General features: G+C 40.8%; 1 pseudogene; it reads left to right on the plus strand.

Moving 5' to 3' along the window:
- The first annotated feature begins 4,761 nt into the window (after positions 1-4,761).
- On the plus strand, positions 4,762-40,445 carry LOC132821395 (Ig heavy chain C region, membrane-bound form-like; annotated as a pseudogene).
- Positions 40,446-72,089: the final 31,644 nt, after the last annotated feature.

Here is a 72,089-nt window from a genome sequence, read left to right on the forward strand (position 1 = left end):
CCTCTGTGTAATCAAATTGCCCTTCACGTTCCCATTTATACTTGTCCCCTCTAACCTTAAGCTATTGCCATCTAATCCTTGATTCCCCAACCCTGGCAAAAAAGACTGAGTGTGTGCCTCTCATAATTTTGTACAGTTCTATAAGATCCCCTCTCAGTCTCCTAGACTGCCGAGAAAAGAAGTTCCATCTTGTTCAGCCTCTCCTTATAACTCAGATCATTGAGTCCTAACAACATCCTGATAAATGTCTTCTGCACTCTTTCCAGTTTAATAGTTTAATAACATCCTTCCTCGAGCAAGGTGACCAAAACTGAACACATGCTCCAACTGCAGCCTCACCAACCTCCTGTCAAACTGTCCTTTATGGTGAAGACAGAACTAAAGTATGTATTCAGTTGTTTAGCTGTTTCTCTGTCCTTTGTTATACATTTCCCCATTTCCATCTCTAGGGACCTAAATTTGCCTTCACCAATGTCTTTCTCTTCACATACTGTAGAACCTTGTAGCGTCAGTCTTCATGTTCCCAGCAAGCTTACTTTCTTTTGTACTGTGTTTTCCCCATCTTAATCAATCCCTTGGTCCTTCTTTGCTGAATTCGAAACTGCTCTCAAACATCAGACCTATTATTTTTCTTAGCCAATCTCTATGCTTCTTCCTTCAATTGGATACTATCTACTTTCCTTTATATGCCATGGATTGGCCCTTTACCCATTTTGCTTTTGTACCAGACAGGAATAAATAGTTGTTGCAGTTCCCCTATGATTTCCTTGAATATTTGCCAATGCCTATCTACTGTCATACCTTTAAGCAACTTCCATTAATCTATCAACGCTAACTTATGCCTTATATATCTTCATAGTTTCCTTTATTGAAATTCAGCACCCTAGTCTCTAAATCAGCTAGCTCACTCTCCATCTTCATAAAAAAGTTGTATCATGTCATGGTCACTCATCCCCAAGGAGTCTCACGCAGCTAGATTGGCAATGCTTCTCTTCTCATTACACAGTATCCAGTCTAGGATAGCCTGCTCTCTAGTTGGTTTATCCACATGTTGGTTAAGAAAACCATGTCATATGTACGCAGGAATTCCCCCTCGTAGACATTTTGGCTAATTTGATTTGTCCAATCTAGATGCAGATTAAAATCACCCATGATCACCGATATCTTCATATTACATACGTGGCTAATTTCCTGTTACTGCTATTCCAACATGACCACTGCAATCTGGAAGTCTGTGTATGACACCCACTAGTGTTTTTGTCCCTTGGTATTTCACAGCTTTACCCACACAGACTCCGTATTGTCGAAGCTAATGTCCTAAAAAGAGATCAATAAAAATTTGTGACCAGGAATTGAGATATTTTTGCTCAAATATTGATCTTGGTTTGATGCTAACTAGCTTTGTCGACTTTCAATGGGTTGCTTCGTAAAATCTGGGAGCGCCAGCAAGAGGTGATGAGCTAGAACAGTGGTGGAATTGTTTTCTCAATAGATGAACATCAGATACATTTTGTTGAGATTTTCACAGTAGATGCAATGACAGCGCTGCTCCAGCAGGTGGAAGTGAGGGCTGATAGTGGATTCTTCAACCAACACCTTCACTCAAAAAATGTTAAGGCACAAAAAAGGTTGACTGAGGCTAATTAGTTTAACATCATTTATTGAAAAAATAGTGGAGTCTTTAAAAAAGGATGTTACAGCAGAACACTGAGAATAGCTTTACAAAATGGAAATCTTGCCAGATAAATGTATTGGAATTCCTTGAGAAAATGGAGGAAACAGTGATTGTAATATGTTTTGATTTTCTTAAGGTGTTTGATAGCAGCAATGCATAAGATTACTGAATAAGATAGGAACCATTGGCTTTTGAGATACTGTATAACATGAGGAGAGGATTTTGAAATCCCAATCCGAAAAGTTTGATTAAGTGTTTTATTTTACAGGATGTCAATCTGTGGAGTACCACATAAATCTGTTCTGGGGACGCAGAAATTTACAAAATATTTTGATGATTTTGATGAGGAAAGTAAATATATTGTAGGGAAATTTTTGGATGACACGCAAATTGGAGAGGAGGCAAGTGGTGAGTATGACACAAAAAGATGTTTTCGGAAGGATACAGATAGGACACGAGAGTGAACAAGGAGCTTTGCATAATAATGTAATGTGGATGAAATAAATGAGAACAGACACAAACTGTGAAATTATGAATTTTAACGGGCAAAATAGAGAGGCTGAGTATTATTGACATAGAGATTGAATTCAGAAATCTACAGGGAGACTGCATCTCCGAACCACCAAAAAATAGCTTTTAAATTTCAACTGTCAGTAAGGATGACAAATGTCATGTTGGGGTTTGTTTAAAAACAAATGGAATATTGAGAGTAGGGACAGTCAGATAGAGCAGTGAATGTGTGGTTGAGGAGCTGCTGCAGGGGTTAGGATTCCCATTTTTCAATCATTGGGATCTCTTCAGGGATAGAAATGACCTGTATAAGAGGGTCCTGAATTGGAAGGGGACCAATATTCTTGTGGGGAAATTTGCTAGCAGTACGTTGAAAGTTTTAAACTAATAAGGGAGGTGGTGGGAACCAACAAGATAGTGAGATAAGAGAAATGTTTGAGGTGAGATGAGGTCAGCAGTTCTAAGAGTCAAGGCAGACAACAGTTTGGCAAGAACGAGGTAAGACTGCGAAACTGCATTTACTTTGATGCAAAGGCCTGACATGTGAGACAGATGAACATGGGGCATAGATGGGAATGTGGGACAAGGATATCATTACCATTACAGAAACGTGGCTCAGGGATGAACAGGACTGGTAGCTTAATGTTCCAGGATATAGATACGATCGAATGTATGGGCAGGGCAGCAAGAGAGGAGGAGGAGTGGTGTTTTTAGTTAGTCAGAACATTATGGCTGGATGTAAAGAGGATATTCCTTGGAGATTGCCCAGTGAAGTTATATGGATGAAACTTAAATATAAGAAAGAGGTGATCACCTTGCTGGGATTGTAAAATGGGCCTCCTAATAATCAGTGGGAATTTCACAAGCGAATATGAAAGGACGTCTCAGCTATCTGTAAGAAAAAAAAGGATAATGGCAGGGAATTTAACTTTCCAAACAGAGTTTGGGATAGTGTTAAGATCTTGGAATGGGGAGAAATCAGTTAAGTGTGAACAAGAAAACTTTGTTATTTAATCAGTGGATGCACCTACTAGAGAGTGCGTAATACTTGATCTTCTGTTGGGAACCAAGGCATGGCAAGTGACTGAGGGGCACGCTTCAGGGAAAGTGATCATAATTCTATTTGTTTAATAATAATGGTAGGAAATGATAGAATTTATTTTTAAAAAATGAAAGTTCCATATTGGAGTGTGGCCAGTTTCAATGGTATTAGACTTTGAGAAGTTGGTTGGGGGAGGTTATTCACAGGTAAAGGGGCTGTTGACAAGTGGGAGGCCTTTAAGAATGAGATAATGAGAGTTCAGTGATGGTATGTTCCTATTTGTGTGAAAGGCAAGGCATGGGAAAAGCTCGATGACAAGGAAAATTGATACTCCTGTCCAGAAAACGGACGAGACAAACATCAGATATAGACAGCTGGGATCAAGTGAATACTGAGAAGGGTATAAGGACAGTAGGAGTGTACTTAAACAGGAAATCATGAGGGCACAAGGGGGACATGACATTGTATTGGCAAATAGAATTAAGAAGAATCCAAAACGATTCTAAAATTAAGTTAAGTTTAAAAGATTAACTAAGGAGAGAATTCAGCCCTTTAAAGATCAACATTGCTTTCTTTGTGTGGACACACAGGAGATGGCTGAGAAAATAAGGAAATAGTTTGCATCAATATTTACAGGAGATAGGAGCATGGAAGCTAAACAGCTTAGGAAATAAATAATGAGATCTTAAAAAGAGTTAATCTTAAAGAAGAGGAGATGTTGGGAATCTTAAAGCAGACGAATGGAAATAAATCCAGGAGACCTGATTAGGTATTTCCCAGAACTTTGTGGGAAGCTAGGGAAGAGATTCCTTGACCCCTTGCTGAGATATTTGTATCGTTAATAATCATAGATGAGATGCCAGAAGACTGGAGAGTGACTAATGTGGCGGCATTATTGAAGAAAGTTGTATGGAAAAGCCAGGCATCCATAAACTGGTGTGCCTTTCACGCCAGAGATGCTGCCAGTCCTTCTGAGCATTTCCAGCAATTTCTGTTTTTGTTTCTGATACACAGCATCCACGGTTCTTTCAGTTTTTATTTAGTAGTCAGAGAGCATTACATTTTGGATTGGAGGCCTGTTAGAACATAACAACATTCGAACATAAGAAATACGATCAGGAGTAGGCCATCTGACCCCATAAGTCATCTCTGCCTTTCAATAACATCATGTGTCATATTTCCATGGACTGAGGCTCACCGTAACCCATCATTCCTTTACTGTTTAAAAATCTATCTTCACCTTTAACAGGTTAGCTTCAGCTGCTTCACTAGTCAGGGAATTCCACAGATTCACAACCCTTTGGGTGAAGAATTTCATTCCCAACTCAGTCCTAAATCTGCTGCCCTTATTTTGAGGCAATGCCCTGTAGTGCTAATTTCACCCACCAGTGGAAACAATCTCCTTGCTTCTGTCTTATCTATCCTATTTAAAGTTTTACAATCCCACTCGCCCATCCTTCTAAATTCCAATGAGTATAATCCCAGTCTGCTCAATCTCTCCTCATAAATCAACCGCCTCATTTCCAGAATAAACATGGTCAACCTCCTCAGCAAACCCCATCCCAGGGCCATCTCATGTAAGGAGATGAAAAGTGTACAGAGTACGCCAGGCGTGCCCACACCGGCGCCCTATACAACTGCAGCAGAAAGTCCTAATTTTAAACTCGATCCACTGGCAATGAAGGAAATTATTCCATTTGTCTTCCTAATTAGCTAATGTACTTGCAAACCATACTTTTGTGTTTCATGCACAAGAACACCAAGGTCCCCCTGCACAGCAGCATTCTGTAAATTTTCACCATTTTAAAGTAGTCCACTTTGTTTCTATTCCTACCAAAATGGATGACCTCATGTTTACTAACATTGTACTCCATCTGCCAGACCATTGCCCACTCCCTTAACCTGTCTATATCTTTCTGCACATTTTGCTCTATCACTCATTTAAGTGTCTTCTGCGGAATACAACACTTTACACACGGGTCTCTAACTCAAAGTAACATATCTGAATTGTAAACAATTGCAGTCCTAACATTGATCCCTGAGACACATCACTAGCCACTGATTGCCAACCAGAAAAAAACACCCATTTATCCCCAATTTTTGCATTCTGTTAGTTAGTCAACCTTCTGTCCATGCTAATGCATTGCGCATACATTGCTCATCTTTATCTTACGCAGCAGCCTTTTGTGGAGTACCTTGCTCAATGCCTTTTGGAAATCCAGATACGCCACGTTCACCAGTTCCCATTGTCTACCACACTCATTAGAAACAGGCCCTTCGGCGCAACAAGTCCACACCGACCCGCCGAAGCGCAACCCACCCATACCCCTACATTTACTCCTTACCGAACACTACGGGCTATTTAGCATGGCCAATTCACCTGACCCGCACATCTTTGGACTGTGGGAGGAAACCGGAGCACCCGGAGGAAACCCACGCAGACACGAAGAGAACGTGCAAGCTCCACACAGTCAGTCGCCTGAGTCGGGAATTGAACACGGGTCTCAGGCGCTGTGAGGCAGCAGTGCTAACCACTGTGCCACCGTGCCGCCAAATAAATCCAATAAATCAGTTAAACATGACCTGCTTTTCATGAACCTATGTTTTATTAAATAAATGTGAGGTGTTGCATTTTTGTAAGGCAAACCAAGGCAGAACTTATCCAATTAATGACTGGGCCTTGGGTAGTAATGCTGAGCAAAGAAACCAAAGTGTGCAGATGCATCATTCCTTGAAAGTGGAGTTGTAGGTATATAGGGTAGGAAAGGTGGTGTTTGGCATGCTTTCCTTCATTTGTCATAACATTAAGTGGAGGAATCAAGATGTCACGTCTTAGCTGAACAGAAAACTTGTGAGGCCACGTTTAGACAAATCTGGCTGACCAGTTCTATGAAGGATTTTGTGAAAGTTTTTGTTGCAAACGTTTCGTCCCCTGGCTAGGTGACATCATCAGTGCTTTGGAGCCTCCTGCGAAGCGCTTCGTTGATGTTTCTTCCTGTATTTATAGTTGTCTGTCCTTGCCGCTTCCGGTTGTCAGTTTCAGCTGTCCGGTCTAGGTCGATGTGCTTGTTGATGGAGTTTGTGGATGAATGCCATGCCTCTAGGAATTCCCTGGCTGTTCTCTGTCTGGCTTGCCCTATGATAGTGGTGTTGTCCCAGTCGAATTCATGTTGCTTGTTGTCTGTGTGTGTGGTTACCAGGGATAGCTGGTCGTGTCGTTTCGTGGCTAGTTGATGTTCATGTATGCGGATTGTTAGCTGTCTTCCTGTTTGTCCTATATAGTGTTTTGTGCAGTCCTTGCATGGTATTTTGTACACTACATTAGTTTTCCTCATGTTGGGTACCGATGATGTCACCTAGCCAGGGGACGAAACGTTTGCAACAAAATCTTCCATCTGGGCGAACAGAACCACAACAACGAGCACCCGAGCTACAAATCTTCGCACAAACCTTGATTTTGTTAAATTTGAGAGGGTGTAGAAAAGATTTCCAAGAATGATGCTGGAACTGGAGTGTTTAAGGTATAAGGTGAAGCTGAATACAGTGAGAGGAAAGGAGGCTGAGGTGTAGCCTGAACCAGACCTATAACATCATGCAGGGCATTTCTATGGTGAATAGCCAAGGCCTTTTTCCTCGAGTGGGAGAGTCCAAAACTAGAAGATAGCAGATTAAGATGAGAGGAGAAATGTTTGAAAAGAACCTGAGGGGTAACCTTTTCACATGAGTGACTGGAAAAAGCTGCCAGTGATAGTGGTGGAAGTAGGTTCAAATACTGCATTTAAAAGGCACCTGGATGGGTGTATGAACAGGTAACATTTAGAGAAAGATAGGCCAAATGTTTGGCAAATGGTACTCAGTCAGATTGGGATATCTCGTCCGTGCAGTTGGACCGAAGGGTCTGTTTCTGTGCTGGATATTTGTATGACTATAATGTTTGTTAAAACTGAAGAAAAAACCCTATTCTTAGCACAGCCGGAATATTGTGAATTGTTCTTTGGACTCATATCAAATAAAAGGTAAACTGGAATGTGAGACAATCCACATGAGGTTTAGCCGACTGATCCTGAGGATGGAGAGACTGTCTTGAGAGTAGAGACTGAGTCGTTTGGGCCTATACTCATTAGAACATAGAAGATTCAGTGGTGACATTCTGAAACATCTATTATTTTCAGGAAACTTGATGGTGTAAATGCAGCAATGTTGTTTCCCCTTGTGGGAGCGATTCGGACCAGGGAGTAGAACCTCTGAATTAGAGGTCACAAATTTCAGGCAGAACAGAATTTTGTCTCCCAGAATGTAGTGAATCTGTGGAATTTGTTTCCACAGGAGACTGTCGAGGTTGGGTCATTCAGTATTTTGAAGGCTGAAATGGGCAGGTTTTGATTTGGTAATTAAATCAATGCTTACAGTTAAAACGCTGGAAAGTGGAGGTGAGGATTATCAGTTCAGCCATGATGTCATTGTTTGGAAGACCAAACTCCATTGGCTGAACAGAATGTTTCTGGTTCCCTATCATTGACCTTTGCTCTAAGTTAGGTTTTTCAGAATTATACAGGCTTAATTTAAATTAGCCTCCATTTCATGTTTGAAGCCCAGCTACTTCAATCCCTCCTCATCATGAAAAAAGACAGAGGTCATCTTTATTCCCGTTTGATGGCGTTGCATTCTGCCTCGAATGCAGTGACTGCATTTATAGTCATAGAGTCCTCCAGTTCTGTTGAATATTTGTCAAACACAACCATGACTGTCACAGAAAAGGTTAAAGACAGATCAAAGCAACATTTGAACTACCATATCAAAATCACTGTCGGCATGTGTTGCATGGAATACACACACATTGCATATTAAAGCTCTCTCAGCACTCATCCATTAAACACTGCAAGGGTTGTTCAGAGATGATTTGCTAATGTGTGTGTGTGTATGTCTGTGCCTGTAGATGGTAATCTACTTGTATAACAAAGTTTCGATGCATAGTGTTGTTCCCTTTTTATTCTGGTATCAAGCATTTCAAAATCAGAAAGACAGTGGGTAGGAGTTCAAGCCCGTTTACACGGCTACATCAAATGTTTTCTGTGATTGTACGGCTCATGTAATGTGCTGGTAAATCTCCCTCTATATTGTGCTGCCCAATGCAATCATGTCAAATACATTTTGGTATAGACACAGAGTAGAGCTGCATCCAGGATTCCTGAAAAAAACCCTCCCAGAGTAGGTAAAACACAAAGTTAATACAGAATAAATCACCCTCTACAATATTAAATTTTCCATGAGATGTGCAGTAAAAGTTAATTATAGACTAAACAAGCATTACACTGAACCATTAAACATTCCTCAGCCATGAATAATACTGCTGAGATACAATGAAAACACTATCACAGTAAAGTCTTGCAGTTTCATTCCGATCAAGCATTTCCAGATCACTCAATGCTCGGACAGATTTTTGAGAAAATCTTGACTCAAAGCTCTCTAAAGAAATGGATGAAATTGGCTGAGAGGATATGTTAGTGAGGTGTTGGCTTCATGTTATTCAGGATAACATTGTCCAATTGTAGACAGGCAAAACAAGGCATCGGCTATAAAGAAAAATGGGGAGAAGGCAGGAGGGGAAAAGAGAAAAACAGAGACAGAAATATTAGCTGTGCCAATGTATCTCTGAATTATAGATCTTTGACTAAACATGACAACTGATAACTTCGTCATTCAACAATCACAACTTATGTATTAAAAAGTCCTAACATCAAATAGTATTGGAATCCATTGAGTTATTTGCATTTTTTCCGCAATTCGCGTGCTGTGCTTGTGGGGTAATATAAATTAGGATTTATGGTTTTGTAATCTATTCTGAGAATTCTACTTCTGTGTTTATTTACATAAATGCTTAATTGGCTTCAAGGGAGTGATGGTGACAGCAAAGCCAGATGAACAAAGTGATTTGTTGGCAAGTTTCAAATAGAAACAAGTTTATTTTAAGAATGTTAACCATTTGTAGAAGTGAATACAAATTTATGAAGATGAATTGCAACAGATTTTATTTAATTTTGGATGATAAACACAATTTAAAACTTCTTTTTAGGTTAAAATTCAGTTCTGAAAATTCTGCAATTAAACTTCCTTGTTGAACTGGAACTACTCTGAATGTCCCACTGATTTCTGTTGTAGCCCATTTAGATAGTGCAACATCACGTAACGTGCATTTTAGAATATTCACTTGAAATACTTAAAATGACATCAGGAACTGCCGCAACAATTACATTTAATTGATATAGTTGTGAGGATTCGTTATGCTTATTACTTAATGGTAAGGGTCAGCAATGAGTCCCTATCCCCAGTGGCCCATTGCATAGCTTGCTAAAGCCACTTCAGAACACAGCCAATTACTTCCCAGTGGATGTGGAATCTCATGTCGGCCAGACCATGTAAAGGTGATAGATGCCTTGTCATTCGTGAACCAGCAGTTTTTGTATTTTTTCCGTTGACTCGGGCTACATGAACATCATTTGGCTTTCTTTCCGATTCCAGGGCTTCTTTAAATTCAGATTTCATCCTGGGCAAATGGTGGTATTCCAAACCCCGTCCATTCAGCATCAAACTGGAGATCGGGAATACTGGTCCCGTGATATCACCACTGTGATCCAAAAGTTGGAAATGCGCAGAAAGCGGTCACAAACAGAATAAATCTGACACTTTACATCATAAACAAAAATTGGAGTGCAATACTGGCAAGAACTCTCTTTCTGTTCACAGCAACATCGCAGGAGACTTTGCATCCAGTCATCAATCTTAAATGTGTACCGGACTCTGTCTGAAGAGCCTGACTCACCGTAATTTGCATTTTTTGAATTCTTCATTCAATTATGAAAATGTATCCCAAGAAGGTGGTCATCAGCTACCTTTTTGAAGGCCTGCCACTTTGCTCAGCTAATTATGGTTGATCTTTCTTAAGAAACTTTATTACAACTAATTGGCTTCTCAGTCGAGACTGTAGTGCTGGAAAAGTACAGCAGTTCAGGCAGCAACCGAGGAGCAGGAGAATTGACGTTTCAGGCATAAGGCCTTCATTAAGATACCTGATGAGGGTGTTATGCCTGGAACGTTGATTTTCCTGCTCCTTGGATGCTGCCTAACCTGCTGTGTTTTTCCAGCACTACACTCTCAACTCTGATCTCCAACACCTCAGTCCTCACTTTCTCCTGATGGGTTTCTTAGTCAGGTTCAGCGCAGGAAAGGACCATCACCTTATTGTTGAACGGGTAGGGCAGGCCAGGTAGGAAGGTCAGACGTCCTCCTCTGAAGGACAATACTAAACCATGTAACATGCTTCAAACCTTTGGTAGGTATGTCATTATCGTTCATTATTCCAGCATTTTTATTTTATACTCTTTTATTAATTGAAGCTACCATGATAGAGACTGATTCTGAAACTTTACTCCAAACCTTTTGATTGCTTATTACACACTCATAATGCCTCCTCAACCACTTTCTCAAACAGTAATGTTAGCTTCAATGATTTGTTACTGACTCATGGAACATGCTTTTAGTTGTCGGTAGATGTCCTTCAGCAAATGGCAGTAAGCTGCCTTTCTGAAATAACATATTCCAAAATGGTCGGAGGAAGGGAATTCCAGATTTTGACCCAGTTACAGTAAAGAATCGGTGAATGTTTCCATGTCAGGATGCCAAAGGTTTCAGAGAGGAGCTGACAGTGGTGCTGTTCCTATGTATCTGCTGCTCCTGTCCTTCGAGATGCAAGTGGTAGTGGAAAGGTACTGTCTAGGGAAGTGGCTAAGTTACTGCGGTGTAGTATTTTAGATAGTGCATACGGCAGGTATTAAGAATCAGATTTGGAGGCAATGGACGCTGGTGGATGTGCTACTGATCAAGTGGGATTCTTTGTCCTGGACAATGCCAAACTTCTTGAGTGCAGTCGAAGCTGCTCCAATCCAGTCAAGGGGCGAGCTGTGCTAGTAGCCTCCTGACCTCTGTCTCTTAGACAGTCAATTGGCTTTGCGAGTCAGGACGGTGAGTTACTCGCTGCAGTATTCCTAGCCTCTGGACTGCTCGTGCAACCACTGTATTTATGCGGAGTGTCCAGCTCAATTTCTAATGAAGAATAAAACCCAGGGTGTCGTTGATGAGGGATTTAGTGATGGCAATACTATTGAATGTCAAGAGGTTTTGGTTAGATTGTCTCTTATTGTCAATGGTCATTGTCTCACAGTTTTGTGGTGTGAATGCTATGTGCCACTTGTCAGGTCAAGGCTGTATATTGTCCAGATTATGTTGCATTTGAATGTGAACTGAGGAGTGGACTGTGACTTCTTATCTCTCTGACAGATAATTTACTCTAGCTGAAATAATCTTGTGCCCCTTCTGTTTCATTCTGGGAAATTAGAATGGAATTGAATACAATGTTGATACCAACAGCAATCTGTCTGTTTGTTCTCGACACTGTCAGTGTGTGTTCACCCTCAGAGGTAGGAAGACTGTTTGTGCAGACAATACAGAAAGTAACGCCTGGTGTATCATTCTCAGCTGGCGCGCACCTTCCTTTTTCTATGTGCCAGCAGCAAGCCACACATCTCAATTCTGATCAGAAAATAAACCCAGGGGACGCAATCTGCCGGAAACATCTGCCAATGTGGACTAGATCAGGACACCGACTGTGAAGTGAACACATTGAAGTGACATTTGCAAATTTGCAGATCTCTGTTTCACGGTCTGATTCCAGGACGTCATTGGACGAGTCTCTCGACCATCTAACAAACTCATTCGATTCACTAACGTCTGGGGCACATTGACATGCACCTTTTCATGTCTTTGATCTTGTAACTTGTTACTCTTTCTTCAGATTTAATGTTCCCAGTTTTTGATTCTGTCTTCTGTATCCATCACCTTCCAGCCGAATACATTCTTTTTGATCTGTTTCCTAAATTTGGATCAACTAAACAAATAATACAGTTTTATACAGACAGGTTTGTTGGTGTGTCCGATTGACAGAATTAATATATGGAGAGATCACCTTGGCTGTATCTACGCTGTATCTAACTCTGAGCGACATTGAATTCAAATAAATCACAGCACTGTATGGTTTCAAACTTTGCAAATCCTCTCCTTGAAAGAGCTTGTTCTAACGGTTAATTAATTTCTTGAGTATTTCAGAAACTATGACTACAAATCTCTATTTTTAACAAAGTTTCAAATATTATTAGAAGTTTCAGTAATGGCATTTCCTACAGTAAGCTTTGTGGTGTTTAAATGTTCTGGGCAAAATTTGCTTAAAGCAGAAGACTGAAACATAGGTTTCTCTGAGTTCCCAGCCATTGCCCTTGCAGTTCCATAATAACTGCACGCTATTGATAAGCCGCAGAATGAACAGAATGTCCAGGCCCTGTCCAAACGCCATAATGTAGGCGACGAAGCCCTCAGTTTCGTCCTGTCACGCCAACCCAAGCAGTACATGCTCAACCTCAACTACATTTCCTTGCAATCCTCCCACTTCCTCCAAACCAAAGGGGTAGCCATGGGCACCTGTATGGACCCCAGCAATGCCTGCCTCTTCGTCAGATATGTGGAACAGTCAATCTTCCACAGCTACACTGGTATCATTGCCCACCTTTACCACCGCTACATTGATGACTGTAGCAATGTCATCTCATGCTACCTCTAGGAGGTTGAACAGTACATCAACTTTACTAAAACCTTCCACCCTGACTTAAACTTCACAGGGACCACCTCGGACACCTCCCTCCCTTTCCTAGACCTCTCCACCTCTATCTCCAGTGACCGACTAAACATTTACTACAAGCCCACTGACTCCTACAAATACCTGGACTACACTCCTCCCACCCGACCTCCTGTAAAAATGCCATCCCTTATTGTCAATTCCTCTGCCTTCACGGCACCTGCTCCCAGGAGGACCAGTTCCACCATAAAACATCCCAGATAACCTCCTTTTTCAAAGACTGCAGTTTCCCCTCCCACGTGGTCTAAGATGCCATTGAACTCCATTCCTCCAATCGCAATAGGGAGCCCTACTGGTTCTCAACTTCCAACGCACCAATCTTGCATACATCATATCATCCTCCGCTGCTTCCACCACCTGTAAACAGACCCTATCATTTGGGGTATATTTCCCTCCCTACTCATATCTGCATTCCGGAGACACCATTCCATCCACGACTCCCTCGTCAGTTCCACGCCCCCACCCCAGCCCACTCCCCACCTCTGTCACCTTCCCTTGCCACCACAGGACGTGCAAAACCTGAGCCCACAAATCCCCCCTCACCTCCAACAAGGCCCCAAATGATCCTTCCACAAATGTCATCCACTGTGTCTGTTCCACCTGATGTGTTCTCCTCTACATCAGGGAGGCAAGACACTAACTTGCTGATCATTTCACAGTACATCTCTGGGACACCCGTACCAACCAACCCCACGGTCCCGTGACTGAACACTTTAACTCCCTCTCCCACTCCACCAAGAAAAGGCCGGTCATATTTTGTTCATTTCCAATGAATAAATGCAAAATAACAGAGCCTGAATTTGGGATGATGCTAACAGGATTTATTTTGATCTAAGCATGAACAGATTATTTTGATATAACAGGTGGAGGGATTCACTTCCTGAAAAAGCAGCTCAAGTGATATAAGATGGCACCAAACCGAGTTTGCTCAATACTGAGGCAAAGCTACAGCATATAGTCTTGAGTGAAATAAATAAACCACCTTAACGCCGGAACAAGATAGAGTGTATTATATATGAACAAAGAAACAAGTATTTTAGGATATAATAGAAAAGTAATTTATAGTATATTGAAATGCAAACACAGATGTGAATTTGTGTCTTTACATTCTTCCTAGCTAAATTAATCATTTCAGAAATGCCTTTGTTAAATTTCATGAAACATTCGTCGGTCTATTCCACGGACCTTGCTAGGTCCTTGTTAAATTCTGAACCATTGCCTTCCAGGTTCACAGTGGTTGCGAGTTTCATGTTACAGCAAATTGTGAAGTTGTGCACTGTATGCGAATGTCTTAGTTAAAAATTTAAAGCAATCACAGCCCGAAACATTTACCAAATATCACTGTGGATCTTCCTTGAATCCAAAAAATATGTCCCTTTGATCAATGATTTCTAAAATTTGCTCCCATATCTGTTGTGAAGGATGTCTTCAAGTAACTTGAAGTTCAAATGGTTCGCATCAGTTGGAATACTGTAATATTTCATGTGTTACCCCCTACAAAAAGAAATCAAGCAATTTTGTTGTCATGAGATGCTCTAAGCAAGTCTGTGATGGACTATTTTATCAAACAAAGACATTTCCAATGCTGTGAGGGCTCATCTAACTTCTGTGCAATGGTCTGAATTTTAAATTGTGTCTGACTGCAGATGTAACTGGCTGCTCTGGGTAAAAGTTCAGTTTGCGCCTTTCACATTGTTAATGTATATTGCTGACCTTTGTTGAATAAAGGGATGTTGTCTCAGACATCGTCTGGCACCATTAATTAGACCATTAATTCCCACATCACTAGCTAGACTATCAGGTGGACTGTATTGATCTCATTGAAACGAAAGCTTGGAATATTTCCGGTATGAATCATATGAATTAGAGCATCTGAACTAGACAAAGTAGGAAAATGAATTTCGAGTAGTAGGATGTTTTCACGACAGAGAGAGATCACATCGCCCATTGCACCTGTATCACGTGAAGACAGAGCCTTCCAGCCAACACCCACTTTATAGCATGTTGTGCATAACCCTGCAGGTGGTAGCACTGTAAACATTCAGGAACATTGTGATGGGTCTAATCCATTATCAACATTGATATGATCTCCAATGCTGTAAATCCTGGCTTATGGGGAAAAAGTGGGGGCAGAACTGTATCAATATTCAAGCAGTTGGTACAGCCCTGAGGAGTTAATAGGCCCATTTCTGAACTTTGTTTCTCAGGACATTTTGACTATTCTTGAATTAATATCATTGTAAACTGACATGAAAAAAATGCAGAGATATTCCCCAGAAATGCTGACAGCAACATACCTTTACTCAACCAAGATCAGCAACATGAATTAAGAAAGTTTTAAAAAGAACTTTCTTTTAACTGATTATTGACAATACGGATTTCACAAAGTGGAAAGTACAGAGGGGAAGGGTGGAAGGGTGGGGGTAGGTGATGTTCACTATTCCCTGATGTCTGGTTGCGTTTGTGAGCAACAGATGAACCTGCGAACCAGATTCAGGGTGGTACTGCATTGATTTCAGCAGTTACTGTGTACACAGCATTCTCCCATAAATCAGCAATGACATAAACATTTATTTCTTATGGTGTTTGAGGGCAACTAAAATTGAACAATATGGTGGGACAACTTGCTTTCATTTGTTTGAACTAGTATCAAGGGACACTGTCTGTGGACCTGGGATGGCAGGAGGATCTTATACAACAGACTGTGAGGGAACAGAACCACCGTTGGAAATGCAGATAGACTGGAACTGTTTTCACTGGAGGGTTAGACTTCGTTGGGGGGTGACCGCATATAAGTTTTTAAAGCAATGAGTGGAAAGGTGACTGCCTCTAATTTACATGATTCATACTGGGAATGTACGAAGCTTTCATTCACAAATATCACATATCAATACACTACACCTGATAGTCTGGCTAGTGATGTGGGATTTAATGGTCTAATTAATGGTGCCAGACGATGCCTGGGACAACATCACTTTATTCAACTAAAGTCAGCAATATACATTAACAATTTGAAAGGCACAAACTGTACTTTTACCCAGATCAGCCAGTTTCATCTGCAGTCAGACACAACTTAAAATGCAGACCATTGCACAGAAGATAGGCGAGCCCTCGCAACACTGGAAATGGTTTTGTTTGATAAAAGAATCCATCATAGACTTCATCAGAGCAATTCGTGTCAACAAACTTGCTTGTTTTTTTTTGTGTGGTGTAACACACGAAATGTAACTTTAATCCGATTGATGATTAATCTTTATAAGTTATTTGAAAACGTCCTTCACAACAGATATGCGAGTAAATTTTAGAAATCATTGATCAAAGGGGGCAATCTTTTTTGGACTCAAGGAAGATCCACATTTTGTAAATGTTTGGAGCTGGGATTGTTTTCAATTATTGACCCAGACATTGGCAAATTTTCTAAATGGTGGGGGATTTCAACAATAGGGAACATGTTTTTACATTGAGAGGAGAAAAATTTTAAAAAGATATCAGGGACAACTTTTTACACAGAGAACGGGTTGTGTGTGCGATGATTTGGTGGTGGATACTTACAGCCTTTAGAAGACATTTGGATAAGTAAATGAATATCAAATATTTGGAAGGATATGGGCCAAGTACACACAGGTGGGATTAGTTTAGTTTGGGATTATGACTGGCATGGACTGGTTGGACCGAAGTGTCTGTTTCCATGCTGTATCACTCCATGACTCTGTGTCTACTTATCATTTTTTCTCAATATTAAGCAGTGCTGTAGTGATCCTTGAATGAACTGTTGATGTTTATATTGTGTCCGAGACTCTGCGAATATTTCGTTCAATGAAAGGAGGGACTAGTTCTCCAGGTTACACAACTAAAAAATAAACTTTTCTCCAGCATTGTTGCTGAGTAGATTTTTTCTGCGGAGGCATTAGTTATGGTTTGCAGTTCACTTTCCACCAACGGGTCAACAGTGAGACAAAATATCTTTGATTCACTGCAGAAACACCAGCTGCTTCCAGTAAATGAAACTGGGAACTCAAGGACCTTTTCTGCAGTCAGCTTAATTGCTGCCAAATATTGTATCTGGCCGATTAAAGACAAAATGAATCAACTAAAGTAAAATCCTACCAAACAAACTATATTTTCCCATTTAACCACCATGGATACATTTCACTTGGCATTTCTTCTTTAAAAAGGAAAGTTACTGAATTCACTGTATGACTATCAGAAACAGGACATGGAATGCAGTGACATTCTGGTTAGTGCAACCTGTTTATTGAGTATCGTTAAAGCTCCTGAATATGAAGTTAATGGATCCAAAATCCCACAGTGCATTAACATTTGTTATCATCTCAAACTAAATGAATAAACTTGAATTGGTTCAAACTCACATCACTTGTTGCACCATTCTCTGATTCATGCATCTCATTAAAACTGAGTGAGCCCTTTATACATGGTTAATACTGTCGTCATGTAATTTTTGCTGATTTTTCTGAGTTAACCCCATTGTCAGAGCTATCACTGAGCAGAGAAATGTACTGTTTATGACCTACATCAGTGGTAATGTTTATTGTAATACTCTCTAATTTAACCAAACACTCCTGGTGTACTCAGACAGTTACCTGCAATGGTTTAGATGTTGAGGATTAAAAAAAACTTATGGACTGTCCTGTTCTAGTTCATTAGATGCTCTTTCAAACGTTTACCTAGGTGTTATGTATCACTGCCAACTCACTTTGTGTTTCTCAGGCACACAGCTTTCCTTTAATTCGCATTTTTGGGTCAGAGCAATTTGAAAAAAAAAGATGCAGGGAGAGACATTCTGCAATGTAAGGAAGTGCTTCTAATCTTCGGGTCCAAACTGTTTAGTGACACACACTCACATTCTGAACATAATCACTTTAGACATGCTCCATATTAGGTTGGCTAAATTGAATTTAGAAACGCAGATTAGAAATGGTATGTTATTTTGTAATGTGAGAGAGACTTTGAGTGACAGCAAAAATAAAGTCACTCATTTTGTTGGCTAATAATATTATTGAAGTTCTTTTTAGCTTTATCTGCTTGTGGTTGATTGTAGGATTAAAGGGAGTTAACTTCTAATTGAATATACTAAATATAATCACTTTGGACATGCTCTGTGTTCAGTTGTCTAAATTGAATTTTTAAATGTTTAGTATGAATTATATGGTATTTTGTAGTGGGACAGAGTCTTGCAGTGTCCAGGGGAAAAAAAGCTGAATTGTTTTACTAGCTGGTAATATGTTTGAACTTTGATGTTAGTTTTATCTGCTTGTAAATGAATGTAGAAATAAAGGGAGCCAACTTCCAAATGAATTTGTTATTTTAAACAAAGTACTTGCAACGATCATGTGAAACAGACCTGAAGCTACTCAATTTTACTTCCATTAAATAAAACACTCCCAAAGAAGCTATTCAGCAAAACAAATATCCCAAGATGTGTATATGTCCATGTTTAAACATAACCTCATGTAAATACATGAGCCCATGTGTTCGGGCTGTGTGAGCTGATACCAGGATGCAGTCTCAGCTTCCAGCAGGAAACCAACAGGCGGAAGCTGTAAGTCTGTCCCTTCCAATTGCCATATAAAACCTGGGCACTAGACCGTAATTCAACACTCCTGGGTCAGCTTTGTTTAGAAAGATCTTGACAGAACCGTTTCCCACAATTTATCAGAACGATTGTGTCGACAATTTTTTCTCAGTTTGTCACTGACTTTCTTATCATGTGAGTATTTTTTTTGTTCAAGTCTCTCTTTGTTACTGTCTCAATGTTAGTCTACCGCAGGAATGTAAAAGACTCAGCCATCATTTCATCAACATTAATGCTCATGGGTCATTTATTTTCTTTTTTAAAGGTGTCCTGTCGGAGATTGTTTTGATTCAACCAGAGGCAGAGACTGGCCATCCCGCAGGCAGCCTGAAACTGACCTGTAAAACCAGAAGCTTCGACCTGAGCAGCTACAGCATGCACTGGGTCCGCCAGGTTCCCGGACAGGGTCTGGAGTGGCTGCTGTACTACTATAATTCAAACAGCAATAACTATGCACCAGCGATTAAGGGTCGATTTACAGCGTCCAAAGACACTTCAAACAACATTTTCGCGTTGGACCGCCATCTATTACTGGGCAAGAGACCACAGCGAGAGGAACCAGGGCTGGCCTCGTTCAAAAACAGATTGAGGGAACATTTTGTCAATTCCATCACAAACTGACGGTCAGTTTGAGTTTTGAATGCAATTATATCAGCTGCGATCTGAAGCAGACCTCAGGCTGCCTCTTACAAAACTATCAAAGATGAACTGTACCATTGAAACGAACAAACTGGTGACACAATGGGACAATGTTTTAGGCATGTCGTATGTACTGCTAACACTTCCATCAATTAAATGCTCAGACAAAATTTTAGTTTTAATATATCTGACAGCTCAGGAAATCACTGCTAATTGTTATGTCAACTATGGCATCATTCTAAACATGATCAGTACAAAATGGCTCTTTCAAATGAAAATTGAGACCTTGAGTAAAGAACAGAGAATGGGCGTACTGGTCTATATCATTGTGATACTACATTGGGTCACAGTGCTGTGCACAGCGACGTCCTCATACAAAAAAACACTGTCAAGTGTTTATCTCAAATTGTGATTTCTACAGTGGCAGGAGCGAGAAATAATGTGAGATGCATTTTAAACGCAATGCAGTCGTGCTAGTTTGTACAAATGTATAATTCATCTTCCGCCTGGGAACCGTCCAACCACAAGGGATGAACTCACATTTCTCCAGTTTCCTCATTTCCCCTCCCCCCACCTTGTCTCAGTCGATTCCCTCCAACTCAGCACCGCCCTCCTAACCTGCAATCTTCTTCCTGACCTCTCTGCCCCCAACCCACTCCGGCCTATCACCCTCATCTTGACCTCCTTCCACCTACCACATCTCCATCGCCCCTCCCCCAAGTCCCTCCTCCCTACCTGTTATCTTAGCCTGCTGGACGCACTTTCCTCATTCCTGATGAAGGGCTTATGCCCGAAACGTCGAATTTCCTGTTCCTTGGATGCTGCCTGACCTGCTGCGCTTTCACCAGCAACACATTTTCAGCTATAATTTTTTTTCCACCTTCTTCGTGTTGATTGTCAAGTTAAATGTAGACCAAACCTGGAAAAGTATTCCAAGCTTTCAAAATACAATGAATAGTAAAAGCTGAAATTATGCACCAAATCATTTTTAGAGGAGTCTGAATCACTGCTTTCTAGGAAGTGAAGAAATTATCTGCATTTTACAGTTTACAGTCTATCATAGTATTTGACACAACGTGTCTCACAGTAATATAACTGGATTACTGGGGCCAAGGGACCATGGTGACTGTGACTTCAGGTAAGAACTTTGAACTTTCTTAATGACTTTTTAATAACTTTCTATTCATGTGACTAATTTCTGAATTAAATGAAGCTAAGATTCTGTGCTGAGTTTGGTTTGGTTCGGATTGATTTTTGTTCAGACTGATTTAAGACTTCAGTTAAGGCTCAGCAAATAGTTAAAATGGTGATGATGGATTCAGTTGCTCGGTGTATCTCTTTTTTTATCAGATGGGCATTGTATGTGGCTGGGTTACTTGATACACCTAATGTCTCTTAATCAGTCAGCTATCAATAGTCTTAAATGTCAGTGACACCCTGACTGTGAGTTTTGTTATCAACAGCAAACGCTAAGAATTCAAAGATGTTCAAGATATTACCAAAAAAGGTTAAGATATGCTAAAATATCATTATTCATTTCTTTAATATATGTTCTTACCTGATTATATTTTCACATTTATTTTGTTAATTTTGTTGATGACAAGCGGGTTAGAAACTGTCATAAAATGTTTTTGCAGTGCTATATTTCATTCTGTTGATTAGATTCTGAGTTTGTTTCACTTGATTCTGTTGAATTGAGTTGATTGGACTTTGGCTTTGTTTTAGTTGATTCAGTTTGAACTGTATTGATTGGATTCTGACTTTGATTTTACTTTGTTTTGTTGAATTATGTTGATTGGCTTTTGAAATGGTTTTATTTGATTCTGTTGAATGGAATTGATTGGATTCTGATTATGTTTCATTCAAATCTGTTGTTTAGAGTTGATTGGATTCTGATTTTATTTTCCTTGATTCTGTTGAATTGTGTTGATTGAATTCTTATTCAGTTTGTGAAATTGATCTGCGTTTTTGTGCTTCCTGTAATTGGTGTTTTCTTTCTGGTGAGAAGATTGACTCTCTGGATTACTTTTCATTACCAATATATGTGAAGTTCTTTTGTTTTTCATGAATCATTTCTGCATTTGTTAAACTTCTATGACACATTTTGCTCTGATACATTTGATTGAAAACATTACATCCATTTGTAATAGTCTGAAAAACAACTTAAGGCAGAAATCCGGAAGTGTGAGAAATGAAAAGAAAAGAGTTTTTATGCTTTGACTTTAGAAAAAAAAATCTCAGTTCTAATTGTAAACTAACTGAATTTTGTTTTGAATAGCCTCATTCAAAATAAAATTTGGGCTAAAATCTGAAACAGCAGAATTAATCAGATTACGTAATTGAAACTAACTTAAAATTATAATGTGGTAACATTTGTTCATTCAGTAATTTTGTTTTGAACATGAAGTGATTAATCAATATATGCCTTCAACCGCTCTACTGTGCGCTGCACAAGATTGTCACGATCAAGAAGGGTGTGCAGGTTGGAAATAAATTGAATAGTTGCCAAAAACGTTACAGCTTTAAGTGTTCAGTCCCCTCACAAACAAGGTTGCTCTTATGACTTGTTATTTCTATTCAATTTAATCATTAGTTTGCTTGATTCTGAGCAGTTTTGTTAGACTTCAATGTGTTTTTGTTGTGAGGTTACATCATGTTCTTGGTTCTGTTGAAAATGTTTGCAGAGCTAGGTCTGCTGCAAACACACCGTGTTGTGATCTGGTGATCGTTGATCTGTTGAGGAGGGACTGTGCTTGGGTAACATTAAATGTGTTATATTTGGGAAACCATTTCTGGTTTCTACATTGTTTTTGCAATGTTAACACGGTTGGTGACAGTGAACTGCTCCAGGTTCCTTATTCAATGCAATCAGCATGCGAGTTAAAATTTCATAAAGCCTATTATTAAATGAAAGGCAAATCGCAAAGGTTTTAGAAATGGAGGGAAAACAAATACCTTTGGGCGCCATTTTTATTTAAAATAAATAAGGAAGGATTTATCTAATCCATGCTTTACAATCCAAATTCAGAACTCAACTATCTAGTTCAATCACAAGGTCTGTCTTTAAACAGGTTGCAAGTCATAGAGAAATATAAATAGAATTTCAAAAGTCTAATGATCTAATAGTTCTTGCTCTTGAGCAAAAATGCCATGACTGTGCTATAATTGATCAGGAAACACCTTTCAATTCCACTGTACACTACATATATATTTTTCTGGCTGCAAAAGATGATTGGCAAAGACCATTTGGAAATTCTGCTCAATTCTATGAAGAACAGATCAGTTTCACTGCTTTGATCAGTTTCACACACAACTTGAGTTAATTAATTGTTATATCCCTGTTTAAACTGGATTTGCAGGATAAAAATAAAACATTAACTGAATTATTTAATCTGTGCAGTGCTTTAGGTGTTCCCAATCTGTGCATTTTAAATAAATAGTTACATTTTACAACAAAATATTAGCTGAAGAGTCTTTTGTTCGGAAACAACTGCTATACAGAATTATGTGATCAAGGCCAAATTTTGAATTAATTAAAACAATCCACTCATGACCTCGCAGGGCAGCATGGTGGCTCAGTGATTGGCATTGCTGCCTCACAGCGCCAGGGTCCCCAAATCAATTCCACAGGGTGACTGCCTGTGTGGAGTTTGCACATTCTCCCTGTGTCTGCGTGGGTTTCCTTCGGGCGCTCTGGTTTCCTACCCCAGTCCAAAAGATGTGCAGGTCAGGTGATTGGTTGTGCTAAATTGCACATAGTGTTTGGGGATGTGTAGGTGAGGTGCATTAGTCAGGGATAAATATAAATTAGGGGGAGTAGGTCTGGGTGGGCTACTTACTGTTCAGAGGGTCAGTGTGGAATTGTTGTGCCAAATGGCCTGTTTCCATACTATAGGAACTCGACTCTTAAAACCATGGGAGTACTTGCTGCAAACGCAGAGAATCCATTTTACGTCGATGTGTTCAGACATTTGCAGAGTTCATAAATTTGCAGAAGATATGAACCAGGGGATAACAGAGCACATTGTTTATTCAGAAACTGAAAATAGAGTAATATTTATTTTAATCAATATACTTGACCGATTTATTGCAATTTAGCGATCAGAAGGAATCTGCTCACATTAGTTAAGTGTGACAATCATTTATATTAGATATATTGCAGTATGTATCAGGCCATTTGGCCCAACAAGTCCACACCGACACTCTGAAGAGTAACCCACCCAGACCCATTCCACTACCCTATATTTACCCCGACTAATGCACCTAACACTGTAGATAATTGACATGCACATCTTTGGATTGTGGGAAGAAATCCACACAGATATAGGAGAGATTGTGTAAACTCCACATAGGCAGTCACCCGAGGCTGGAACCCTGCCTGTGTACCTGGATCTGTGAGGCAGCAGTGCCCACATTTACTTAAACATCCGTAAAAGCGGGCAACTCCAGACAGAAGCATGTTTTCAATTCATACCTTTATAAAATATTTTCGTTCATTAAAAGCAGTTAACAAGAAAAAGACCTTGCCCTAAATCCTTCAACAGAAATGCTTTTCAAACTGGAATGCAGTATTGACTTTATGCAGTGCATGCAAAATCTCCTCATTTCAAGGAACGTTTTAAGAATATGCAAAAATAATTTGGGCAATAATCCATTTCCTCCAGATCTGTGTGATATTTCCCACCTCAATAATTTTGTTAAATGCAATGACTTATGAAATTTATTAACTCAGTGGTTATTTATGTTCATTGTGAACACATTCTCGCTCACATTAATCCACTGGATAGTTCCTCTGATTAATGTTCAACTATCGTGAATATATTTGACGTGAGGAGCTGAGCAATGATTAATCTCTAGGATTAAATCTGTTGTACAGTTTGTTTCAGTGCTTTCTCGGACTAACTTGTCAACGGTCCTGACCATTTGTAAATTGTCCAGTTCAGATTCCTGAATCTCAGACAGTTCAATTTCATCTCGGGCTTCAAAACCACATTTATCTGCCAGAAATACAATATTCCATTAGGTGCCTCAAAACTGAGAGCCCTGACTAAGTTATTCCAATCAGAATGAACATTTCAGGAACAAAAGGCAAATACCAAGAGTTTTGAAATTGGTTGTTGGCAGCAAGAGATATTTGATTGAGTGAGGCAGTGAGAAATATGCTACATATTTTCTTTGTGCCTCTGTTATGCATGACATGTTTCATAGCACAATGTTGAATCAGATTTTTTTTTGCATCTTATTATTTGAAAACCTATTATCAGCTTTTAATGTCACTGGCAACGGTCATATTACACTTCAAAACATTTAAATCTTTTTCAAACTAAGTAGACCGTCTGGTGCAGCAACATTCACAGGGGAAAGAGGAAGGGGGTTCTTGGGTGAAATCCAGTGACAGTGAATTGATGGCAATGCAATTCCTAGTTTTATTCCTCTGTAGTTCCTATAGAGTTGAACAATTCGGAGCTGCTGTCAAAGTATTCTTGGAAAAATGTTGAAATGTTACTTTCATTGTACAAACATTCTGGAACAATCCCTGGTTGTTGGAAGGTGTTAATAACTAACATTGTTTATATATTGTCAAACAGGCGGGCTGTGTTCTCCGTGATAGTGTCGAGATCATTGTGTTCAGGTCTGTTGTGAAGTTGTAGTAGGGTCCCTGATTCTGTGCGAGGTGGCCTCTGTTCACTAACAACCTGTTAGAGAGGTATGTAACACCATCACTTATCAGGTTACTTCAATACAAGAAACCGGATTGAAATGTTTGGGTATTTGTTGGAATTCCACTCACAGAGGCCAGTGAAATCCATTCAATCACTATCCTGACTTGTGTCGCTTAGATATTAAACAGTATTTTGGTGGTTAGCAGCTTTTTCCAGATCAATATTTGTTCACAAGATTTTGGGCATCTCCAGATACGGTTAATGGAGTAAGTGCTCAAAGAAATCCCAGCTTTTGACTTACTTTTCTAACAATATCATTTATATCTAATCCAGAATGAATCATTTTCGAAGTATATTTGATTAGATTATGCTTAGGCTGTTTTACTTTATATTAAACCAGTGCTGTAGCTGAATTTGATTGTTCAGTACTGTGAGGGTTCCGCTGAATCCAACACTTGCAGCAGATGGTGTTAGCTTTTCAGTTGGTCTTCAGTTGCTATCTCAAACCTTCCAATACCTCTACTAAAATCATTTTTCCAAAGGAGTCAAGCCAACACAATCCCTGTTTATCTCAACAGGTGTGAGCTTTTGTGCCAAAAACATGAAAACAATTTGGTGAAGAGGGGGTCTCTGGATGCAAAAGGTTACCCTTGCCTTCTCTCCACAGGAGCTGCCAGACCTGCCGAGTTTCTTCAGAAATTTCTGTCTTTATTTTGGTTTTCTAGCATTTAAAGTTTGTTGTTTCATTGAAAAAGAAGTTCTGCTCGATTAAACACGTTCTTCAGAGAAAAGATGCACTTGAACAAATTGCGAATATTCATAGATATTAATATATCAGAGAATCATTGAATTTGACCGCCCTGATCTAAAGCTGTAGTTTCACAAGAAACTGTTACGAAGTAACAACACATTCCAGAGTGTAATGGCTGCTGTAGTTGGATGAGGGTTATTTTGATCACTCAAATGGAGAATGTCAATGATCCCGTTCCTAATAATCAACAGAATTTTTATTAATGCATGTGTGATACAATTAATTTGTTGAAATATTTTAATAAAATGTGTTGAAGGCCAGTACTAGCTTAATGCATGACACAATGATAGGAAGGTAGGAGCAAGTGGAGGGCACTCAGCCCCTCGAGCTGTTCTACCACTTACTTATCATGGTGCATTTGTGAGCTAAATCCACAGGCCTCCCTTCGGCTAAAACTCTTTAAAACCTTTGATTAACAAGAAAAACTATCCCAGATTTACTGATTCGACTGCCCATAACAAAGGGAGACACCATTTCTGAAAGACATTCCTCTGAGTACTGTGTCACAATAAGGCTGGAATTAATTTGCTCATGAAAGTAAACTTTAAATCTCTGACAATTTCCTATTGAAACATCCCAATCATCATATTTCATTAATTTAACACTGTACTTCCCTGGAATAAAGAAGCATAGTGTGTGATTGCCTTACTAAAAATGAGGAGAAAGTGAGCACTGCAGATACTGGAGATCAGAGCTGAAAATATGTTGCTGGAAAAGCGCAGCAGGTTAGGCAGCATCCAAGGAGCAGGACAATCCATGTTTCAGTCATGAGTCCTTCTTCAGGAATCATTCCTGAAGAAGGGCTCATGCCCGGAACGTCGATTCTCCTGCTCCTTAAATGCTGCCTGACCTGCTGCGCTTTTCCAGCAACACATTTTCAGCAGTTGCTAAAAATGAGGGAAGTTTCATTCCTAAGAAATAGCTCTGTTCATTCAGTGAAACCACAGTCAAATCACACAAAAGGAAACCATGATTTGGAGATGCCGGTGTTGGACTGGGGTGTACAAAATTAAAAATCACACAACACTACGTTATAGTCCAACAGGTTTAATTGGAAGCACGCTTGCTTTCGGAGCGATGCTACTTCATCCGGTGATAGTGGAGCGTCGCTCTGGAAGCTAGTGTGCTTCCAATTAAACCTGTTGGACTATAACCTGGTGTTGTGTGATTTTTAAAAAGGGCAACCATGTCATCTTGTGTAGTCATGCAAGTGCCTCAAATAATTTTCAATTCTTCGAGTGGTTGTTTGAATCTCTAGACAGCTGTGGAAGTGTCAGACTTTTTATATCGCCCTGGAAAACCAGTTGTCATCAGTCTATTTGAATTGCTGAAGTTTGTGTGGTTTTAGCACATTCACAGCGCTGTTAGGAAGTGAGTCCCATGGCTGTGATTGAGGAAGAGGAGACGGACAGGGAACTAGTTGAGAGTCAAGTTGAAGTCTGATTTGGAGGAAAGCTTTACATGCATGTGCGCCCTTATCCTCAAGGTTCACAATTTTGGAACATGCTGCCAAAGGGACATGTCAGCATGCAAAATGGAAGCTGAAGAAGGCATGTCGGCCTCTCAAGAAGGCTATTCCATTCATAGGATCATCATTAATCTTGCTGCTCACCAATCTTCCCAACACTCGATAACATTGAACCTGATTGTGTACTGTTCAACAAAAGAAAGGTGAATTCTTTTGGAATTCTCCACCACAGAAATTCATAGATTCAAGACTCATAGATTCCTGAAAGCTATCAAGTACCTCGTGTGTTGAAGGTGTTTGGCACATGTACCTTCATTGGTCAGAGCACAGAGTGCAGGATTTAGGGTTTCATGTTGTAACTGTCCAAAACATTGGAATGAACTGCCAGAGGAAGTGGTAAGTGCAGAGATAGGTCCAACATTTAGAAGACATTTGAACAGCTACAGGAACTGGATAGGTCTGGATGAATATGGGCCAAAGGCAGGCAAGTAGAATTAGTATAATTTGGGAACTCTGGTCAGCATGAATGGGCTGGACCAAAGGAACTGCTTCTGTGCTGTACGACTTTATGACTCACTGACTTTATGGTGGAGTCGGCTCAAAGTTGGAAGGTGGTGAGCAAGTGAGGGGCTAGATTGGGTATGTGGGAGAGTTTGGGCTGGCAGGCTGTGAGATGTTGGCTGGCTGCTGGATAAGCTTGCATGCACCCTATCTGGCAAGGTGACATCAAGGTAAATGGTAATGGTCACAGGATAATTTGGTCGAATTGTGCTTGGTAGGTGAAGTGTAGTTTGAGCTGAAATGCAGGAGGTCTCTCTTTGCCAGGGTGGCTTATGGAGAAGTGGGCAGGATGCCAGGCTGGTTAGTGTACAGATGGGCAGAGTGCCAGGATGTTTCGGGGGTGGAAGGTCACTGCAATGAAGTGACAAGTGGACGTGTTGTCAAAATGAAAAGCTCGGAGTCTGGCAAAATGGTAGGTTGTAAAGCACAGATGCGAGGTTTGGTGGTGAACTGCGTGTCAGTTTGATAGTTATTAAAGTTAAAGATTACTTGTTCATTTCTCAAATCATATTTATGTAAATACTCAGCTGTAACACTCCAAAGTCTCTGAACCTTAATGGTCTTCCATTTTTCAGAGGCCTCCAGAATTCAGATAATTGTAAATTAGATGTTTCAACTTCCAGACAATTGGCCTGAGTTCAGCCGTGACAATCATCCTCCCCGTCCCAGTGCTCAGCTCCTGCCTGTGCCACTGCTGCAGTGACCTTCCTCCCAGAGAAAACATTCTGCCTTGCATTGATAAGTGAGGAAGGCTCACTGGACCTGATTTCCAAGTACGGGGACGGCAAACACGAGGAGACACAACTTTAAATTGAGGGGAGATAGGGATAAGACAGATGTGAGAAGTAGTTTCTTTACTCATTGAGTAGTAAGGGTATGGAATGCTTTGCCTGCAACGGTCGTAGATTCGCCAAGTTTAAGTACGTTTAAGACGTCATTGGACAGGCATATAGAACATAGAACATAGAACATAGAAAAATACAGCGCAGTACAGGCCCTTCGGCCCTCGATGTTGCGCCGACAAAATCCTACCTAACCTACACTAGCCCAATAACTTGCATATGCCTAGCCAATGCCTGCTTAAATGACCATAAAGAGGGAGAGTTCACCACTGCTACTGGCAGGGCATTCCATGAACTCACAACCCGCTGCATAAAGAATCTACCCCTAACATCTGTCCTATACCTACCACCCCTTAATTTAAAGCTGTGTCCCCTAGTAACAGCTGACTCCATTAGCGGTAAAAGGTTCTCAGTATCTACCCTATCTAAATCCCTAATCATCTTATAAACCTCTATCAAATCTCCCCTAAACCTTCTTTTCTCCAATGAGAACAGGCCCAAGTGCCTCAGCCTTTCCTCATACGATCTTCCTACCATGCCAGGCAACATATGTACGTACATGGAATAGTGCAGGTGAGATGGGCTTCAGATTGGTCTGACAGGTCGGCGCAACATCGAGGGCCGAAGGGCCTGCCGTGCGCTGTAATGTTCTATGTTCTATGATTCACTCTGACTTCCCTCCGGGGGTACTGCCCGCTGTTGGGTATTTCCAGCAGCACGGTACCTAGTGGGGCAGCATACTGGTTCCGTGGTTAGCCCAGCTGCCTCACAGTGCTATGGACTCGGGTTCCATTCCAGCCTCCACACTGTCTGTGTGGAGTTGGCACTTTCTCCCCACGTCTGAGTGCGTTTCCTCCCACAGTCCAAAGATGTACAAGCTGGGGGAATTGCAAATTTGTTCAGTGATTGGAAGGTTAGTTGCATTAATTAGGGTTAATTGTAGCATAATAGGGTAGGGGAAAGGTCTGGATGCGTTACTTTTCAGAGGGTGGGTGTGGACTTGTTGGGCCAAACGGCCTGTTTGCACACACTGTAGAATTTCGATAAATCTGCATTTCCTTGGTTTGTATTTTGTGAAACTTCTCAGCTCTTCCCAGCAATCCAGTGAAAGTGGCAATTGGTGAGATCTTCAAACAGTTACTGGGGTAGGATCAGGATGTTCTTCTTCCTAAGTTATGTGTTAATGGTCAAGGTCGAGGGTATGTTTCTGAAGAGGGAACCAATGATCATGATCAGCAACTGGTAGGAAACAAAAATAAACTCTAGTTGCGCTGTAGACTTCAGCGGGAGCATGCTGGCAAACGGTTACAGCTGAGGATACATTTGAGTAACTGATAAGGTGAAATTATCAAAAATTAACATGGTCATTTTATTGTAGAGACACCATCTCCCTCCACACTTTATGGCCTGGTCTCCTCCTGTGAGGAGCACAACACCGGTTCTGTGATCTATGGTTGTCTGGCGATGGACTATTCCCCTGACGTCACCAAGGTAACCTGGAAGAAAGATGGGGAGCTGATCACGACTGGATTGAAGACTTACCCATCAGTGAGAAACAAGAGGGGAACCTACACCCTGAGCAGCCAGTTAACCTTGTCCGAGTCAGCGGTAGATTGCCCCAGCAAAATCTACTGTGCAGTTCAACACAGCGGGTCACACAAGACCAAAGAAATGTCATGTCCATGTACGTGTTGTGGGAACTGAGATCAACAGATCATCTGGGCTTAATATGAATAAGGCATTATTTATAATCAGTAAAAAGTGAGGACTGCAGATGCTGGAGATCAGAGCTGAAAATGTGTTGCTGGTTAAAGCACAGCAGGTCAGGCAGCATCCAAGGAACAGGAAATTCGATGTTTTGGTCCAGAGCCCTTCATCATTATTTATAACCATTTTCACAGAATCACATAATACAGCACAGGAAAAAGGCCCTTTGAACCATCCAGTTCACTCCGATCAATACCAGCCTATTCTAGTCTTGTACCAGCACATGATCCATTGCCTTGTGTGACTTGCGCTTGCAAGGATACATCTCAATACTTCATACTTATTACGAGGGGCTCAGTCTCCTAATGACTTATAGGTGCTGAGCTCCAGGCTAACACCACCCTCTGTTTGATTTTGTTTTCCCCTGAGATCCGCTTGGAACCTCCTGACATTACCTTCACTCTGTGCCCCTGAGGCATTGATCTCTCCATTAAGGGGAAAGGTTTCATCCAGTTTACCCTGTCTATGCCTAAATTAATTCTAGACATCATGATAATCCTCTCCAAAATTCTCCTCTGCTCCAAGGAAAACCCCTGTCTATCTAATCTAGTTTCATTACTAAAACCCTCCAACCCAGAAAAGATCCTGGCAAATCTCATCAATACTGCCTTCAGTGTTATCACATTCCTTCGATAGCATGCACACAACGCTTCAGTATGGCCTAACCAGTGTTCTACTAAGTTCCAGTATCATCTCCCTACTCTTCATTGTCAATGTCTAGGCTAATAAAAGCAAATGTCCTCCCACCTTCTTAGCCTATTTATCCAGACGACACAGTACTATAGGGGATATGTGGGTACATACACCAAAGATCCTCAGGCCTTTCCAGGGTTCCACCATTCAAAATGTCATACCTCACAGATTCTTCTGCCGAATTACATAACCTTACATTTATCCAGAATAATTTCCATTTGCAACTTCTCTTCACATATCCTCCTGCAATCTAAAGCCATTATGCTCATCACTTACCAACATGACAGTTTTCATTTCATCTGTGAATTCACTGGTTAATCCTCCTAAATTTGAGTCTCAATCATTGATATGTAAGAGAAATAGCAAGGAAATCAACACCAATCCCTACGGAACACCAGGAGACATAGATTTCCAGTCACGCAAACACCCGATGACTATTATCTCCTGGTCCCACCACTCAGCCAGTTCTAGATCCAATCTGTCAAATTAACTCGGATCCCATTGGCTCTGAATATTGCTATCATCTGAACATCGATTTATCTCTCTGAAAACTACTATAAAATTGTCACACATTACTTCCTCTCAATAAAACCGTACTGATAATTGTTGGTTTATCTTCCAAATGAAGACTAATGTCATTTCTCAGTAGTTTCCCTACAACTGAGACTAGCTTGGCAGATCTGTGTTTTCATTATTTATCCCTTGCTTTGTTCTGCATTACAGTGCAACGTTGGCTGATCTACATTCACTTGGCACAACTGCTAATTTATTGTCAACGACGCAACTATTTCATCCTTTGCATTGCTCAACCGCTTGGTATACTTTTCATCTGCCCTGGAAATATAACCACTTTTCATCCAGCAAGACAACACAGAACATCACGTCATGTGCCCTAATTTCTGAAACCACATCACAACACCTCTCCATGATTTCTGTCCCCACATTGTCCATCTTACTAGTGAACACTGACACAATGCATTCATTTCAACCACAACCTAATCCTCCGGCTCCATTCCAATAATAACACTTAATGGGCATTACAGTTTCCCGAATAATTATTTTATTATGAATGAGCCTGTAACATTTAAAAATATTTTCCTTTATTTTGACTGCTATTATTTTCTCACGGTTCCTTTTGCTCTTCTAATTCCTTTGTCTTTCAAGCTCCCCCTTGCACGTTCTGTACTCCATTCTAAGTCCTATTGTTTTGAGATTTCAGTGTAGACCGGAAGCCTCCCTTGTTTCTCTTTATCTCCCCCTCCATGCCTTTTGGTGTCCAGAGCCCGCTGCTTTCTTGGTCGCATGCAGTGGCTTCCAGGTAAATGTCCTCTCTGTGATTTTCCTATCTCTTTCTTAAATGTGTCACACTGCTCTGACTCAGATTTACCAATATGTGTCAGCTTCCAGTCCACTCTGGTCAAGTCATTACCCGATCTTACTAAAACTGTCCTTCCCCTTTTCCGGACTTTGGGCCAATTTCTATTCCTTTGCAGTACAATCTAAATCCAACTGATTTACGATCACTGTCTGCAAAGTGCTCCACCATTGATGTTTTACCCACTGGGTCGACTTCATTCCCAAAAGTTAAGTTCAGGTTCACACCTCTCTTGCAACGTCTGAATTAAAATTCTCTGTATTAAACACATACTTTTTAAAAATATTCTCCTGGGGGCATTTTCAGAATTGTGCTCCCTCTAAATTTTTGACAAAATGAATATCCAAGCCTATGCTGAGGAAGTTTAAAACCTCTTTTCTCATCCCCCTATTTAATTTACATTTCTCTGAAATTTACCCATGTATTTGCACTTAGTCTTTTGGACCTATAGTAAGGTCTATCATGCTCTCCCAGTAGTTATGTTTGCTGTATTTTGGTTTTGAAGTACTGTCCATTTGCCTTTGTTCGAGGAGGTATCCATGATTTCATTTCTCTTTACAGCATAAAATACTCTAGTCAGAATTGCGACAGAACCAACATTCTGTACCGCCCCCCCCCCGCCCCCATCCTTTTCCATCTTTCCCTGTCTCGCCTGAAGGCACTAAATCCTGGAACATTGAATAGCCACTCCTGCCCGGCTCTCAATATTTCTCCGTGATAGCAACCGCATTATTTCCTCATTTATGCTGGTATTGCATCTGCCTTGTTCATCACTCTGTCATTAAAACGAATACCATCCATCCAACATTGCTGTCTCCCTTCTGATGTTTCCGGCCTATAGTTTTTATGCCTCCTTGATTCCCTTGCTGTGTCCTTTAATTTTTGCCTTTCACATTGTCCTGCTGATCTTTTTGTGTGGATCCCAGCTTCTACAGCACTCTGCACAATTATGATTCTTGAATCCATTAACCACAAGAAACCTTGATGTATGAAAACTGATTGTATTTGTTCTGAAATTCGTCAGATAATTTATGCGAAGTGTTTCCTATAGATCCAGGTATCCTCCAACCAACTCTTCTCCTAACCGTGAGCTCCAGTGAAGAAATTGCAAGCATCAAGGTTGCAACTGTCGTCTGTTCAATCATCGATTTCCATCCGAAGTCAATCTCCATGAGTTGGTTGAAAAATGGCCGACCCTTGGATTCTGACTTCTTCAAGTCTCCCGTGTGTGAGGCAAACGGGAACTTCTCGGTGACGAGTCGGCTGATGGTCCCTTATGGTGAATGGTACAACAGCGAAGTCTATACCTGCCAGGTCACTCATGGGGAGAACATTCAAAGTAAAAACATCACCGCACTTCAGAGTAAGAGACACATACTGAGAGAGCTACAAATCACTCTGAACTCTGATGTGAATCAAACACACTAATTTATCAGGTGTAGTAAATAGCATGGTACAGCTTCTCATTTCCCAACATGCTACGGATCTTATTTCAGTTTGAGTGTTACATTAGCATTGCTCATAATTCAACATTTTGGCAAGTCAGAAAAGCATGTTTCCCTCTGTTGATGATAGATATATAGACAGTGAGCTTTGCAAATAGTTTGTTGCCTGATCATGCTGGGAGAGGCATTCAGAGTCTTGAATCCTGGCTGGTAGCTGCTTCAAGGATAAGTTTGGGAATGGAGGGGGATATTGGAGAGATATCTGATTGAAACATAGAAAATACTGAGAGACTGAGTTCAAGTAAACGTGGAATAGATGTTTTGACTGTTAGGCGAGACTAAGACCCAAGTGTACAGTCTCAGGGTCAAAGAGGCACCGTTTAGAACTGAGATGGGGAGGAATTTCTTCAGCCAGAGGGTGATGAATCTGTGGAACCTGTAGCTGCAGAGGGCTGTGGAGGCCAGTCTATTGTGTGTATTCAAGCCAGAGATAGATCGGCTCTTGTTTACTACAGGGAGAAGACTGTCGAATGGCCGAAACATCGATTTTCCTGCTCATCGGATGCTGCCTGACCTGCTGTGTTTTTCCAGCATCATTCTGTGCTAAACTCTGGATTGGCCGAACAGCCTTATTCTCATCCTCTATCTTATGATGTTGTGGTCTCAAAATGACGTGGTTAAAATATGCAGTGATCCTTGAAAATAAATCAAAATGCATTCAATGCTTCACTCCCTGCTAAGGAATGAGCTGTTGGCCTTGGACATTGTACGACATTGATTTTTAGCTGGTCCTGAGCTCTTTAATTTCATTTATGGGATCAGACCACAGACCAAGTGGGTGTCACATTTGATGAACTGGGATAAACGTGATCTCACTGAGCTTATTTAAGATGCTCTCTGTAATTAATAGATGAGGTGGGAGAATAAATTCAGGTAAGAATGCTACAATAGGGATTAATGAATGAAGAACGCGTGACAGGCTGATTTCGCTTGGTTTGGGGTGATGATGTTTACACAGTGAGTAGTGGATTTCTTTAAAATTAGTGTACACTTGCATCGCGTTTGTAAATTAATTTAAGATGCTTTTGTTGGTTTTTTTCTCCCCTGATCTGTGAAGAAATTAAAAAATGCAGCTTGGAAATAAAGTGAAAGTAAAGACCAGTCATGAACTAACTGAATGGAGTGAAAGACTTAAGGAGATAGGTGTCCTTCTCTATATCCAATGCTGTACTCAATATCTTGTTTTCAGATCTAGTCCAAACACAGCCCACGAGGAACAATGACATAAATTAGAGAATGACATCACACCAATAACGCAAAGTATTTTTGATCACGTTAAATATAATGAACAGAATTTCCATGGATGTTCCCTGCTCCTGTAATACCTTAGAACTCTGAAAAGAGAATAATTATTATTTATTATAATTTGTCCAAAATTTGCGATGTGATTTGGCAGTCAGCGTGACCAGCAGCACTTGCACCTCAGGGTTATGAACATGGAAATGAACTCATTATATTCAGATTACTCTTGTCACACGTATCAATAGATGGTCTTAAGTGAGAGACAAAGTCTGAAAGAAAGGTAATTCCATGGGTTACATGATGGTATTTTCGATGATTTTACTTTTTTCCACAGGCTTCACTTGTTACAAAACCAGCGTTCTTTGGGAATAATTACACAGTCTATGTTATAGGTAATCACAAATCAAAATACATCAACAATAATAAGCATCGTTTCAGCAATGGTTGGAGTTGCCATTTTGAAGGTGATGTCTTCACCCTGTGAAGAAGTAATCTGAAGACTGGGTGTTTTTATCATAAGTAGTCATTTTTCATTGAAGTCTGGTTGAAGATTTGTAGCTCGGGTGTCCGTTGTTGGTTCTGTTCGCCGAGCTGGAAGTTTTTGCTGCAAACGTTTCGTTCCCTGGCTAGGGAACATCATCAGTGCTATTGGAGCCTCCTGTGAAGCGCTACTTTGATGTTTCTTCCGGTATTTATAGTGGTTTGTTCTTGCCGCTTCCGGGTGCCAGTTTCAGCTGTAGTAGTTTGTATGTGGGGTCCAGGTCGATGTGTCTGTTGATGGATGTTCTTGCCGCTTCCGGGTGTCAGTTTCAGCTGTAGAGGTTTGTATATGGGGTCCAGGTCCATGTGTCTGTTGATGGAGTTTGTGGATGAATGCCACGCCTCTAGGAATTCCCTGGCTGTTCTCTGTCTGGCTTGTCCAGAGAACAGCCAGGGAATTCCTAGAGGCATGGCTTTAATCCACAAACTCCATCAACAGACACATGGACCTGCACCCCATATACAAACCACTACAGCTGAAACTGACATCCGGAAGCGGCAAGAACATCCATCAACAGACACATCGACCTGGACCCCACATGCAAACTACTACAGCTGAAACTGACACCCGGAAGCGGCAAGAACAAACCACTATAAATACCGGAAGAAACATCAAAGCAGCGCTTCACAGGAGGCTCCAATAGCACTGATGATGTTCCCTAGCCAGGGAACGAAACGTTTGCAGCAAAAACTTCCAGCTCGGCGAACAGAACCACAACATTTTTCATTGACTTTGATTTTTCTTTCATAGAAGATACCGAGTGCCACCCTAATACCGTTAAAATCCTCCCACCACCATTAGAACAAGTCTTACTGGGGACGACGGTGACGTTAGCCTGCGTTGTGTCAAATCTTGCTTCTGGAGTCAATGTGACCTGGAAACAAGAAAAGAAGCCTGTGAAATCAGAGATTGCTGACCAGCCTGGACAGAATCCTGACAGCGTGATCAGCTAATTAGACATTTCGACTGAAGCCTGGCTGAGTGGTGTTACATTTGAATGTGTGGTGTACCAGCAGAATCTACCGACTCTGCTGAGAGACTCCATCCACAAGGAGAAGGGTGAGCAGTGAGATTAAAACACAAAGGATCCCATGTGTAATCCAGATCCAGTTACATCAATGGCAGGCTTTGATTAGTAATGAACAAACACCGTTGGGAGCATTAATGATGCATCTGAAGGCAGGATAGCTCAGTAGCTAATTAAGAAGAAGACTGACCAAAGTGTATTCTATTCTTATTAAGTCAGATAAGGTGGGAAGAAGCCTGGGTTGTGACGTCACCATCAGCAATGACAATTGGACAGAATGCCCTTGTTGTGGGCTGGAAACATGGAGGCGACTTTCACATTAAACTTGTTACTTCTTTCCCTGCACAGAATGTGTACCATTCTGCTCCTTTAGAAAACGAAAGTGAATAAATCCCAAATTAAAAATGTTGTATTTTGATATTTAGTGAAATTGTGATATTGGTTCAGGATGTTTTTGGATGATTTATATTTGTCTCAAATATTCTGCAGTGATTAATCCACTGGAGCCATCAGTGTCGGTCCTCCTGCCACCAACAGAAGGAATCTCCGCTCAGAGGTTTCTCTCCCTCACCTGTTTAGTGAGAGGTTTCTCCCCCCAAGAGATCTTCGTCAAGTGGACAAACAATGACAAGCTGGTGATTCCCAGTAACTACAAGAATACCGAGGTGATGGCGGAGAGTGACAACATCTCCTTCTTCATGTACAGCCTGTTATCCATTCCAGCGGAGGAGTGGGCCAGCGGTGCTTCTTACTCCTGTGTGGTGGGACATGAAGCGATTCCATTGAAGATCATCAACAGAACAGTCGATAAATCTAGCGGTAAACCGAGTTTTGTAAACATTTCACTTGCACTAATGGACACTGTTAATTCATGTCAATAAAATATCAATGTTGCATTTAATAATTCAACAGAAGAAATAAAGTGTTTTTTTTTCTCCGGTTGTGAGATAAATACTGAATTAGTTGTTTCTCACTCTGACTTACACTACATCTGTGTAGTTAAAGTGGATTATTAACAGGTGTAAGACGAATGTCTTGTGCAGTTAATGTTCCCTGCTCAGATACACCCTGGGTCAGAGACAGAGTAAAGCTCACTCATTTCAGGCTTGCGCCAAGTACCTTACCCATCCTAAATCTCTCTGTGACATAATCTGACAATATCCATTTTATGTCAAGGGTAGGGCACGAGTTTTGAACTTGGCGTTGTTGATTCCCCCGATTGGACATTCTTACAAAATTCATGTCAGTTTTAAACTGCCACATTGCACCAATTGGAAATGTAAATTTAAGACACTTTAAAATGAAATTTGATTGGAACTTACCAATCGTAAAGAGTGCAGAGCAGTTTGAATGTAACCTTTGTTTCTGGGGAACTGCCAGGGATCTTGTGCCAGCGCATGAGTTGACAGAATGTAGCTTCACTTTCACACCAAAGAGAATCGATAGATAAGTTGTTGTGGAGCAGAGGGTAGGGGAACGATGAATGGTCTGTCCTTTTGCTCCCTCTGCAGAGTTTTCATGGTAGATGTCCTCTGTAATGTAACCCAGTTACTCACGGGAGCGGACAGCTTCTTGCTTACTGTCTAAAGTTTTAACATTTCCATGCAAAATAATACCTTTGAAACATGTTGGACACGCTTGGCTCTGTTAACAAATGATTAACATTGATTCCCATGATCCAAAACTGGTGTTTACATCGTCTCGGTTTGAATTCCATAGTTTTGTCTCAGTTTTCTGGAGCACATGGGATCAGTTCTGGTATTCGAATACCTGATATCATTTTGTTTCACACACTGAACACAAGTAGACATTTTCTAATAATCATATTCAGAAATGTTATCTCTGCGGCAGTGGGGATTTGAACTCACACCTTTTCTCTCAGAGACAGAAATTTTATCACTTCAACAGAAGAGTTGCTCATAAAGTGCTTATCTCTCCATGACGATGGGAAATGTTTCCTACAAGGTCAGATCTAATTATAGGCAATCCATTAAAATTAGAACAATAAATTAGAATAATAAAAATTGCAGTCTGGTATAAGAACAGATGCAGAGAGATGATCGCAAATACACACGTAATGACACATATACGGGCTCTCACCTAAAGACACATATTTATGTGCACACTCAAATGTGAATAAGGATAAGATGTCACACATGCATACTCGCACAGAGCCACACATGCAAGTGGCACTTGAACACTCACCTAAGCTCATACAAAAACTCACATACACCGGAAGAAAATCATTTTCACAAATGAACAGGGGTACTCAAAACCATGAGAAACATAGACACACTGTAACACGCAAACAGGCATGAATACATATACATTCATACAGCACAATGCGTACAGACATACAAGCATGAACACACAGATACAAATTCCAAAAAAATGTCCTCCCACATGTCAACTCACACAGGCACGTAAGTGTACAGAGATAAACATTAATATCATCATTTTCCCATTTTCAGAATCACAAACATACGATAACAGTGGCAGCTTCATTAGTTATTTTTAAAACACATTGATCAGCATGTATACAATGTCACACGCACACACAAATTCAGAGTCTCACATGCAGACACACAAGTACATAGATCAACAAATAGAGGGGCGTTTATTGAATAAGGATAATGGGCACAAGCATCAGCAAGCATCCACAAACACTAACACAAACAAACTTCTCAGGAGATGGTTTCGGAAAGATTGGCACACAAGCAAACATCATCATATAAATATAAACATCCATCAAAACATAACATTGCATGCTAACATTTATTAAGCATAAACATGAAAATAACCTAGTTTAGGTAGAACCTGAAACAGACGCATAAGCACACATTTTAGATAGCACTAATGAAAAGTGAACACTCACAAAGACATTACAAGATAAGCATGGGCAGCAACGAAATAACATATTACATGCTGATGCTTACACAATGTGAAAATACCAAAATTCCGGTGCACAAACACATGAGCACACCAGCAGTAAAGGAACAGGAATATGTTTATTCAAGCACAGACTCCAACATGGGCAAGAGTGAAGTAAGAGACTCTCATAACCACATACACAAACATTAAAGGGAAACCAATCACACCAAGCAGTAGCTCAAATATATTAAGGGACATATGTACAAAAACTTATTCCTAAATATACAGATCCTACAAACAAAAATATGAAGCAATGTCCTGACTGTGATGTCACTTATATTCACGATTTGCCAAGCAATTGGTCACCAATACATAAAGGTGAGAATCACATTTGAATTTTTATTCAGTGATGGCCACAATTTTCAACTAAAGTGCTCTCACAGCCTATATTTAAAATATATTGATATAATTAAAATAATCATTCATAATAAACATTCCTCAAATAATAATATCCTTAAATAATACATTAAAAGAAAAATAATTTAAAACATTCTGACATGGACAATGAAGGAAGAACATGTGCAGTTAGTACTTGTAATTTCTTGCTGAGCATCAATAATGCACTAATAGATACAGATAAGAGTCACACTTGAGAAATACCTGACTGCTTTATGAACATTTAATGGTCTCTAATTACATAACTTGAATGCACATAGATCGATCTGGATCAATAAACGATCTAAATGCGTTCTCTCGGCTTTATATTCATAGATTCAATAGATCACACTTGGATTGAAGACTATGAGGATGATAACAACAACATCTGGACAACTGCTTCCATGTTCATTACCTTGTTCTTCCTGCCGTCACTCTGGTGAAGGTGAGAATAATCACATCTTTCTCACACCAAGCAGAGTTTTGTTCAATCTCTAAGTGTACCATTGAATAAACATTAAATCTGAAAATCTCTGATCATAAATATCTGCGTCATTGCTTTATCTCTCTTTTCCAGGTTAAGGGAATGAATTGTGGACCCCTTTGATTTTCCTGCTCCGCTTATCTAGGTTTCTGAATTCCCAGTCTACAATCTGCTCTGTTGCTGACTCTAACAGTGAGATCACTTCAGTTTATAAGCGTGTAACTGAGACAATTATTGATGGATTTTCGCTTTTACTTTGATGTCTTTGAGATGGTTGTGGTTGGAAGAATTTGTAGCTTCTCTGTTCTTTGAAGCCCATTTCTTTTGTTTTTATTTGTTCCTTCCTCAGAATGGTTGCTTACCCTTTCTGATGAGCCTTTGTATTCCCTTTCTTGTGTCTGTTACTGATGTACAGAAAATTCCCACCCCACAGCCCATGTGTTCTTGCCTCAATGTGGCAACCAGCCATTATATTCACTTCTGTTAGCTTTTACATCAACTTTTTGGATAAAAATGCTTTATGAAATGGTTAATAAATCTCTAATGAATATGCACTAACCTTCAAGGCCAGTCAGTAATAATACATTTTCCCACATCCTACTCCTTTCCCTGCCAAATACTTTCACTTCGTCTGTTTAGTTGTGTTTCATCCAGGCATTTAGTTTAATGTTGCGCTGCCATGCCATCCACTAATGTAAATACATCTTTCACACGATATGCCTGATGGAACACTCCAGAGGCAGAATGATTAGAGAACACTTCCTCTTCTGCACCAAGGGTCACGGCCTCGGGTCACGTAATATTACAAATTCGGAGCTTTGCTCCACCAGAAGCCTATAAAAGGCAGGCAAAGGAGTTTGAAAGTTTACTCAACACCGCCTAAACTACTCCCAATGTCCGGACAGCCTGCGTTAGTAATGCATAAATCTCCACCTAAAATACCCAACGAAACATTCATCAGCCAAAAATGTCAACGTTCAGTCCGGTAGTCAGACACAACACGTGCAAAATCCAAGAGCGGATTCTCAGAACTGGAGTTTTTCTCACACATAAATCTCATGGAATACAATTCCTGGATCTATTTGACACACCACACCTGTCAAATCCCAGGGAATGAGACTGAGATATATCTGATACAGGGATATTACTGAACTGCAACCCTCAAAAATAATAAATCAGAGATCGACGTTGACCAGGCAAGTCAGAGCTCATGAGTACCTGAAATATTCAGCTATTGGGATTTATATGACGCAAGATGGAATTGAGAACCAATCATAGCAACTGTTCACAGAGTCTGGAAACTATCAGCAGAGGAGCACATTCTCAATTTCTCAGAGTTGGTGAGGTATATCATTCCGGGAATAGTGTTGTCAATCAGTCACGCACCCAATCTCATAATTTTACATTTTTTTCAAAAATGTGGCACCTGAAACTAGATGCAATATTCCAGTTGAGACAAGAGACTGTTTTATTTCAGTTTAACATAATTGCTTTGTGTTTGTTCTCTGCAACGTTATTGATGAAGTAGGGTTTATTTGCTCTTCTGTCCACGTATTATGGTACATTCCCTGATTTGTGCACATACACACGAAGGATCCTTTGCTCCTTCACCGCTCTGGGTGTACACCCTTACAATTGTATGTTCCCCTGAGCTCATCACAAAACAAAGAAGCACGTCACACCTCCCTGAGACTGAGACCTATCTGAATAACAATCCTCAAAAATAATAAATCACAGGTTGATTTCGATCAGGGAAGACATAGATCAGAAGTTCTGGAAACCCTGCTGCTTTCCACGTCCTTTCCCACAACCCCTCTGTCAAACTTGATGCTCATAGCTGTTCTTCCTATATCCTAACACTTTACCTTAAATTGCTATTAATATTTTTCTATAATTTTGCATTATAGACCAAAGCACAGTTTGAAACAATAAGGACTCCAAACACTGAACACTGAGAACGTACACAATAAGGCAAACTACATTCTGAAACAGCAAACACCCGTTAACAAATGGTTGACAAGTACAAAACAGCGGGTTAGACTAACTTGAACTCATCAAAATAAAAGGAAAGTACTCTGGAGGTACAGCAGTGTAGGCAAGACCTGAGCAGACGGAATGGAGTTCGTTTTTTAAAATTCTTGTTTATATCCAGAATTTTCCTTCCACGCAATGTAACCTTTTATTTCCCATCACCCAAGTCCCCCATAGTATCTTTATTTTCAGCTACTAACCATCACCAGTCAATTGAATAATTTATGTTCAAAACCCCTCCCACCATCATAGGCAGATGGGCATGATTAGGTACGGCAGAAGTAGGAAGAGCTAGAAGGAGATTGGAGTCAATTTTTCTTGTGGTGAAACATTACTGCTGTTCTAACACATGGTATATCTGAGGGATGGTCCAGTGAAGATATGTGAATGGAACTCATTAATAAGATGGCCATGATTACTTTGATGCGATTGTAATAGTCCCCCAGTAGTCAGAATGAAATTGAGTAACAAATATGTGGAGAGATCTTATTTATATGTAAGAATAATAGGATTGTAATAATAGCAAATGTTAACCTTCCAAACATAAAGCCATGGTCTTAAGAGCTTGGATGGTGAGGAATTTGGTAAGTGCTAAAGTCAATTTTCGTCATTAATATACAGATGTAACTTTCACAGAAGGAGCAAACCTTGTGATATAAGGCAAGGCAAGTGGTTAGTAGAGGAGCTTTTTGGGGCCGGGGTCATAATTCGATTAGTTTCAAATATCTATGGAAAGGATTGGCATTATATATAATTTAAAGTTCTTAATTGATCTAGGACAAATTTTGATAGTTTGAGACAAAAACTTTCAAGAGTTGATTAGAGTAGACTATTTGCAGCTCAAGAGACGGCCGGCAAGAGTGAAGCTTTCCGAAGTGAGATAACGAGAGTTCGGAGGAGTAATGTACATGTTAGTGTGAAGGTAAGGCTGATAAGAGGAGGGAACACTGGAGGAATAAAGATATTGAGGCTCTGGTTCAGAATAAGAATGAATCATATATTACATATAGATAAATGAGATCAAGTGAGTCTTGAAGAGTACAAGAGGTGCAGGGACATTCTAAAGAGGGAAAGGAGGAGGGCAAGAAAGGAAAATGAGATAGCCTTGGGAGATATTGTTAAAGATAATCCAAAGAGATTCGCCTAGTACATTAAGAGCAAAGGCTAGGTCATAGAGTCATAGAGATGTACAACTTGGAAACAGATCTTTCAGTCTCACTTGCCCATGCTATCCTAAACTAATCTAGTTCCATTTGCCAATACTTGGCCCATATCCCTCTAAACTCTTCCTATTCTTATACACACTCAGATGCCTTTTAAATGTTGAAATTGCACCAGCCTCCACCGCTTCCTCAGGCAGTTCATTCCATACACACCATCCTCTGCATGAAAAAGTTACTCCTTAGGTGCTTTGAACTTTTTCCCCTCTCACTCCCAACCTATACTTACGAGTATAGGTTTAGATGAGACTCCACCCACCTCAGGGAAAAGACCTTGTCTATTCACCGTATCCATGCCTCTTATGATTTTATAAACCTTTATAAAGTCACCCCTCATCCTCCAACAGTCCAGAAAAATCAACCCCAACCTATTCAGCCTCTCCCTATGTAACTCTACATGGCTGCGAATATGTATAAGCCTAGAGGATTGGCTTCATAAATCATGTTGCATTTAATATAAATGCTGTTTTTTTAATTACCATTTAGTTTAAAATGGAGGATGGGTGCCTTTTCACTTTCATATCAGTAGCACAGAAAGACCGGGGGAAATAAACTGCAACAAAAAAATGGACACAAAATTATTGCACAACGGATCATCTCAGCATATCATTCGTGTAAAAAATAATTCCCTGTTTTGACCGTGAAGTTAATAGAGTCGATTAATTAGTCCTGTGTTTGTAATAATTTTTGATCTATCTGTCATTCTACATTTAGTTGTTATAGTTAACGTGTGGATTACTGCACCTCTCTAAAAATTCGAAACAAAATAAAGTAAAACTGCAAATTAAATATTGCATCTAATTACGATAAAAAATTAGCAATTCAATGACACCAAATTGGAAAGGAATGTTGAAATGGAGCCAATTCTGACGACTACAAGAAGTTGCAAGAGATCATTAATTAATTCATGGTATGTTCAAATAATTAGCAAATGTAGATCCACACAGATAAACGTAAGGTGTTACATCTTGGTAGAAATAATGTTATGGTCACTTATTCAAAGATGCACGTCTAAGTGAGGGAGACAAACAAAGGCATTTCAGACAATTACTTCAGTCACTATCAATTTCACCACAGGTTCCAAAGGCCATAAAAATGCAAACAAAGCTCTAAGTTTTATCTCTAAAGGGATAGATTTGAAAGTAGGGTCACTATAAAAAATTCGTTGACTATAATTAAGAGTATTGCCTGTAGTTAGAGTTGACATATTATAGAATGTATGAGAGAGAGTGAAGAGAAGATTTATAAGAATGCTCCACAAGTTTCTGGCTGTGTATATCAAGGAAGAACTGTTGTGCGGTTCACTTCTCTATTGAAAAGAAGGCTGACAGTTCGAAAATTATGAAAGGTTTTGAAAAGAAAAGGTACAGAGAAAACATTTCACTGTGGGGTAGAACATAACTCGAGGCTGTCAATATAAGACGGTACCTCAAGAAAGCCAAAAGGGAATTCAGAAGAAACCTCTTCACTGAAAGAATGATGAGAACAGGGTGGGGGGTGGGGGGGGGGTGAGGGGGGTATAATATGTGACCAGACGGAAAAATTGAAATCAATAGTTTAGACGTATTTCAAGGAAACTAGGCGAGCACTTGGAAGGGATGGGAATAGAGAATTACAATGGACGATTTAGATGAGGAAAGATGTGAAGCACCTTGAGTGGAACATAAGCACTGGCATGAACTGATTGTGCCAAATGGTCTGTTTTTCCTCTGTAATCCTATGTAGAAAATCACCATTGTATGAAACAAAAAGCGTATTAAGGACATTGAGAAGAATTATAAAGTTTCTCACAAAACAGTCTCAACTATTCAGCACTGAATGTAAATGATTTTATCACATGGCCACCCTTCACTATTTGCTTGATAGCACTGAAACAACAGTAATCACAATACTCTTACTAGGAGTAGGAGAAACCCAATATCCATGCACCAATTGGGGGATCTTAATGAAATATTAATGGTCTCAGTAGGACCTGCCAACCTGGTATTGGGAATGTTGTGAACTCTCTAGCCCTCACGGCTTCTGTCACTCACTTACTCTGATTTCCAGTTCCCGTAACGATCACCACCATGGACAGGAGACTGTTCCAGTATGCAGATGGGATACCCTGTTGTGAGCCATAAGGTACTTCTTTAGGAGGGACACCCTCCAGGTGTGTCTCTAGGATACAGGAGGAGGTCTCCCACACAATGGAGGACCCACCTACTGCTAATAAACTGCCAACACTGGCGGGAACAGACTCTACATTGAACACCTGAATGGCCATACTTTCCCTAATTTGGGATCAACAAAATTCTACAGAGGTGGAAATATGAGACGCACTGAAATTCTTTCCTTCCCTTATCATCGTCCACCCTATTATCCACCTAATGACCTTGCAGCCTGTCCCGAGAGGGCTGATAGAACCCAGTCCCATTCGAATATTCAAGAGCATGAAGAGCTTGCAAACTGGTCAAAATTGATAAAGCTTAACACACCGTCAAATTCCAAAGTGTAACTTGAGATGAGTTCAATAAAAGTGGCAGAAATACAGAAACAACCACTTCCATCCATCAGAAACAAATTTCTATGAATGGGAATGGGTGGTCCGCTATTTGGAATGGAGCAGTGCATTTGAAAAGTTATTGAGGAGCAGCAATGTTATGTGATGGATGTGCGCACAGTTTGAAGCTGTTTACTGATTCAGTTTTGCTAAAGGTTTGGCAGATACATTCCAATTAGAATCAATTAAATCTGTCAAAGTGGATGTTAAATACTCACATTTATGAGATGCTTTAACATAGGATATAGAAAAGCACAGCACAGAACAGAGTCTTTGGCCTACAACGGTGTGCCGAGAATTAATCCTAATGTAAAATACAATAACAACCTACATACACCTCAACTCACTGCTATTCATGTGCATGTCCAGCAGTCGCTTAAATGTCCTTAATGACTCTGCTTCCACCACCACCTCTGGCAATACATTCCATGCATTCACAACTGTCTGTATAACGAACCTACCTCTAACATCTCCTCTATACCTTTCTCCTAATATCTTAAAACTATGACCCCCTCGTACCAGTCAATCCTGCCTTGGGGAAAATTCTCTAGCTATTGACTTTATCTGTTCCTCTCATTATTTTGTTCAACTCGATCATGTCTCCTCTCTTCCTCATTCTCTCCAGAGAGAAAAGTCTGAGCTTATTCAACCTATCTTCATAAGGCAAGCCCGCCAGTCCAGACAGCATCCTGGTAAACCTTCTTTGCACCCGCTCAAAGCCTCTGTATATTTCTTATAGCAGGGCGACCAGAACTGGACACAATATTCCAGGTGTGGTCTCACCAAGGACTTGTAGAGCAGTAGCAAAACCTCGCTGCTCTCAAACTCGATTCCCCTGTAAATGAAAGTCTAAACATCATACGCTTTCTTAACAACCCTATCAATTTGGGTGGCAACTTTGAGGGATCTATGTACTTGCACACCCAGATCCCTCTGTTCCTCCACACTGCCAAGAATCCTGTCTTTAACCCTATATTCAGCGTTCGAGTTCGACCTTCCAAACTGGAAAAGGATGCACTGAATGCCAAACAGGAGAAGGTTGTTGGCATGTGTCAGACCAATGACCAGAAACCTGAAGCAGGCTTTTAAGCAAGTTTTCAAAGAGAGAATGAATACCAGAGGGCATCTAACGAAGTTTATCAGTAAAGTACAGCTAATTAAGGGGACTTGACCATACTCATGGACAAAAAGATATCAAGCAATCAGAGAACCAAAGAACAGAGTGTGTATATAAGGGGTACAAGAGACAGCATGGATCAAGGCCTTGAAGAATTTACAGACTGACATAAGTTTGAATTCAATACATTAGATGCTAATCAGCCAGTTAAGGTCTCAGTCCCTTCTCTACAAGCACAAGTTTAAGTTTACCAATCTTGTCCAGGCCAGCATTAAATAGGATTTTTATTTGCACTGTGCACATCTCTTGATTTCACAATATATCTTAGTTTTGTAAATGCAATAGAATGCATTTTCCAACGTTTCAGCAATTCGTTAAATAGAAGTTAACAGAAATAAACAACTTTCCAAAGCTGTCGTTCAAAAGCCAGACTAATACAATATTCAAAGAGGATCTGCATGAGCAAAGGGGACTCGTCAGGGGGTTAAATCATTTCAAATTCGAAAACTAGATTCCATTTTAATCAGATCAGCTGGATGTTGGATACTCCATTAACAAACGTTTCCCATATTCAAACAGTTGTTTTGCTGTATTGCTGTAAAATAGGACATGTTCTTTTTTCTATTTTTTGTTTTGCATTCATCAGGATAGCTGCTAGAATTTTGGCATAAAGGGAAACAACATTTTACAATGAACAAGAAAAGTGCGCAATGATTGATCGAGATGTCTCCAGTGGAAATGGACTGGTCAGATGGTGACGGACAGTTAACAGCTAAATTTTGTTGAGTTTTCAGTTGGAGGTTGCCTGAGTGATCATGGTATTGCCCTGCCAAAAGAATCAGAGAATGGCCATCACCGATTTAGGCGAATCACAACAAGCATTGGCAGTTTACTACCAATCATAACCTGGTCCATTCTCCATGCCTTTACCAATCAGCACTCATTACCCAGACAGACTAAATGCTTTCTCCCTTTCCATTGGTATTCTTGAGAGTGTCCTGATAAGTACAATGCTAAAGACTTAAATAATTAAAAAAAATTATTTTCATCAATACTCAAATTTCCATGTTGTACCAGCTGACAGAGGTGAAACTTAACCATAATGTATCAGGCCTCCAATGAACTGGTAAAGTTTTGCACTGGCCTCAGAGGAAAACCAGCAACAATGTCCTTGTGGAGAGAGAAGAATGAACTTACTTTGCTTTTGATCCTGTACAGCAAGAAGTTCAAAGCCATTGAGGAACAGAAAAAAATAGAAATAAACCACATGCACACACACACAGTAAAGTAACAGAGAGAAATTCTGCACGAGCAGAAAAACTAATTGTTATTCTGAATAGTGAATGTGGCACCAAAAGCACCTTGGTGATAATGACAGTTTGAAAATCTAGCCCACATTGGTTTTCAGCAGTTGAATAATTAATAATTCTATGATGAGCCGCGGTCAGTTCCGACACCAGCATGTGACCATAGATTCCGATTTTTTTAAAGGCAGATATCAATATGAAGGTGCACAGTGGCAGGAGCACGGCTATCCTCTGGAGAGCTCTAAAGAGATCTCACACCCATTGGCTCTTTAATAAAGAAATGGGGCAAACCTCAGAGATTGGGCAATGTAAATAAAGGAACCACTAACAAGATTTCATCCAATTCGATAGTAACTGATACCTGATCACCACATTCAGCTTTCACTTGAAATGATGCAAAAAGCCCCATAAGGAGATACTCCAAATTTCACTGGATTTCTGTGTCATATTATCACAAGAGAGCTTTGTAGCTGCCTCCTACCAGACATTATTTGTTTTCACAAACCACATAGGTTTGACAGAGAAGCATTGGTTCTGATCACAGATCAGAACTGAATAGTGCAGAACCACATCATAAGTCATCTCGAGAAGCTGTGTCAATGGATGTTTGGGTTTGCAGTGCCTCTATGTTCTGAGCTTCGGCCTCAGTCTCTCGCTGTTGTCTCTTTTTCTGATAAGTTGCAGTTCCAGTCAGTTCGTACTTCATCATTGTCCCAGATTATAGAGGTCTCAGTATCAGTGAGTTCACCAGTGTAGTACGTTAGGTAAATCAGCAGTGGCTCCACTGAAAAGGCTTTTAAATCCTGGGGTTCATAGAACAGCACATAGGTATCCTTATTAAAAGATGTAATAACAATTAACAACATTATATTTGATCTGCTAGATTTTTCATTACTGACTGCAATGAAGTTACCTCATGAGATATAGAAACTCGCCAATGTCAGTAAAAACCTCTTAAACTTTGGGCAAAGCCCAGGCTATTGACTTCAGAGAATAAACTCCATACACTAATGCAACAAAGTAAAGCAGATTGAAGTCAAATGATGCACCGGTTTGATGAAGAGCAAAACCCCCTCCACTCTAGCAGGAAGGCAAGTAAAAAAGTTGCGCATTTATATAACATCGTAATGCAATCTCAGAGTACCCTCAACATCTATTGCCAGATCTCTGAAACAAGTGCAGAACCCCTTGGGGCCACTGTCAACTACATGCTATCAAAACCCAGGGAATCAGAGATGGAAATAATAGCATGTGTCTATGTAACAGTATAAAATGGGTGTTTAATACCTCCGCTTGAATAACTAACAAAATTGTTTCACGGTGTGAACAATGAACGAGAAAGGTCACTTGGCCTTTCGAACCTCCTCCACCATTCAATAAGATCCTGACTGACCCGATTTGAACAAGCTGATAAAACATTCAGCTGACAATATCCCACTTAAGCTTCTCTCATTCTATCATTTTGGTATATTCCACTACACGTCTATTCTAATCTGGAGAATAATTTTCCTGCTGTTAATCACTGATCCACACTGTATTCCTTTCCTCATTCTCGAATTTAAAGAGCCTGCAATGCACTGCTCTTTTCCTCAGCCTATTTTTTTTAGACAAGATGACATGGATTGCAACTATGTTTGCTGGTACTTGACACAATGAGAACTATTGAAATATTTCAATACACTCCTTTGGTGAAAAATATAATTTGTTTTAATCCTTTAAAACTGGTTCAGTTCATTTTATATTTGCATTGAATGGTATTTCAGTTTGATCCAGATGTTAGTATAAAGTAAAATATTACAGCACTGAGCTTTGACTCATTCTCCTTTTGTGGAAGTTGGAAAGAAGTGCTTTCTTACAACAGAGTGAAAAATGAACAGCAAAGTTGAGTAACAATACATGCAGATTCTGACAAAGCCAATTTTCAATCAGAGATGTTCTATACAACAACTGATCATCTGCTCATCGGGATTAGGCAATAAATATTGGCCAGGACTCCAGATATAATCTCACTTGAATTCAAAATAGTAAGGGTCCCTATCGAGGGCAGAGTGGCTTTGGTTTAATGCCTCATACACGTCTGACGTGCAGGATTATCTCAGGGATGCACTGGCGTGGCAGGATCAATTAGTGTATTCTAACCCCGAAGGTTGATCTTGAACCCTCAACCTTCCTACTCAAAGATCAGCATTATACTTAGTGACACCTGAGCAGGATACAATACTCTGACAAGTGGCTTATTATTTACAGCCCCAGCGATTAATGAAGCAATTAAGGGCAATTGCATCAATTCTGTATGAGATGCAAAACAGACCTCTTATGATTGAATGATTGTCTTCCTACCCTCAGTCAGTAGACTTAAATTCCTAGATTAGACTTATTAGGCTTGTATTCCTGTATGACCTTTTCCAGACGTGTGTCATACATCGCTGAACATTTTAATTAATCAAAAAGGAATACTTCTTCAACCACTGGGCTGTTGTCAGATGGAAAGTGCAACATGTGGAATTAGGAATCAGCACTCTGAGTCATCTTTGCTGATTCCGTGTGTGTTTCTCGGGAGTCAGTAATTTCTACCAGTGTCCACCGTTACAGCTACAAAAAGTCCTTTAATATGTCTCCTCAAAAGGTCATTCTTCCCTTTTGAATATTGGCAGTAAGCACTCAGTCCTATCTCTTCCTTAGCAACAAATACCTACCTTGCTTCCAGCTAGCAATCATCAACAGGTTAATTTGCACTGTCAAAGTGTGGCAATTCTGAGAACAACCCTCCCCATACATGACCCAGGCTAAGATCATAAGATGCAGCTCAAATCAGTATTTATGTCCAGAATTAGGTAACCAAGAAGGATGTTCTCCACGGTTGGGGAGTCCAGAACCAGGGCTCACGGTCTAAGGATACTGCGGGAGCATTTTGGACTGAGATGAGGAAACATTTCTTCACCCTGACAGTGCAGACTCTTTGGAATTCACTGTCATAGAAATTGATTGAGTCCAAAACATAATAGTTTTGTTTTTCGGGCTAAAGGGATCAAATCTTACAGAAAGAATGATGGAACAGGGTACTGAGTTGGATAATCAGCCATCTTCATTTTGAACAGCAGCGCATGCTTAAGGGACTGAATGGCTTACTGCTCCACCTATTTCTGTGACCATTCTGTGGCTTGAAGAGATGTGTTTTGTTCAAAAGCTAATCAAGGTGATTGTGAATTGGACATCCCTCAAATTAAATTGAACAATGAGGAAGTTCTGGAAAACTGGGATAAACTGTTGAGTTACCTTCCAGATGAAAAAAGAAAGGACCTGAAAGAGGACCTGGGCAGATATGTGGGAAGAACCTGGGACTTTCTAATCTCACTACACATAATATTGATTGAGGAAATGCTGTTCCAATCAAGCAACATCCTATAGACTTAACCTTTGAAGGGTGGCACAGGTTCAGAAAGAGACTGAACACATGCTGAAGCATAAAATGGTCATACATTGGATCAAACTTACTTTTTGACTGCCACTTTCTTTTCTCGTGAACTTAAATTGTCAACTTCCTCAGAATTTGGACAGAGTTTGGACTCCATGTTTCTTTCAGAGCTTCAGCTGAATGCAAGGACAAATTAAGACGCTTCAAGCAAACACTTCCAACTACAATTAAAGAGGCAGCTTGATATAGCACTTGGGGCAAATGGGATCGAATGTTATGGGGAGAAAGCATGGTTCGGCCACTGATTTGGGCAATAAGCCATGATCGTGATGAACGGCAGAGCAGACTCGAAGGATTGCATGCCCTCCTCCTGCTCCTATTTTCTATGTTTCTAAACCGGCTTAAATACCAAAGAAAACTGAAGATTCCAAATTATAAGCCTTCATCAGATGATTTAGGTAAACAGGTTACATATTAGATTTTTTAGTCAGCATTTAAAGTTAGTCCATATGATCTCCCAGTATTGTTGCTTGAGGCTGAGATTGCAGTTCATTAGAAGCTTTCCCACCATGAAGATGAATCTGTTTGCTGGATTTATCCAGACAATTTTGAACAAAAATATGTAAACTGTTGTGATTCTCCTGTCTCTGATTCCATGCCTGTATTTGAACAGCATTAGGTTGTTGTGGATATTACCACTGCAACTTTTCTCTGTATCCTCAGGTGTCTCAGGTTATTAGTTACCAACACTCAATGACACTCAGCCTTTCTAATTGAAGCAGAAATTGCAGGAGAAGCTCAATAGGTCACCGGACTCAAAATCATCAACTCTGTTTTCCTTCCACAGATGCTGCCAGACCTGCTGAGATTTTTCAGCAGTTTCATTTTTGTTTCAGATTTCCAGCATCTGCAATTTTGTAATATTTTAGCCTTTCTAAAATTCTGTCAAACGTCATCTCATCCAAGTCTCAACTACATTTTTTTCACCACGAACTGAACGTCAACTTCCTCTACATAATACCTCAGCCAGGCCCCTGCCCCTATGAAGTTTAAACAGGGGATTTATGATCATTGGCCCCACTCAGTCTTTTGCTACCCTTTCACTGTTTGTGACTAATGATGACTTTTGGATTCCCTTTTAAAATTAGCTGCCAGTCTCTCTTACCCTTTATTTCCTCTCTGAGCTGTCTATATTTAGCATTGTTCTCACTGAGGTTAACAATAATCCATATCCTTTGCAACATCATGCAGGGGATTAGAGTTTTGGCACCATTTCCTGCTTGTGGAAATGTAAAGTTGTACTGTACGGCTGAGGCTGAATATTGCCCAGATTTGTGCTCAAATTGTTCTTGTTCAAATGTGCTCTTTCCCCATTGAACTCAGCCCTCCTCCAACTCAGAATTATTCTGGATTGTTCCTTGTTCATTTTATACACAAGCTAAAATCTTTCGATACAATGATCAATGCTTCCTTAAATGATCCCAGTCTAATATTTAATGCATTTTATACATTTTGTGCGTATGCATACAAATTATGAAGTTGGCGGTACAGATTGAAGATATCATTAGGATTCTGACCATTATTAATAGGACCGTGGCATGCAAAATAAGGAAATTATGACAAATAGTTATAAACAGTCCTGCTTTTCCCTCATGTGTAGTATTTATGCAGCACAGTTCAGGAAGGGATTTGAGAAGGTGCACAAAAGGCACACAACAATGGTAAAAGAGATGAGCAACTGGACACCTATGTGGATAGTTTGAAGAAGATCGGGCTGCTCTTTATGGAGAACAGAAGATGAAGAACACATTTTACAAGTGTTCAAAATCATGAGGGATTTGGATAGAGTAGAGTAAAAGGGTAGGAGAATGAATTTGTTTTGGTTACTCTTTGGAGGGTTGGTGTGGACTTGTCGGGCCAAGTGGCCTATTTCCATACTGTACGCATTCTATTTTTAAAAAGCTTGAGAAGGGAAGGACACTGATTTAAGATGATCAGCAAAATAAAACAACATTTTTTTTAAAAAACCAGCATAGTTCGGAAACTGGAATGTTCTGCCTATTAATGTAATGGTGGAGGCAGCTTCAACTGAGGACTTCAAAAGGAATCGACAATATTCATATGGAGAGCTTTCGCAGTATCACATAGTAAAAGGATTTGGGAGTGAACATAGCTAAGTTACTTTTTGAGAGCTGATCAAATCATTGCCTCCGAGTTGTTGCCATTGATTATTGTATAACACTGCACAAGCTACCAGCTCACCAGTTATTTCCTAATGGTTTGACATATTCTGATATAATGACTAACTTAGTCATGCATGCAACTAAACTTACTTTGCAATTACTTCACTTGATCCAGAAGACCCTGTATTCCCATTTTGATCACTGTTTGCACTGACAATGTTTCCAGAACTTCAATTCATCAAAGAGCACAAATTAAGTCATTTTACATCAGTAAACTTATTTAGAATTAAGTCCAAAGCAATTTAACAAAAAAAAAGTCGCAGTTTTGAGATTCAATATTCCAAGCCTGGTCGACAAGTTTTCTTAAGCTTGTCAATGACTTCAATTTTAATAAATCGCATTATTTTGCCATAGAAATAATAAAACAACAGAGATATCCATGCAAAGTCATAATCAGGTGTAATAAACCTTTAGCTAATCGTTGTTCTGTTCAGAAATAGTGATTATAGGCAGAAAAGGTGCTTTCAGTGTAAGTCTAATCAGTTGCTGCAGATCATTCCGTATAGTGTCAGTGCTAGGTAGCCCAATATTGTAGCTCAGTGATGGTGGAGGGAGTGGAAATTAGGTATGTTAGTTCTTCTGCCAATCAATCAAACTGCTCACTCTTTGATCATATTGAGCTACTTGACTATTGTTGCAATTAAACCAACCGCCAGGTGAGCAGTGAAGATTCTAATACTCCTGATTTTAGCCTTGTAATGGTGACGTTAATGGTGGGAGGGGATAAGTAACCCAAAATTTGAAGCAATTTTGAATTCAAGCTTCCTTGATGCCCTCTTCTAAAACAGTTTTGAGGAAAACTCTCCGATCAGAAGAATAATGCAGATATTGGAGAGGCAGTATGTGATTGTTTTGGCCGGGTATGGTAATCTCTGCACTGCTGTGTGGTGTTTTCATGAGGGGTCTGTACGTTATCTTACCATAACTGCCTGCCCACCGGCAACTAACTTTCACTTTCTTGTACTCTGAGAGAAGCAAAATCATGGTCACATATTGTATCAAAAATACTTTTTCAAGACCACCTTAGATTTGGAAGGCACGGTTTTTCATCTCCATCGCCATTTAGCCTGCCAGGTTTACCAGGCTTTCAATTGAACAGGCAAGTTTAGTCACTGAAGTCGCCTGCGTATACAATTGTGTGCCAGCTGCTTGAATGGCTGAAGGATCTGGATGCAGTATTGCAGCGCTTATTCAGCTGCTTTTTAAAAACTGCTCACACTGCAGAAGGATGACTGCATTAGTTGGTGATTTTTTTTGTCAAACTTACATAACTGGTTTGGAAGAAGTCAGAGCACAGGTAGGGGGAGAGGCAGAGAATGTCGGGGAGATGGAATTTTTCCTTGCAGTATAGACCAGAGAGGTCAATGGGAGGTAAAATGTTCAGGACCGGGCTGAGGAAGGGGGAACATTTCACTGAAGAGATTTCGATGTTTTAAAGCAATGGCTTTTCCAGCAACTCTGCTTTTCTTTCTGATTTACAGCATTCACAGTCCTTTCGGGTTTTATTTGGATGCTTTCTGTTGTTCTAGTTAAACAAGAGCTTCAGTCTGTCGGAACAAAACAAGCATTAGGGATGCAAATTTAGTGCGATTGCGGTGGTCTGGTCAGCAAAGGTGTTTGTTGCACTGCTGTCACATGCTTTCAAGAGGCAGCCCCTGAACAATGTAAACAACAGCTCTCCAGCAATATCCTTTCACATCTTTGAATTCTGAATCAAGGATCATTTAAACACAAATTGGAGCAAACTTATTTTCTGCAACTGTCCCTGGAGAAATTAGATTTCCCGGTTGTTCACAGTATACGCAGTTCAAATTAGTCATGGAAGAAGATATTTTAAGCTCGGTCTTGTATGCACAATTGGCTGATGGCTGGTATAAAATTGCTGGATGCTCAGGGATTCAGTATTATATTCTTTGATCAACTGTGTTTATTAAGTAGATCAAATTCCAGAGGTACTGGGACAATGGAAAAAAGTAGGTTTTGTCTTTAAAACTTTCATCGGGGATTTCAAAGACACTATAGGCAGAATGAGGGGAGCAGAGGAGCTAGGAACCCTAATCATTCAATGTATTTATCCTTTCTTCAGGGTTCAGCTTTCTAAATGTTCGACGACAAATTGAGATCTGAATATTGAATGGGCAAGCAATTTTCCACTGACCACTTTTGATGGTTTTGTATTGATGCAGCCACTTTATAAGCAAACAAAATCTCTAATCTCTCAGAAAAATGCAAACATTACAGACATATTAAAATAACTTTGTTAATATGACTGCTGTAGGCTGGTGTTTGTTGCATTGCTGTGGCATGTAATCAGACAGAAGCCCATCCATAGAACTTATGGGAAATGGCACAAATTTTCTTTCACATTGTTGTGTTCTTAATTAACTCACACATTGGACTAAAACTTTCTTTGTGTAGTGGTTCTGTTCGCCGAGCTGGAAGTTTTAGTTGCAAACGTTTCGTCCCCTGGCTACGAGACATCATCAGTGCTGTGGAGCCTCCTGCGAAGCGCTTCTTTGATGTTTCTTCCGGTATTTATAGTGGTATTTCTTTGTGATCACTGTATTCATTACTGGAATTTCTTCTGCCTTGGAAGTGTCACAGTTTCCATATCTGCAATTGGTGTTACAGCACAAATTAAGTGATTTTAAACAAACACTTGAAAAATTCAACCATTGAAAAAGCTCTGAAGATGGAGGATTTCAGCATTATAAACTTGCTTGTTGGATCTTTACATTGAAACTCCAATTTGTCAATTTAATCAACCTGCCACATCCCATACAAACAGGGATAAGTTAGATATTCAACATGAGTATGTCTCACTAATTGTAACTTGAAATCCACATTCCTGTCTACCCTGAAAACCTTTCGCCACCCTCTCTCAAAAATAAACTATTTATCTTTGCCTTTAAAATATTCCATAGCTCTGATTTAATAACATGTCAGAGTTTCGACGTTTGGAGAGAAAACAACTCATCTCGATGTGTTTTAAATGGACAATCTCTGACATTTAGACAGTAATCCTTCACTCTCGTCTCTTCTGTAAAAGGAAACATCTTGTTTCAATTAATTTGCTTCTTCCTCTCCTCACCACAAACTGACAAAAGCATAGACTATCCGAATTCCCTCTGTATGACAAGTCATTCTGTAAGTATTATTCTGGTAAGCATTCTCCGAACTGCCTCCAATGTATTTACTTCCTTCCATAAACAGGGTGACCAATAAGAATTAGAGCATCAAGATACAAGCTCAAAAGTACTCTCTACTTTTGTGTTTAAATTCCCCCATGATAAAAGGAAAACATTTATTCGCTTTCCTAATTACGTACTGCTAGCACGTTGTGATTCAGGTAATGTTACACTCTGATCCCACTGCACCTTAGAGCTATGGAATCTCCCTCTATGAAAACAAAATGATTTTCTTCCAGTCAAAATGTACAATTTCACTTTTATCCACATGAAGCTCTATTTGTCAGGCCTTAATCTATATTTATCTATATCACCCCAAGGCCCTCTGAAATTATTTTTTAACCTTTCTTTGTCATGTCAGCTTTATACTAATTCCTTCATGAGTCATGGACTGTGAGTCAATACTTGGAAAATTTGAGCAGATACAGAATTGTTTTAAATAGCTGCTCAAGCTATATGATCCGAACTGTTCTGAACTCCAGTTAAATCTCAGTTCCAAAGAAACACGAAGTAAACGCAAACATTCACGTAAAAAAGGCTGAACCCCTGAATGTAATTAGAGTATACCAAAATAACAATAGGATTCTTGTCAGCTCCCATCTCTCTATCTCTGTCTGTCCGTCTGTCTGTCTGTCTGTCTCTCTCTCTCTTTCTCTCTCTCTCTCTCTCACACACACACACACACACACACACACACACACACACACACACACACACACACACACACACACACACACACACACACACACACACACACACTCACACACACACACACACACACCATGGATAAGTGAAAATCATCAAATGTAAGATGTCTGTAAGACAAATGGATACTATAAACTTCCACTGTACTATATCAACCTTTTAGCCAAACTACAATGGTTGACTCAGACCCGTGGCCTGTGCCTCTTACTTGATGTGGCAACTTAGGAACGTGGCTGACGTTCCGGATTCTTACACTTGCAAGAAGTGTGTCCAGCTGCAGCACTTGTTTGACCGCATGACGACTCTGGAGCTGTGGATGGATGCACTGTGGAGCATCCGGAACGCAGAGGATGCCGTGGATAGCACGTTTAGTGAGCTGGTCACAACACAGTTTAGAATTGCTGAGGGAGACAGTGGCCAAAAGACAGAAAAAGAGTAGGAAGGCAGTGCAGGTGTCCCCTGTGGTCATCTCCCTCCAAAACAGGTCTCCCGTTTTGCAAACTGTTGGGAGAGATTACTTACCAGGGAGGGCAGCAGTTGCATGGTTCATGGCATTGTGGCAGGCACTGCTGTTCAGAAGGGCGGTAAAACAACTTGTAGGCCCATTGCCACAAGGAATTCTCTTGTGAAGGGAGTAGATGGGCGGTTCTGTGGCCGGAATGGGACTTCTGGATGGTATGTTGCCTCACAGGTGCTCAGGTCAGGTATGCCACCGATCAGCTGCAGAGCGTTCTAAAAGGGGAGGGTGAACAGCCAGTTGTCTTGGTGCTTATGGACACCAACGATATAAGTAGAAACTGAGATGAGGTCCTCAAAGAAGAATTTAGAGAGCGAGGAGGGAAGTTAAAGAGTAGGACCTCAAAGTTAGTGATCTCGGGATTACTACCAGTGCCACGTGATAGCCAGCGTAGAAATCAAAAATAAAAATAGACAGGTTGAACACATGGCTTGAGAGATGGTGTAGAATGGAGAGGTTCAATTTGTTGGACATTGGGACTGGCTCTGGGGCAGGTGGGACTATTACAAAATGGGCGGTCCACATCCGAACAGACTGGAACCAATGTCCTTAGTGGGTTTTTTGCTACTGCATTTGGGAATATTTAAAATAATGTGGCAGGAGACTGGGAACCAGAAGACAAAACAAGTATGCAGTGATGTAGAGACTGGAGACTTAAGAATTATGAAGATAGCATTTATAAAGCGAAACATTGGCAGAGAGTAGATGAGCACAAAAAAACTGGCAGCCTAAAATGAACTTAGGGCTTGGATTGGTACCTGGGAGCATCATGTCATTGCAATCATAGAGGCTTGGTTGAAGGAAGGGCATGAAGAATGGCAATTAAACATCCCTGGATATAGACGCTTCAGACATGACAGGGAGGGAAGTAAAAGGGAGGGGTGGAGTTGCATTGCTGTTCAAGGGCGATATCACGGCTGTGCTAAAGGTGCACACGATAGAGGTCTTGGATAGTGAGGCATTATGGATGGAGCTGAGAAATTAGAAGACTGCAGTTACACTGTTGGGGCTGTATTACAGGCCTCCCAAAAGTGAGCGTGGGGTAGAAGAACAAATAGGTAAACAGATTATGGACATATGTAGAGGCAATAGGGAAGTGGTGATGGGAGATTTTAATTTTCCCAACATTGACTGGGATATACTTCGCGTCAGAGGTCTGGATGAGGTAGAATTTGTAAGAAATGTCAAGGAGAGTTTTCTACTGCAGTATGTTTGTAATCCGACGAGGGAAGGGGCCATATTGTGCCTGGTACTGGGGAACAAGCCAGGACAGGTGGTAGAAGTTGCGGTGGGGGATTTCTTTGTGAACAGTGACCACAATTCTGTAAGTTTTAGAATACTCATGGATAAAGAAGAGGGTGGTCCTCAGGGAAGAGTACTAAACAGAGCCAAAACCAATTGTATCAAAATTCGGCAGAAGCTCGGAAATGTGGAATGGACACAGCTATTTGAAGGGAAGTCCACATTTGAGACATGGGAGGCTTTGAAAGGCCAGTTAAAGATACTGCAGTATAGGCATGTCCCATTGATGGCAACGAATAGAAAGGGTAACATTCGTGAACCGTGGATAACAGAAGAAATTCTATGACTAGCCAAGAGGAAAAGGGAAGCATACATAACGTCGAGGCAGCTAAGAAGAGAACAGGCCCTGGAAGAATATCGGAAAAGAAAGACAAGTCTTAAACGAGGTATCAAGTGGGCTTAAACGGATTATGAAATATCTTTAGCGAGCAGAATTAAAGAGAATCACTAAGCATTTTATTCTTATATAAGAAGCAAGTGGGTAACTAGAGAAAGGATTGGTCCACTAAAGGATAACGAAGGAAGGCTGTGTGTCGAATCTGACAGAATGGGAGAGATTCTGAATGATTACTTTGCATCAGTGTTCACTGAGGAGAGGAACATGATGAATGTTGAGATTAGAGATCGAAGTTTGATCACCCTGACATAAGTAGCGAAGATGTGTTGGGTAGGCTCGAGTTTATTAAGGTGGACAAATCCCCAGGACCGGATGGGATCTATCCCAAGTTGCTGAGGGAGGCGAGAGGGAAAATAGCTGGGGCCCTGACAGATATCTTTGTGGAATCCTTAAATATAGGTGAGGTGCCGGTGGTTGGAGGGTAGCTTATGTTGTCCCCCTGTACAAGAAGGATAGTAGGAATATTCTGGGTAACCAAAGATCAGTGACCCTGACGTCAGTGGTGGGAAAGTTGATGGAGAAGGTACTGAGGGATAGGATCTACTTATATTTAGAAAATAATGGGTTTACAGTGATAGGCAAAATTGTTTTGTGCGTGGGAGATCGTGCCTTAGGGAATATCGGTCTGCCTTCACGGAGATGTCCTCCCTCCTCACCATCAACAAACCATATTAATGTATCCGTTGTGTACCATTAGCAATGGAGCCAGGAGGAACGGCATGGAACAGTCTATCCATTCAGTCTCTGTTACATTGGTTTGTCATGTTTGGTCGTAGATAACATTCTCCTATTTCTGTACAAGGGGCTTGAGCAGCTGAATGGCCACCTCCTGATGTCATGGGAGATGCTCAAGAACCTGACTGGGCAAACAACCCGTGGTTCCTGTTTAGCAGCTCAATGTGTTTGACTGGGCTCCTTATCTTCCTGTGTAACAGTCAGGAGAGAATGAACTTGACATCCCTATTCTTATCCAATAGCATTGATGGGCGGAATGACCTCCACATATTCCTGTGAAGTGAGCTGGAGGTGCTGAATGAGCACCTCTCTTTACTCTGGTAACGTACAGTGTCCAGCAGGACTGTTGCATGAATGTTACTGACACTTCAACAGCACAAGCCTGAATGCTGTCTGAGTCTTCCTGCACATGGACACAGACAGCTTCAGGAGCTGAGGGGGGCACATTGTTCTGAACATTACATGATTTTCAGTCACCATCCCCTCTTCTGATATTCTGATGGGTCGAAGACACCGAGGCGCAAATGAGGATGTTTGTGTTGTGGATCTCGCGCAGAGATGTCCCAAGACTGAGGTGGTACATGTCAAAGTTACACAAAATCTTCTTTGTGCTGAATCACTCCAACCCGTGGGTAGGTTACCTTTGATTTCATTAAGTTCCATTTTCTTCAGGTTCCTTGATACCATCCTGAGTTAAACACCGCCTTGTTGTCAGGAACAGTCACACTTACCTGTTTTTTTACATATTTTGTCATGTCAATAGGACACGGTGTATGTGTGCAGTGTGTTTCCTTCTCACATAGGAGAGTGACCATTGGGACTTCTCTATCCCAGAGAGGTTGGGGAGATAGGTCATTGAGGTAGTGGGAAGGCAGGGATGGTAGGAGTTTGACACGGCAGGCACTCCAAGAGTTGGGGCATAGAGCAGATCAGCCATGATCTTATTGAAAGGAAAGCCAGGCAGTAGGGCCTGAATGACCTATCCTGCTTCTAATGTTCTGGAACTCTGTTATTGGAAAGTTCATCGTTGTTATTTTCCTGGCTGTCCTGTGAAGGAATATTGTAGTCAAAGAGAACAGAGGATTTTGTGAGCAATATCTGGGTACAGTATGGGGTTATTATTCACTGTGAATCTGGGTCAACAGTATGACAAATAAATGGAGACAGGGGAAGTTCTGTAAAGAGAGAGGAGGGGACTGTTTCACAGTAACAACAACTCTTTTTTTCCCACGAATGTTTTCCAATCCACACCAAATCATGTTTGACTGTATTCAGGGGCTGAATGGTCACCTTGGTTTCTGTGCACCAGGCAGTAGGAGTAAGTCGTCTCCAATTTTTACTCTAGTGATGGAGAGGGATAAGGGTGCACTGCAGGGCAAGAGTTATAGCTGGGGGCAGGGGAATTATGATGGGGTGAGGCATGACTTAGGATGCGTGGATTGGAAAAATAGGCTTCAAGGGAAGAACACAAATGATATGTGGAGATTGTTCAAGGAACAGCTAATGGGTGTCCTTGAGAAGTATGTACCAGTCAGGCAGGAAGGAAAGGGTCTTGTGAGGGAGCCGTGGTTTAATAAGGAATTGGAATCCCTTGTTAAAGGGAAGAGGGCGGCCTATGTAAAGATGAGGCGAGAAGGTTCAATTGGGACGATTGAGAGTTATAAGGTAGCCAGGAAGGATATAAAGAGAGAGCTAAGAGCAGCGACAAGGGGACATCAAAAGTCCTTAGTTGGTAGGATTAGGGAAAACCCAAAGGCTTTCTGTAGGTACGTCAGGAACAAAAGGATGACTAGGGTAGGTATCGGTCCAGTCAAGGATGGTAGTGGGAAGTTGTGCGTGGAGGCGGAGGAGATTGGAGAGACACTAAATCAATACTTTTCGTCAGTATTCACTCAGGAACAGGACACTGTTGCTGATGTGAATATTGAGTCACAAGTGATTAGAATGGATGGCCTTGAGGTATGGAGGGAAGAAGTCTGGGGAATACTGGAAAGGATGAAAATAGATAAGTGCCCTGCGCCTGATGGCATTTATCCTAGGATCCTCTGGGAATCTAGGGAGGAGTTAGCGGAGCCATTGGCCTTGATTTTTATGTCGTCGTTGTCTACGGGAATAGTGCAAGGAGACTGGAGGATAGCAAATGTGGTGCCCTTGTTCAAGAAGGGGATAGGGATAGCCCTAGTAACGACAGGCCAGTGAGTCTTACTTCTGTTGTGGGCAAAGTCTTAGAGAGAACTGTAAGGGATAGGATTTATGAACATCTGGATAGGAATAATGTGATCAAGGATAGTCAGCATGGTTTTGTGAAGGGCAGGTCGTGCCTCACAAACCTTATTGAGTTATTTGAGAAGGTGACCAAGGAAGTCGACGAGCGTAAAGCAGTAGATGTGGTGTATATGGATTTTAGCAAGGCGTTCGATAAGGTACCCGATGGCAGGCTAATGCAAAAACTACGGAGGTATGGCATTGAGGGTGCATTAGCGGTTTGGATTAGGAATTGGCTGGCTGGAAGGAGACAGAGGGTAGTAGTTGATGGTATACGTTCATCTTGGAGTGCAGTTACTAGCGGTGTTCCACAAGGATCTGTTTTGGGACCATTGCTGTTTGTCATTTTTATAAATGACCTAGAGGAGGGGCTTGAAAGCTGGGTGAGCAAGTTTGCGGATGACACGAAGGTCGGTGGAGTTGTGGAGAGTGAAGAAGGATGTGGCAGGTTACAGTGGGATATAGATAAGTTGCAGAGCTTAGCAGAAAGGTGGCAAATGAAGTTCAATGTAGCTAAGTGTGAAGTCATTCACTTTGGTAGGAGTAACAAGAAGATGGATTACTGGGATAATGGTAGGCTACTTGGTAGTGTGGATGAGCAGAGGGATCTTGGTGTCCATGTACACAGATCTCTGAAAGTTGCCACCCAGGTAAATAGTGCTGTAAAGAAGGCATATGGTGTACTGGGCTTTATTGGTAGAGGAATTGAGTTCCGAAGTCCTGAGGTCATGTTGCAGTTGTATAAGACTCTGGTGCGGCCTCATCTGGAGTATTGTGTGCAGTTTTGGTCGCCATACTATAGGAAGGATGTGGAGGCATTGGAACGAGTGCAGAGGAGGTTTACCAGGATGTTGCCTGGCATGGTAGGAAGATCATATGATGAAAGGCTGAGGCACTTGGGGCTGTTCTCATTGGAGAAAAGAAGGTTTAGGGGAGATTTGATAGAGGTGTACAAGATGATTAGGGGTTTAGATAGAGTTGTCAGTGAGAACCTTTTCCCGCTAATGGAGTCAGCTGTTACTAGGGGACACAGATTTAAATTAAGGCGTGGTAGGTATAGGACAGATGTTAGGGGTAGATTATTTACTCAGCGGGTTGTGAGTTCATGGAATACCCTGCCAGTCGCAGTGATGGACTCTCCCTCTTTATGGTCATTTAAGCGGGCATTGGATAAGCATATGGAGGTTATTGGGCTAGTGTAGGTTAGGTTGGCTGCGGTCGGCGCAACATCGAGGGCTGAAGGGCCTGTACTGCGCTGTATTTTTCTATGTTCTTCTATGTTCTAACTGTTCCTTAGTAGCAGATTGACGGGCTAATGGAATGGTGTTACGTCGGACTGAGGAACAAGAGTGGGTCCTGCCACACCAGGCACTAAAGTTGTGGCTGATCAGATTGTGGTCTCAGCCCCAAGCTCCAATCTGCAGTTAATTATCCTTGAGTCACTTTCCCGTCAAATATTTAACTAACATACCTTTTAATAAATGCAAACACACAGGTACCACAAACCTGTGGGCAGAGAATTGCCTCTCAAATGGCCTTTTGAGAATTTATCCTTATCCCTGTTCCTACTGAGGTTAGACAGTCATTGCCTCTTTTTCTACTCCCACTCTTCCACAGGACACATTATCAGTGTAACTAAGTGTGTGATACGGTAAGTGATGCCGGTTTCTAAATTTGTAAAAATAACTAATCTAAAAATAAAGCAACGTTACTCGAAATACGATAGATACATAAATGATAAAGACTTTGAACATTGACAATACCTACATCAACATTTATGATTCTATAAATCTGAGACACAGAAACATACACACACACACACACACACACACAGATACACACACAGACACACACACACAGATACACAGACACACACACAGACACACAGACACACACACAGACACACACACACAGACACACACACACACACAGACAGACACAGACGTACTCACACACAAACACACACGTCTGAAGGCAAACAGAAAAAAATGAAACTCTGCAGAATATTAGTTCGAAAGAGTTTTGTCCAAATAACAGTTAATTTCATGACAAAAACAAAATTGAGATAGTTCCAATTGTTATTATGCCTCTGAAGTGATTCTGCCTCACAGAAGCTGCTAGCACTGGGGTGTCGTCCCAGAACAGTTGGATTTGGCTGAATTCCCTTTGCTGCAGGCAGTGGAGATATTCCAATGAATCCTCAACAGGAACCCTCAAAGAGTGCTAAAGCTGGCTGATTGGTTTTCAGCTCTCATATGTTGCTGTAGAGAAGTACAAGTAGAGAAGGATAAATGGCCGTTGTTTCTACGACAGGTTGCATTTGCTCCCTCTCTGATCTGAAACATGCAATAATGTGACCCAGCATTCCTGAAGAAGGGCATATGCCCGAAACGTTGAATCTCCTGTTCCTTGAATGCTGCCTGACCTGCTGCGCTTTTCCAGCAACACATTTTCAGCTCTGATCTCCAACATCTGTAGACCTCACTTTCTCCTCAAACACCAACCTGGACTAGGTAAGGTCTGGTTGAACGTTCTCCTGATTGAATGACTCTATCCCTGTTACCTGCTCCATTTAGGAATGATTTGTAATTTATAATTTGAAGATACATGTACATGTGTCTGCTTAATTTTTGTACAATAAGTTCATGCCTTCATAGTACCTGTGTTAAAATGTGTATGTTGTTTTCGAAAATTAAATCCTTAATTTTATTCTCTCATTCCTCAGCTACGCCCCGATACTCTCTCCTCAGGGTCTTATATGGTTCAATATGATCAGCTCTCATTCTCAGGTCTGAAGTACTCTGGCCTTGTAGAGGCCATGTGGGGCATGGGTGTGGGATCAGCCAAGGTTATTCTTCAAGGCTGGAGGAGTCCAAACTAGAGGGCAAAGATTAAAAGTGAGAGTGGAAAATTAAAAAGATACCTGAGTGGTAAGCTTTTCACACAGAGGGTAGTGCGTCTATGGAGGGAGCTGGAGCGAAAGTGGTGGAGGCTGGTACAGTTACTACATTTAAGAGGCAATGGATGGGTATATGAATAAGAAGGGTTTTGAGAGTTATGGGTTAATGTTGGCAAATGGTTTTAGATCAGATTGGAATATCTAGTCGGTGCAAATGAGCTGGACTGAAGGGTCTGTTTCCGTGTTGTATGATGCTATGATTCTATCAGGTCTTCATTCTAGCAAGGAGTAAAGTGAAGCATGTGTGAAAAGCTTCTAAAACAATTGCATACCTTTTATTTCAATTTCAGAGTTCATTACAACATACAATACATTCAATATTGTCTCAGCATTGTCATGTACAGATGCAGTAAAACATCCCGATGATTATACCCGATAGCCTTTGCATGAAACAGCATCATTCAATACACTTCCCTAATCTCTTGCTGAATCTGCTGACTAGGTTTATCTGGCTCATGTACCGAGACACATACATCCCTCCATACCAATGCGTTCTGCAATGTTCTCTCCATTTAAGTAGGTTACTATTATTTTATCTGTTCTGTGCACTGACTTCCCTTGCCCTTGTTATACTGTTTTCTGCCAAATTTGCTCACGAACTTCCCCTGCTGGTATCCCATTGCAAAGTCTCGAATGAGTGTCTTGGTAAATGACCTAATTGAGTTCCAATCCCGTCACGTCAGCCAAGTCATTGGTATAGATTGTAAATTGTTGATAATGTAACACTGATCCCTGAGGCATTCCACCAAGTTACAACTTTACGACCTGAATATAAACATTTGTCCTGAATGTTTATTCCCTAATAGTTTACCAGGTTTCCCCTGTTGATGGGCAGCAAGATAAAAAGTTAGGATGGCCTCATCCTACACTGTGTAATTTACTTAGCGGGCTGAATGACTTCAATCTATTTCTGTGTAAACCCTTAGAGGGCAGGATGGTCTCCTTCTGTCTCATTATAACGATGGTGACTGGCTGAATGGGATCTTTCTTTACCTCTGTAACATTATTGTGTGGTTCAGAGAACAGCATATGGGGTCGGGGCAGCAGCTGGCCATTCAGCCCCTCGCACCTGCTGCACCATTCAGAATGTGCATCGATGATGTGAATGTGACGAAACATCCCCTTCCTGTCAGTTCCTAATAAGTATGGATTCTCTTGTTCATCAAAGATCTATGGAACTGAACCTTACTACTTCAGCATGAGAACACCACAGATCATACAACCCTAAACAGAAAGGAACACCCCTATCTCAGTCGGAAAAGGGAAGATCCTTATTCTCAAAATGTGTTTCCCTGAAACGAATCACCACTCTTTTGATATATAAGGAGTCGACAATTATGAACATATGCCGACCATTCAGCCCCTCAAGCCTGTCCACTTCTCATTAACTCTCCTAAATCAAATACTTACCAAATTCAGCCTCCACTGACGTCGGAGAAAGACAATTCCAGTCACCACAATATCATATGAGCAATGAATCCTGGAGCCGAATTAGACCATTTGGCCCATCTTGTCTGCAATGACATTTGATCTTGGCTAAAATATTTCTCAACGTCATTCTCCTGCCTTCTCCAACTGACCATTGATAACTTATTAATAAAAATGTGTGTGTGTGTGTGTATATATATATGTGTGTGTGTGTGTGTCTGTATTAAAGACAGAGTGTGCCTGTATGTGGGGTTAGGTTCGTATGTTTGTGTATAAACTTCCACACCTGTGTGCGTATCTCTGTGTGCATATGTTATGTGTATTAGTGTCAGTATCTCAGTTTGTGTGTACCTCTGTCTGCATCTCTGTGCAAAGTTGCTTTTGAAGTAAATGTATTGAAATTGGGATCAAAGTCTCCGTCCTCCTCTGTCTCTATCTGTCCCTGTTGTTCTCAGTGTTCATAGAATTCCTAAAGTGTGGAAACAGACCCTTCTGTCCAACACATCCACACTGACCCTTCGAAGAGTAACCCAACCAGACCCGTTCAATTACTATCCTATGTTTACTCATGAATAATGCCCCTAACCTACACATCCTTGGGCACAATAGACAATTTAGCATGGCAAATTCACCTAACATCCACACCTTTGGACTGTGGGTGGAACCAGGAGAATCCAGTGGAAACCCTCGCAGATACGGAGAGAATGTGAAACTCCACACAGACAATCGCCCGAGGATGGAATCGAGCCCGGGTGCCTGCTGCTGTGAGGCAGCAGCGCTCGCTTCTGAGTTTGGTGATTAGATTCATACAATACTACCCTCTTCTGGCCTCCCAACACTACTGCATCAATGGCAGAGTTTTCTACTCTCTCTCAGAAGATAACAAATCCTTTACTGTGTATCTCTCAAATTGCACAGCCGTTCGATTTTTCAATAATATCATTAGAAGCATAGAGCAGTTTTGTACGATACTGAGCAGTGTTGTTTCTGCGTCATTAGCAACACTACTGGATCTTTTTCAGGACTTTTCAATACTTTCTCACATAAGTTTTAAACATTGCAAGTCACAGAATGAGAAATCAATTCATTCATCTCCTGACAAAGTAGTTAACTAAGAGATGAGCATTTCCATTCTGACAGGCCCAAGTGTATTTGCAACTTTCCATCTAACAGCACTGTGTATGTGAGCCTGCTCGTGTGGTGTGTGTGTGTGTATGTAATCATGGTGCTGTCAGTTTGGATCGCGCTTTGAGCTCTCTCGCTCTCTCTCCCTCCCAGACTGAATCCACGAGGGTTGTCACTCTCTGCCGCTGTCACTGCAGTAGGGTAGGGAGGCCAGCTGAGGGAGAGATTGTTTCATTTTCAGCACTATAGAGACGGTCAGACCTGCACTTACATATAGATACTCACAGAGTCAAATACAGACATGGATATCGGGCACTCCACCACCCAAATATTCCCTTTCCATCCTATTCCAGGCTGTTTCTCTTGGAATGCGAGAAATTGAGAGAGGGAGTAAAGGTGGGAGTGGGGGTCTCTGCTCTTCGTGCTGATGTGGGTGGAGAATGTGATGTCTCCAGAGGGAGTCAGTCTATAGTGTTGTATCCAAACATTGTTATTAGTGAGAGAGGTATAGTGGAGAGGAAAGAGAGAGAGAGAGAAGGAAGGTGCTGTTAGCAGCAGTGAGAGTGGTGGAGCATGAGCCTTGTTCGTGGGTCGGTGCTATAACAGATATACATTGACTGTGAGGGAGCAGAGAGAATACGGTGACCCTTATCCTGACAGAGTGGTGAAGGTTATTGATGCTTGTCCTGTATTGATGTACATTTCTTCAGACCGCAGCAAATGCACTGAGATGGGTGGTGATATCAGACCATGATCAGTGGGTGTGGTGGTGTGGCTCCCTCTGGGAAGAGAATGGTCCCCCTTTGTACTAGTCCATATACCAGGACCTCTGTGTCCCTGTCGACAAACCGTGGTGTAATTGCTCCTAGCCTGTCATGCGCAGGGTAAAACATGTACGCAGCTCCAAACTGAGAAATCTCAACCATGTGCCCATTGACCTTTTAAAGGTGGCACCATTTTCAGGGATCACTGAATATCCAGTGGTATCTGGGCGATGGTGAATACCTGCAGCCATAATGGGTGGGAGAATCGGACTCGCATTGAATGAGAGGTGCACCATGGGGTGGGGTGGGTAGTTAATGAGTTGCAATCAATAAGATAGCACCAGGAGACTAGCTCAACCTCGTGCAGGCAATCCCTCTGTCATACTCAATGAAAATGTCACTGAAACAAATTATTGTTAGAATCAACCCAATGAATCGAAGACTCTGCTGACTCCATTCCCAGTTAAAAAGCTGCAGCTGTTTGACCAATGCTCTCCAACACAGGGAAGGAGCTAAACGCCACCTTACCCTTGGAAATATAGCAGTGGGAAGGGGGTGGTTGAGGTATCAGTGGGGAGCACTTTATGGTAAGTCATCATAATTCTATTAGTTTCAAAATAGAGATGGAAAAGGATGAACCAGGTCTACAACTTAATGTTCTAAATTGTTGAAAAGTAAATTTTGATGATATTAATCAAGAATTTTCCAAAGTCGATTGGGGTAGATATGCACAGAGAAGGGGTACAGTTGAGAAGTGGGAAGCCTTCGAAAATGAGACGTCAGGAAGACAGAGATATTTTGTCCCTGTTAGGGTGAAGGGTAATGCTGGTACGTGTAAGGAATGCTACAGGATTGGAGAAATTGAGATTCTGGTCACGGATAAGAAGGAAGAATATGTCAGGTATAGACAGCAGGAATTGAGATTTTTTTCTTAATTCATTCACGGGATGAGGGCGTCCCTGGCTAGGCAAGCAACTATTGCCCATCCCTAATTACCCAGAGAGTAATTAATAGTCATCCACATTGCTGTGGGTCAAGAGTCACATGTTGGCCAAACCAGGAAAGAATAGCAGCTTGTTTCGTTAAATGGTGTCAGTGAGGCAGATGTATTTTTCCGACAATCGGAATGGCATCACTAGTCTCTTAATTCCTGACTTAAAGTGATTTACTAGAAGAGTCTGAAGTCAACAAGCAAATACTTAAGAGGGAAATTGGGAGCATAAAAAGGGGGCATGTGATAGCTTTGGCAAATAGAGTTAAGGAGAATCCAAAGGAGTTCGACAAATATGTCAAGGACGAAGAGTAACTGTCGAGAATAGGACACCTTTAAAGATCAGCAAGGCTGCCCATGTGCAGAACCACAGGAAATGGGGGAGGTCCTGACGAATATTTGGTATCGGTATTTACTGTGCAGGAGGATATGGAAGCTCGAGAACTTGGGAATAACCAGTGACATCTTGGAAAGTGTCTGTATTACAGAGGAGCTGCTGGAGATCTTAAAACATGCAAAGGAAGGAAAATATCTTGTTTTTTATTAGATGTACGCTATACTCTGTGGGAAGCTAGGGAAGTGATTGCATGGCCCCTTGCTATCATCAATATCTACATGGAGGTTGGCTAACATGGTGCCATTACTTAAAGGATTTAAGAAGGGTAATAAGGAAAAGCCAGTGAGCCTGATATCAGTGGTAGGTAAGTTGTTGGAGAGGATTACAAGGCATATGCTTTTCAAGCATTTTGAAAGGTAACGTTGATTAGGGATAGTCATCAAGGCTTTGAGCAAGCAATATTGTGTCTCACTGACTTGACTGAGATTATTTTGAAGAAGCGACTAAGAAGATTAATTGAGGTAGAGAGGTGTACATTGTCGATCTGGACTTCAGTAAGGTGTTGAACAACATTGTGCATGGTCATCTGTTTAACAAGGTTGGTTCATACGAAGTACATGGAGAACCAGCCATTTGGATACAAAATTGGAGCAAAGGTCGGAGACAGAAGGCGGTGGTAGAGGGTTGCAATATCCTGGTAAAGATTTGCAATGTTCTCCATGCTTTGCCGAGAGTCTAGTTTATGGAGTAATCCACTAGCACGGCCTACATAGCTCTCCATCTTAGCCGTTACCTTATCCCAGTTTATGGTGTCTGGGCTGGTTCTGTGAAGCAGATTCAAAATTTGAGGCAATGGCCCATTCCAGCTGATCTGGCAATGTCTTTCATTGTGTGCATTCTTGTGATTGGGCCCACTGTTGTCTAACTTATTCAGTTATTCCAATCCCCCCATTTCCTGAGCCACATTTTCACCAAGTTATAAGTTAATTAATTATTTGTTTTTTTTTTCTGTGTC

This window comes from Hemiscyllium ocellatum, chromosome 13 (assembly GCF_020745735.1).
Source record: "Hemiscyllium ocellatum isolate sHemOce1 chromosome 13, sHemOce1.pat.X.cur, whole genome shotgun sequence".
NCBI lineage: Eukaryota > Metazoa > Chordata > Chondrichthyes > Orectolobiformes > Hemiscylliidae > Hemiscyllium > Hemiscyllium ocellatum.